General features: G+C 50.1%; 1 protein-coding gene across 1 annotated transcript; it reads right to left on the reverse strand.

Annotated features, from left to right (window-relative positions):
• Positions 1-11,730: 11,730 nt before the first annotated feature.
• Positions 11,731-37,113, reverse strand: Lgi2 (leucine rich repeat LGI family member 2). The gene is made up of 8 exons (XM_027938041.2): positions 36,914-37,113; positions 34,991-35,062; positions 33,386-33,457; positions 31,434-31,505; positions 26,053-26,124; positions 25,210-25,379; positions 19,077-19,241; positions 11,731-12,792 (listed from the first exon to the last, which is right to left on the reverse strand). The coding sequence occupies exons 1-8, from the start codon at positions 37,111-37,113 to the stop codon at positions 11,975-11,977; spliced, it is 1,641 nt and encodes a 546-aa protein (XP_027793842.1). The 3' UTR covers positions 11,731-11,974.
• Positions 37,114-71,260: the final 34,147 nt, after the last annotated feature.

Consider the following 71,260-nt stretch of genomic DNA (forward strand, 5'->3'; position numbering starts at 1 on the left):
TTCTGCCACTTTAACCCCTTTATGTATAAAGGAGCTACCATCTGAGAACCAGATGAGGTCCGAAGAGGGCAGGGGTCCCTCAGAAATGGTGGTAGGGCAGGGTAAAATCGTCTCTAATACCTCCAGGCATTTGTGGACGGGATCTTGTGAGGGAGAAGATGGGAGCAGGACTGAAAAGAGTTGGAGGGATTTTCAAGGAATGAGACAAGGAGGGATAGAACCCTGGAAAGAGGAAGTGACTGTAGCCCCTTGTAAGTGAGGAAATCCTTTAGATGGTGAGGAGATGAGATGGTTACCGGGGAGCCAAAGGTAAGCTTGTGAGCTTCTTTCTGGAGGTCATGGGCCGCTGCTAGGGCCCTGAGGCATGGGGGCCAGCCCCTGATGGTGGGGTCGAGCTGTTTGCATAGGTAGGCCACTGGTGCAAATGTGGGGCCATATTCCTGACCCATGTACATAGAGGGTGAAGGGTCGGGAGAGGTCGGGGAGATGCAGGGCGGTGCCCAGAGAAGGGTCTTTTTGTAAAGGGCTTCCCTACCACTGAGGGTAGGGGTTCATTTTGGGGGCCCTTAGCTAGATTATATAGCAGCCTGGCGAGGAGGGAGAAATTCAAAAGTAATCCAGGCCCTGAAGTACCCAGCCAAACCCAAGAAGGAGAGTCATCTTTGGTCTTTGGTGTAGGTATAGACACAATAAGCTGTTTTCTGTCTACTGTAATGGCCTTTTTCCCTTGAGAGATAGAGAACCCTAGATACATGCTATTTGGGCTTTTTGTGGAGAGGCCCAATATCCCTTTAAAGCCAAGAAATTAAGTAGGAGAACTGTGTCATCTGTTGAGCGCCCTTTGGACAGGCTAGAAGAATTTGTAGAGGTTTGCAAGAGGTGCAGAGAGCAGGATTGGATCGGAGCAAGAAGAAAGCCTGGACATAAGCGATCTCTACCCATTTTTTGAATGCTCACAGTAATTGTAGAGATCCCTTAGAATGGAGGGATCCAGGGACCCAAAAGAGGCCATCTGCTTTGATTGTCTAAAGGATAAGTGGGTCAGGCCTGGGTGCTATATTTGATCCAAGAGGCATTATATGGGAGAGTCAACTGGCAGAGAGGACACATTACCCATGTAAGGAGGAGGGAAGAGGACACAGAGAAGGAGGAAACTAATTTATTGGCAAAAGGGGTGTCCCCGCTATATCCAAAAAATCAGGAGTGCCTAAATAGCAGGTTCGAGCTGCAGAGATTGGTCATCACCGAATCCTGACAGTTGAAGCTCTTGTCCTGGACGGAGCTGGAGCCATGGGAGATCTTGACCAAGGCTTTTCGGGACCCCTCCTGGAGAGCCCGGATACTCTCAGGTCCGGAAAGAAAGGAGAGGAAGGGGAGGGTAAGCGTCTCTCTAGCAGCCGAGTCTTAAAGGTGAGAGGACTAGGACTTTCGAATCTGCCCAAGGAAGGAGTCCCTGAGGACCACCGTAGCCTTAAAGGCTGTGGTGGGGTGCTTTACTATTGCAAGAGGGTGGATTCAGGGCACTGAGGGTGAAAAGATTGGAGGTCACAGGCCAAGGTTTGTCCAAAGAGGTGTGGACTATCTCGAAATCCCTAAGGAAGTACAGTCCAGGTTAGTTATCGAGAATGTCTGGTGGTGGGATCTGTCCAGGTAAAGGCAAAAAGATCTTGTGATTTGGGGGCAAGGGGAATAGAGAAGAAAGCATCCTTTAAATCTATGACTGAGAAGTGGGTGGCAGTGTGGGGGATCTGAGACAGCAGGGTGTATGGGTTGGGAACCAAAGGATGTATGGGCCTAATGGAGGTGTTGATGAGTCATAGGTCCTGAACTAAGTGATAGGACCCATTGGGCTTTTTTACATCTAGTACGGGAGTATTGTAAGGGGAATGAGCAGGACGGAGGTACCCCTTGCTAAGAAGGTCCTGAATAATAGGTTGTAGGCCCAGAAGAGCTTTTGTGGACAGGGGGTATTGAGCCTGATTGGGGAAGGTGTTAGGATCTTGAGATGAATGTTAACTGGTGAGCAGGAAATGGTGGAGGGGGTGTGGGTATCCCATACAATCGGGTCAACCAGGTTAGTATGGTATTTCATGTCAGCCTCACCAATGGAGCAGAATGGCCAGTCTTCTGCCAAAAGGACCAGAAAAGATGAACAGGCCAATTTTGGGGCCTGACTGATGCCAGGAGCCCAGATGTTGATTGTTGTATTGAATTTAGAGAGAATATCTCGGCCCAGCAAAGGAACTGGACATTGGGGCATAACTAGGAACGTCTGAGAGAATGGGAAGTTGTCTATGGAACAGAGTAATAGGGGAGTCTTTCTTGGATAGATGGTCTTTCCTCCTACCCCGACAATAGGAGAGGTGGACGGCACGGTTTGCCCCCAGAACTCTGTCAGGACTGAGAAGGTAGCCCCGGTGTCAAGGAGAAAGTCAACCTTGCGTCCATCCACCTGAATCTGCACCCTGGGTTCCTGTCTATTGATTGTTACAGCCGGGGACAAGGACCCAAGGCACCATCAATCTTCGATTGCCATGCCCAGAAGGTCGGAGAGTTCCCTGGCCATAGGCCTCCTACAGGATCTAGGAAAGTCAGAGCCCCAGTGACCTTGTTGTTGACATTTAGGGCATGGGGTATGCGGAGTGCGTGGTGCGGGGCATGCCCTGGCCCAATGTCCCTCCTTGCCACACTTGAAGCAGGCACCCAGGGGGGTTTTCGGTGATGGGCAGCGACCCAAGGAAGCACCCTGCAGGGCCTGGGTGAGCATAAAAACCTTAAAGGCTACCGCCAAGAGCTCAGTCTGGGGGGTGGCAGGCCCTTGTTCGAGATTTTCTAGTTTGGCCCAGATGTCGGGGTAGCTCTGCGAGAGGAAATATGTCATAAGGACATGACGGCCATCTGGGATTTGGGGATCTAGTTTAGTCTGAAGGGCTTTCATAAGCCGATCCAGAAATCCCAGTGGGGTCTCTTGTAATTGTTGGAAATTGACAGCCTTACGTGCTGCCCAGCAATAATACATGCCGAGAATAGGTCCCTACTCTGTATGCCAGCTTGTGTATTATAATCCCAGTCGGGAGTTTGATCTGGGGCAGCAAGTGGCCCCAGAGGGTGATTGCAATTAACTCGGTGAGTTTCATCTGCATGGGCTCTGGCAAGTTCCCGGGCTCTGGTACGTTCCTCAAGAAGGAGAGTATTAGCCAGTATTAGCCAGGCTATAAACCTGGAGGACCCTTTGAAACTCTCTTCTGTGGTGAATGAGCCCAACCTTCACTCGAGTTGCGTGAGGTCATTCATAGAGAATGGGACATGTACCCGGATAATGCCCTCAGGTCCAGCAACCTCTCTTAAAGGGGCCATGGTTTGTGGGACTAGGGGCAGGACCTAGTCTGGGGGGAACTAAAGGTGTCGGCCGAGTCAGGGGGAGCACCTGAGGGGCTAGACAGAGCCGACGGGGGAAGTCGGTAGAAAGGGGGTTCATCTGCCGGATAGGTCAGGGTGAGAATGAAGAAGAGAAAAAGCCTCAACATAGGGGATCTCCTTCCACTTTTTCGAGCACTCACAGAAGTCAAACAGATCTCTGAGAATTGCGGGATCTAGGCATCCTCCTGGGGGCCATTGACTTTGATTGTCTAATTGATAGTAAGGCCAATCTTGTGTGCAGAATTTAATAAGGGGGAGTCTGAAGAGAGGGAAGAAGAGGCCCTCATAGGTCAGGAGAGGGACAAGGGTGGTTAAGAGAGCGGGGGGGGGGGGGGGGGGGGAAGGGAGTGCCTATTCTTCCACCCCTCAGTACCTCTTGCTCATGAACCGGGTTCCAGAGAGTCCACTGTGACTGTGAAGGTCGTGGTGGGGTGTGTTCTCTCCTCCAGATTGGACATCAGAGGTTTGCAGGACGATCACGGTCAAAGCCCCTGCGTAGCCCATCTGAAGTTGGATACCCTATAGGGGAACTCACCTACTGAAGACTCCCAACACCAGTCCTATTTTGCATTTTATTTAGAGACAGGGTCTCATTGAGTTGCTTAGCATCTTGCCATTGCTGAGGCTGGCTTTGAACTCGAGATCCTCCTGCCTCAGCTGCTTGAGCTGCTGGGATTACAGGCGTGCCTCACCACGCCCACCCAAATGCCTTCTGAGGGCTATTCCAGGAAGGCTCAGCCCTGCACTTCTGCCTTCTGCTTCACCTTCACAGGGAGTCACCAAGCACGGCTCACACTCCAGGGGTGGGAAATTGGCCTCCACCTCTTGATGAGAGGAGCACCAAGAAATCTGTGAGCAAAATTAAAACCCTACAAGTAACTTGGTTCAAAGGGGAGGAGCTCAGGCTGAAGGATCCTGAAATTTGCTAAATTGACCATAGCAGGAATAACACACAGGTGTCTGCGCATTTGGAGAGCCTTCCCCTCTGCCGTGGGGAAGCTGAGGTACGAAAAGGAAGGGGCCAGCGCGGATGCAGGGTGACGTTCAGAGAGTCTGGGGAAGAGTGAGGCATGAGGCCTGGGGGCTGCTGATGGACGCAGGCTGCTGGAAGGCCGGGGGCTTGGGGATCCTCGACATCAGGAGCAGCACCTGGACGGCTAGGAACAGGTTTCCCTCTTTTTCCAGAATCACTTGTACTTACTGCAAGGTTTGGAGCTGTTTCATTAAGTGCTGCACTGTGGTGAGACTGGATAGTGTGGGTCCTGGTATTTACTCCGGTTACACTGACCCTCCCTGAGAATTCCTGCCACACGTGAAATAGCAAGAAACCACTGTTCCTCAAGATTCTTAAATGCTTTTGTCTCTGTTAAGATGTTCCCATTCTCTGTACTCACACAGCACTGATCACTTAGGGGGTACTTAGAATTAGCTAAAAAAAAAAATCAAATGAAAAAATTAATTTGCATTTTCACATGATTTATGAGCCAAGATGCTATAAACCAAAGGGGCAGGAAAAGGATGTAAAGTTGAAATTTAAAACTACTATGGAGTTGCTGTGTGTCCGGAATTCTTAGATGGATGATGAGAAAACCACACAGGACCCTGGGGGTGAGTCACAGCAGAGGAGTAGCCCAGGACAGGACAAGTATCCAGAGCACTGTCTCCAGAAGCCCAGCTCCTATTTCCATGTGCCCTTTGGCTCTCACTGCCCTTGGAAGCAAACTGGGAGATGGTGGAACTGACAGTAGGTGACACCACCTGGAATCATCTCTCGGCCCTGCAACTAGAGATGCTGTCACTTTGGGTGGTGGATGGCGTGCAGTGGGCACGGTGGCTAGGCTTGCCTTCCCTGCCCTAGCAATCCTCTCTTGGAACGTGAAGGAAGCCTAGCTGTCCTCCCTTCCTGTCTTCCGGAAGTCTCCTGGGACACCTGCAGAAGTGTGCCCTGAGGTGTAGATGGCACATGTGAGTGGGGGAATCTGGGGCGGTCTTTCCGTCCCTGAGGTGGGAACAGAAGTTCACGTTTAACGAGAGGCTGCCTGGAGGAGAGGCCAGGAGGTGGGGGCTCGTCCAGGGCCTCTCGTCTCCCCTCTGCTACCAATTTGCTGGGGACAGCCATTTGTGCCAATTAGACCCAGTTGGCTGAAGGTTGTCCTGTCGGTGAGACAGGTAAGAAACCAATGGCAAGGACAGAGGATCAAGGAAGGGGACACGTTACTGGTGCCTCCCATTCTTCTCAGACAGTGAGGCCTCAATTAGCTCCCTGAGAAAGTAAGTATGGGTCCCTGCCTTAGTTGGGGCTGGGTGACCCCACAGAGCACTCCAGTTCCCAGACAAATGCACTGAGATCAGCCTCAGCCTTAATGAGCCCCTGCCTTCAGAGGAAATTCCGGAAAGTCTAGTTCTTTCGTGAACTTCTCCACAAACACAGAGCAGTGGTTTAATGGGGAAACAAGAACAGGAAGGAACCAGCCCTTCCCTCTGGCTGAGGTGACCCTTTCTCCTGGGAATTTGTGACTTGCCTTCATGGCTCCTGTTCTGCTGGGTCCTTGGGCGGGGCTGTGGGCAGGCGGGACTTCTCTGAGCAGCTGGCATCCCACCTGTGGGGTTGGTGTCTGCAGTGAACGCACCTCCCAACCCATGAATAGGTGTGACAAATGCCCTCCCTTGAGCAGGGCAAAGGGGTCAGGGTATCACTTCCAGGGCTGCTGATGACCTGAGGGGGCTACAGTCAGTGGTCAGAGGACTGGTGGAGAAGCCACATGGCAAGGAACTAGGTGGCCTCCAGGAGCCACAAGAGGCCTCAACCAACAGCCCCCAAGAAAACAGGGACTCCAGTCTCACAGTCACAAAGAAACCAATTCCACCAAGAGCTGAATGGGCTAGAAAACAGACCTTCCCCTAGTGGAACCTCCAAGTGATCACACACAGCCTGACCTGTCGATGGCAGCCTCATGATATCTTGAGCAGAAGACCCTAAGACCCTAAGCCTAGGCTGGACTCCTGACCACAGGACATGGGAGCTAATGAACAGGTGCTGTGGTCCTCTGTCACATAGCAACAGAAAACAACAATCTGCCATGTCAGACCGGTCACTCGGTATTTGGTCATCAATCCTAAATATCACACAGAGCTCTATGATGTAGAATTTTATCTAGAGATTGTATTGTTGACCAGAGCTTTTGTGTAATTGTGACCTTCTCCTCCTCCTCCTCCTCCTCCTCCTCCTCCTTCTAATATACTGTAGTTAGGCACAATAGCTTTATTTTATTTATTTTTATGTGGTACTGAGGATCAAACCCAGGGCCTCACATGTGTTACATAAGCTCTCTACCACTGAGCCAACCCCAGCCTAACTGTAACTTTCTTAACAACATGGTAAGTCCCATGAGGTCCAGAGCTCTGTTCTTGGGCTTTTAGCCCCACAGCACATCAACGTACTTGGCACACAGTAGGTACACTCACCTGTGATTTGGGGTCTTAACTCTTCCTTTGTCCAATTAAACTCAAAAGGTCTTAGATTAAGATATGTGGGGCAACCATTTCTGTGTACCTACTATGTGCCAGGTTAGATCCCAGACATGCAGAGGGATAAGTCAAAGGTCCTGCCCTCGAGGAGTTCAGGGTTTGGTGCCACCCCTGAGATCTTGTGGTCTTACTTCCTATTATCAGGCAGAATCTGAAGGGACCCAAAGGTTCCTAGAGATCTCATTCTACCCTTCAAGATCACGAGTCCACGGAGCAGGTGGAGGTGCACTATGGGGTTCCTCAGGGAATTTTTAGTGACTTTTGTGAATTTTGTATTTCCAAAAGAAGAAGAAAAACGGCCCCTGTGATGTCCATCTCCCATTTAAATAGGAAGTCACCACAAACACATTACTGTCCCCTCCCACCCCCATACCCTATCCCACCTGTTCATCAACTCGATGACTCAGATGGACACATCCACATTCAAGAAGACCAGAGGTCAAAGCTGTATCAGGCATGAACTACTTTTTATTCATAGGATTACAGAATAGATTGAATCAAGAGGCATATCATTTGTTAACTCTATTTACCAAAAAGAGCTAAATACAGATACAGCCTTAAAATGTATCCATTGTTGCCTGCATACTGCAAAACTTACTTTCATATGCATATAAACTATTCTTATGTTACCTAAGTTATGCATTTAAAATACATAAAACAGTATCAAATGGCATATTGGTCTATTTTATCACAGTTCTTATACATTCTTGATAGTCAAAAGGATGAATAGGGAATGCATAGTTACCTACTAGAAAAAGGTGGATTCTGACCCAAGCCATGGAGTACAGTCGCTCTGTGTAGATCTCAGAAGCCTTACAATGTGATTCTTATTTTAATCAGCATCACAATGGGTGATCTTCAGTAACCATTGGGACGCTGTTCATTGGCCTGGTCATCCTACCCTCTGCTTGCCTGGCTGAGGAAAAGGAAATCATGAGAATTTTTGTCTTTCAGGTTTGTTTCTATTTTCCCAAGATACTTTCCTTCAAGGCCATCTGCCCTGAATTTCTTCCTGTTGCCTCTCCGCGGTCCCCAAATATGGACCACCTTTCCCGTGGCATCTGCAACTAGCCTGAACCCAGCCTGCAGATGTCCTGGGCAGCGCACTTTCCACCCCAGTGCCCTGTTGAGTGGAATCCCTGGCCACTGTCTAACTAAAGAGCTGCCTTCCGAAGCTGTGAACGAGGAGCTGATAACTCTGCAGCTGAGACGCTGCAGAAGCAGAAAGCCTGCTGCAGAGATTTTCCTTAGGCGGCATGCAAGCAGATTCCCCTCCTGAGCACCTCGTCTCTCATTTTACCGCTTGCCAGAGAAATTTCCATCGTGAGCGCTCCTGGCAGCCAAACCTTCTGCACCCCACATTGATTTCTTTCCTAAAAATACCCAGCATTTCACTCCATGGGGAGGAAAAAACGCAACTCTGTCATTTTCAGTGAGCTCCCTAAAGGCTGACGAGGGCCCAGAACAATTCATCACTGCTCGTACATTTGGGTTTTTAATTTTTCTCTCACCAAACTCCTCTTGTTTATCTGGTGGATGGTGTGACAAGAAGCAGACTATGTCCAAACCTCAGCCTCCACCCACAGCGACGTGGGAGGAGACACCACCATGCCAAAATGAGATCCTCCAGGACAACAGAAGACTCTCGGAAGTTTCTGGAAGACTTTCAAGAATGGGGCCTTTCCTGTTATAGCAGTTCCACGAAGCTTGTTCATTGTTAAAAAGAACCAGCGGATGGGCGGTGTCTGTGGGGTATGGTGTTCTTTCTGGCTTATGGATATTTTGTGACACTTCTTATTTATCCAAAGATGCTGCTGTTGCACAATCATGATAACATGAAGGTCTTTTGTGGGGAGGGTATTGCAGAATGTCACAGAATTAAAAAAAAAATGGAATGCTGCCAGTCAGAGGAAAACTTCCAGTTTTGCCCCTCACTACTGATAACCAGAGGCAGGCAATCTTCTGAGCTTCTGAGTGTTATGTCCCTCTTTCTGAAATCAGAACACCTGCCCTCCAAGCTGAAGAATCATTTATGAATGTACATGGAAAAAACACAAAGCTTTGCTGAAATGCAAGGTGATTTGTGCACTGCTCATGAACACAGTGTTCTTCCCTTCTGAGGGGTTTTTAAAGTCTTTATGGAGACCCACTTTCCACCCCACGGGGTCTGGGGACAAGTCCCCACTTTAAGGCGGTGGCCTTAAAGCCACATGGCTGTGAGGAGGGACCAGTGCAGTAGCCTAGCCACAGAGATCATGAGGAACAGACAAGCTGAGCAGGTGGCCACCCCATGATGACAAGTGGCCCTCCTCCGGCCACCTCCATGAGGGGCACTCCTACCTGTCTCTCTGCTTTGGGCTTTTGTGGGCCTCATTTGGTTGGTTCTTGCTTGTGGGTTTGTTTGTTTTGTTTTGTTTTGTTTTTACATTATTACTGGAGAAAAGCTTCTCGCAGAAGTTGCTTAAAACTCCAGGGATTCTCGGGATGGGGCCGTCAAATTAACAAAGCAGAAATTCTACCACCTTATGCCAAGAACATCTAGGCTCCCTTGGTAGTTTAGCCAGAACAAATCTCTCCTCCCACAGCCTAGAACTACAGGTTGCAGACTCCAGTCTTGTATAAGCTTTTGTAAAAAGGAAAAAGAAAATTGGATTACGGTACCTACCCTCTCACACCCTGCCCCCACCACCTTTGGGATCTTTCTTTTACTTCCTGATGCCCGGTCTGGACTCAACAAGCCCCCACCCCAAGCCCAGCACCTGCTGCTCCCTGGTTCTCCAATGCTAAGCAATGGTTCCCAGTGTGGTGAGTATAGGTGCCCAGTCCACAGCTTTACCACGCTGAGGTGGCACTGCAGAAAGATGTCCCATCTGCCTCTTCTATGAACTAATGGCTGGAACCTGGAACATCCTTTCAACCTGGTACAAAGGCAGGCACTGTCTCGGTGGCCCCTTACTGCTTGCCCAGGGCCTGTTTCTCCACCCTGGCCTGTCTGAGGGGTTCCATGCACCGGGAAGAGTTGGCCTGTGGTCACTGCTGGATCAATAGCAGAGCTGTCCCACCTGCAGCCTGCGATGTGGAGATCTGGGCATCTGTAGGCCATTCAAATAAAACAAGACTGCAAAGAATGCAGAAAAGGGCTTTGTGTTCAAAAATGAAAACAAACCACTTTCCTCTGTTTGCTTGGTATTTAGTAGAAGAGTTGCAAAAAACACACTTTGGACCGTGGGTGAGCTGGTTCCCTAAACCCCCGGCTTCCTGGGCTGCAAGCCTTGGCCTGCGGTTCCAGAATGTTCCCAAGAGTGCTGATGCAACACCAGTGTCTCATTCTCTGAGTGCCATTGACTGCTCAGTCTGCGTTGCTCAAAGTCAAAAAACAACAAACACCTTCACATTTGTGGCAAGACATCCACCTACTCATGATGTGGCCAATAATCATTAAAACCTAATCCCACCCTGCAATTGAGAATTTCAGGGCTAGAAGGAGTTGCTGGGGTACTCTTTGCAAATCTCAGACTAAAGCATCCACCTCCTACCCTCTGAAGAGAAGCAGCCACCCAGGAAGAACATCCCCTAGGACACTCCCACAAAAGCAGACCCATGTGCTTCCCCGATATCCACACCAGAAGCCAGTTTGAGACAGGCCACCTGGTCCCCGAGCACAGACCTGTCTATGGGATTCAGCTAGTCTGGCTCTAGCTGCTCTCTCCTGCTCAGCCTGGAAGTCCTGCCTGTCCATGATGTCCCACCACCAATGTGGCCCTCTGCCGAGTGTGGGGCTCCAGGGGACTCCTTGCTAAAGCACTAGGAGAAGAGGGTGCGTTCCCATTATAAACACCCAGCTGGTGATTTGATGGCTGCAGCACCTTCAGCAGGGCATCGAGACCAGCAACTCAACAGGGCAGGACTGTCCTAGGAGGAGGGAGGTAGGCTGGGGGCAGGTAGGCAGGCTCCTACTCAATCACTTGAAATATTAAGTTGCCCAAAGGGCAAAGACATGCACAAACCAAAGGGCCACCTCTGGGTTTCAAAGCACAACGAGATCTGTGAAAAGTCCCCTCGGACTCCATAAATTCTCACTTCAAAAACTCTACCAAACGCACATCAGATGGCAATAGCTGCTCCGCCCCACTAAAGGACAGAGTAAAAAGCACCTTTCAGTCTTTGGCCTGTCTGCTAGTTACCCACAACACAAAGGAGGGGTCGGGGAAGCAGAGGAGTCACAGAGCACATCAAGCAAGCATTATTGCTCCGGCCCCCACAAGGGTCAGCTTTGAACCACGCCAGGGGAGGGAGGAAGTCCTCTGTCTCACTGCTGGGCCTGGACAGGTGTCGCCAGACGTTGTCTCTGCGGCAGAGCAAGCAATGTCCAGCTTTACACTGTGAACACACCCAGGATAAATATCCCGCGGTATAAGCCAACAAAGAGCCAAGGTTCCGGAATGCAGGAGGACGCGGGAAGGCTGGGTGATCCTTTCAGGAAACTAGGATGGCTCAAAATAGCACTGCTGAGTGGTTTAAGATTTTTAAACTAATCATCAGCAAATCTTTTCAGCTGACTTTGGCTTTAACAGTTCTTACCAAAAAGATTGCTGAAATGAAATGAGAAGGGTCCATGGGTTTGGTTTTCCTTTTCTTTTTGTTTTTCCTTTTTTTTTTTTTTTTTAAATTTTGCTATAAGAGCTATCCCGTCTTGTTCAATTTTCTCCTTCCTCTTTAAAAAGAAAGAAAAAAAAAAGCACATTACTTTCTAGATGGCAAGAGGATATGCTGTACTCTCAGAAATTACAGGTTTTGAGATGTCTTTTTAAATGGTAGAATGGGCATCTCATGCGGTTAGCCAATAAATGCAATCCCTGATTAAAATGTGAGTCCTAAAAGTTGGAAAACTTCTAACTATTTCCCCAGTGCAATTGAGATTGTCATTTCAGAGCTCTGAGCCTGGCTTATTGTATTTTATTATTTCTTCCCGGTCCTCTCTTCTGAGGGCTCACACTTCAAGTCTTTTAAACCCACCCGTCACCCTTCACAAACTTAAGTCGACAATGATGTGTTCAAAAATCTTTGTTTTCCCTTTGAAACTGGATGCAAAAAAGAAATCCCTCCTGTCGGTGGAGACGGCGGTGAAGGAACGAGGGGCCTGCACGTAGATCTCCTTGAACTTTTTGAACAGCTGCTTCTCCTTATCCCACTGGTAGATCTGTGAGAAGGTGTAGTCGCTGCCCAGCGCCAGGTAGTGGTTCTCTTTAAAGGAGAAGGGCTGCAGGGTCATGGCCCCTCGGGAGGGGAGCGCCTGGATCTCCACGAACTGCTTGCTGTTCCACCTCATGACCCGGGAGTCCCCGATGAAGCGGGTGAGGGACAGGTAGAGTGTGTTCTGCATCCTGAAGCTCTTCACAGCCAGCACGTCCTCCATGTTGGGGATGTCACCGTGGGGGACGAACTTCTTGGAGCTTTTATTCCACTGGAGGATGATGGGGACCTGGGAGCGGCTGGATAGGATGAGGTGCGACTTGCCATCGATGTCCACGAACTCGGCGTCCGTGTCGCGGAACCACTCGTGCACCGACTGGTAGGAGTAGAAGCCCTTGCTGTTCCACTTGTACACGGTGGACAGGCCGGCCTTGGAGCTGTCCGCGATGATGAAGAATGTCTCTGCGTCGATCTGGAACAGCTCGATGTCATTGGGCTTGGAGATGCGCGAGACCTCTATGTCCTGGAACTTGACGAACTTGGTCCAGCTCTCGTCGTATTTGTAAATGTGGGAGCCGCCGAAGAGCTGGGCCACCACCACGAAGACCTGGTCCTCGATCAGGATGGCCTTGCAGCCCACGATGGACTGGCCTGTGCCCCGAGAGAGGAGGGAGACCGACAGGTTAGCCTGGCACCTCCAGATGACCGCGGGACCTGTGGACAGCCACTGTGGGAAGCAGCTCGACAGCTCCCCCTGGAGACTTACGCAGAATGATCACGGGACCCTGAAGTTCCTCCTCCTGACATGCACCCCAAGAATGGAAGCAAGCCCTCAGAGGGAGCTGCACCAAAAGCTATTGGTGTCCCCCACATTCCTGTGTTGGATCCTATCTCCAAGGTGATGGTGTTAGAAAGTGGGGTTTAGGGGAGGTGAGTAGCGCCCCTATACAAGAGGCCCAGAGAACTTCTTCTGGCCTCCCACCATGTGAGCGTACAGCAATCAGACCACCTGCTATAACATAGAATCTGCCAGGGCCTTCATCCTGGATGCCTCAGCCTCCCAAACTGTGACAAAAAAATTCCTGTTGAGCAGCCCCATCCCAGACACCCACGCTCACAGCGTCATTCTCCATGACACCGGAAAAGCAGAAGCAGCTCCAGCGTCCATGATGGATGAAGGGACAGACAAGGTGTGGCTGACACATACAATGGAATATTACTCAGCCCTAAAAAGGAGGGGGAACTCTGACACATTCTACCACATGGACCTTGAAGACCAAGTGCTAAGGGAAACCAGCCAGGCATGAAAGGACAGATGCTGCTTGACTCCACATAGGAGGTGCTCAGAGCAGCCGAGAGGAGGAGAGGGAGAGGGAAGACTGGGCTGAGGAATCAAAGTCGCTGTATGGTGGGTACAGGTGAAAAGAGTTCTAGGGATCACTGGAATGTATCTGACCCTATGAAATAAGTACACTAAAAGGGTTAAGATGGTAAATTTTATGTTATGTGTATTTTGCCACAATTTAAAAAATATATATATATATTTTTTTAGTACCAAGGAATGAACCCAAGGTAGCCTGACCACTGAACCACACCCCCAGTCCTTCTTTTATGTTTTATTTTGAGATAAGGTCTCATGAAATCCTTAGGGCCTCACTAAGTTGCTGAGGCTGGCCTCGAACTTGCAATCAATCCTTCTGCCTCAGCTCCCCCAACCCCAGTTGCCGAAATTACCAGAATGTGCCACCACCTCAGACTAAAAAAAAAAAAAAAGAATTTTAAAAAATCTTTTAAAAATGTGCCACCATGGAAATGGGCATGTGAGGTGGTTAGGGCCTGCCAGTCTGTAGAGGCAGGCATCCGACTCAGGAAATTCACTAGCACATGGGAGAAGTGTTTGGTGTTAGTCAATAATTGTACGTTAATTAGCTTAATGGGACTAGTCCACAGTGAATGCGTATTTCCAAATATCTCATATGTGATGAATAGTTACAATTTTTATGTGTCGATGAAAATATTTAAAATAAATATATATTTAAATAATATTTAAAATAAATATATGTATATACATATTTTATCCTTAAGAAGAAAAAGTCTTTCTCGACTGGCAGAAGTGGGCAAGGGAACGGCTGCTCCCCTGGGTAGTAATGCAGGGTGAAGAGCAGGGGTCAGGCCTGAAGGCAGAAGTTCCCAGGAAGCCATGCAGACTCTAGAAGACCAGGGAGGTGGTGGGTGTTAGACCTCAGCCTCCACAGCAGGTGGCCTTGGGTTCAAACCCCAGGCACAAGGCGGTAAGGTCTGACCCTGGGCCAGGGAACTCAGCTCTGGGGCTCCAGCCCTCATGGGTACACGGAGAGGAAGGCAGCCGCGGAGCTGACCTTGAGAACCAGAGGACAGCTCACCCTGAGTGTTAGCACAGCAGGGCAGCATGGAGGGGCGTCACAACTGGTACCATCTTCACCCTACACCAGAAGCAACCTTCTTGGTGGTCAAACGACCCTACCCCCAGTGCTCGCCCACAGTGGGCACTGTGCAGACACCCGCACAATGGGCAAGGTCCCCGGGGTCAAGGTCAGGCGTTTGATGGAAAAGGGGGCCGTGCTCCACAGGGACTCTCCTCTCTGGGTCACACCCGCGGTCCTGTTCCCCACTGTACCTGGACCTCCCCACTTCCCCATCCAGAAGCCAACCAGCAGGAGGACCAACAAGTCTCAAGGGTTTCCCACCCTCCGTCTCATCATTCCATGAAGCTATTTCCTGGAAGGCGTGGTGATGGCACAGGCCCGTCGTTCATGACCGGGGAGGCAGAGGCAGGAGGATCTCAAGTTTGAGGTCAGTCTCTGCAACTCAGAGAGACCCTCAACAACTTAGCAAGACCCTGTCTCAAAATAAATAGAAATAAAAGGGACTGGGGATAAAGCTCAGTGGTGAGTGCCCCTGGTTTCAACCCCCAGTACCAAAAAAATTTTTTAAAGTTCTTTCTTTCCCTTAATTTGCTAGGTAATTTGGACCCAAATGAATTTGGTCTGTAAATTATAAGGATTAATTACCCAACGTCCATCCTGAGGATTAACTCTGAGGGCAGACGGTGGGTAATAGAGTGGTATTTACGATTCTCTTTCACTGTTCTACACTCCATCCAAGAGCCTGACCCCTTTTCTCAGTTTAAAACTAGGGCATTTTTTTTTCTGAATAAAAAGTGTTAAATGTTCAGCAAAACAAAATGTAAAAAATAATAATAAGTAGAACTAACAAAGTGGGTATTTACAACTAGGCACTACATTCTAAGCACTTTTGTGTGTATTTACTTATTTGATTTTCCCAATTACCATTTGAGGAAGGTACAATTCTTGTCATCAACATCCCCATTTTACAAAGGATGAAATAGACAGTGAAATTCACCAATTTACACAAAGTCACACAGCTAGTATGTCGTGGAGTCTGGGGTTCCAATCCAGTATTCTGTGACTCCTAAGTACCAAAAGGTATGATGAAGAAAATAAAAACCACTTGTACTATAAACATACAATGAGAATATCTTGATAGATTTCTTTAATCCATACACGAATTCAAATATGCTTATTTTAAAATATTGGAACTTATACTACACACATACCTTTTTCTCTTGACTTCTCTGTTGTATGTAAACATTTCTACAATTTGATTTTTTAAAATACTACACAGTATTCCAAAGCATGGATGCACCGTATTTTATTTAGCTAATCCCCTGCTGTTGGACATAGCAGTTATTTCTAGTTTTTCATTATTGTCAAATAACATGTTTCCTTTAACATATTGTCAAATAACTTGTTTTGGAACCATCTGGCAATGTTCATAAATACAGGAATTGCTGGGGCAAATGTTGTGAATATTTTTTAAGGCTTTGGGGCTTCAACTGTCAAACTGCTCTCCAAAAGGTGCATCAATTTCCACCCTCCCAACACTGACTGACAGTGCATGCTCCTGTCTCCTTCTGAGCATCCTGGCTGTGCAGGCCCCACTGCCCAGAGGAGTCCTAGAGGTCTGCCTGTCACAGCTAAGGGGACCCATGAGACAGTTTCTTGGAGGGGCTGCCTCACAGTTCTGTAAACACTTTTAGTCTCTATGGAGTTGTCAGTAGCAGCAGAGTGTGTGTGTGTGTGTGTGTGTGTGTGTGTGTGTGTAGGGAGAGAGATAACAGGTTGGAACACACATAGCTTCCAACACCACAAAGCAAACAAACCCCTAAACCAAAAACCGGAGAGCTGAGATGTAGAGGGAATGAGAAGCGGCAGACACTGGCGTGATGATGACCCTGGTTCCTCCCTCTCCCTGGGGACAGACAGACAGCTGGAGCTGGTCCATTGGCACCGAGGTTACCAGGAACCCAAAGAAGGAAGCGGGTACCCCTCTGAGTCCTTGGAGCCCACTCTCACAGACACAGACTGAGAAAATCCTGCCTAGCCCTTGCTGACTCAGGGATCACCCCACAGCCACCCAAAATGACACGAGGGGACCTGGTCTGAGGAGTGGGGGAGGGGGGCATCCACATCCACCTTGATCCTGTGCCCCTTCGTGTCCACCTGTGCTATAGGATCTTCCAGGCTCATTTCCAGCTACCAACAGCCACGCTCCCTCAACCAGCCAGGGGATCTGCCCTGTCTGTCCCCACCCCCTGCCCCGCCTCCCTCAGGTGGTCATAGGGAGGCTTTAATTAAAGTAGACAGGGTCTAGGGTGGGGGGAAGAGGTCCTATTTTGTCCCCAGCTTGTTGTGGTGTCACTCCATGCCGGGCACTGAGCTGTCACACACCCATTGCCCATGAATCCTAACCAGAGTCCCGGAGTCCAAACCCTGCTGAGCCCATTTTACAGATGAAAAGTCATAAAATGCCCATTTCACAGGTAAAAGGAGCTCAAGCTAATTAAATAACTTGGTCACTGTCCCTGCTGGTAAGAGCTGGAGCCAGAATATCCACAAACCAGCCTGATGTCGGAGCTACCGAGTTCAACTACCACAGTGCTGTGACAAGAGGGTCCAGGGGGACCCAGCTCCCAAGGACTCAGACTTGGAGACCAAGGGCTGGAAGAATCCTGGTAATGAGCAAGGTCTAGGCTGAGGTCTGGCCCTGGCCACGGCCACTCCAGGACACTGACACTCACCCACCACCACTGCAGCTCCGTCAGGTCCAGGTCCTCATGGCTGCCGCAGACCCGAGTCCCTGTAGGAGCTCCTTGGGGAGTGGCTCCGCTTCCACCTTTGAACCCTTTCCCCAGAGTGCAGAGCTTTGAACTCTCTCTCCCCCATCTCTCCACATCTCCCCGCCCCCCAATCTCTCCATGTCTCTCTCTCTCTCTCTTTCTCCTCCATTATAATCTAAACTCCTCTAGGGCAGAGGTTTTCATCTTGCTTGGTCACGGCTGTGTCCCCAGCACCTACAACATACCTGGCCCAGAGAAAGTACTCACGAAATGTTTGGGAATGAATGAATGAAGGAAGAATGAATGCATTTGGGGATGCCACCATCTGCCACATGTCCCCAGGGTAGGGGGCAGGCAGTGCCGTCCTCTCCCACCAACATCAGCTTGGGTCAGAGAAGGAATAGGGTGCCACTGGGACACATCCCAGCCCTGTCCCTGAATGAACATGGAAGGACTTGATGTGTGGAATCCTCCCACATCCCGGGGACACACGTCCTCCCCATTCACCGAGGACAGCCGCCTCAGAGGCACACCGACTTCCCAGCACCCAGCAGAGCTCCAACGCTCACCACTGGTCAAACCCTCAGCTCTGAGGTCGATATCCCAGGTCTGTCTTGGAAAGAGGGCTTCGGTGCCTCCCGTGGGCAGGCGACCCAGGGCCACGGCGTAAGGGGCTGCTGTGGGTTGCCCAGGAGAGCAGCCAGGGGCCCCCCAGGCCGCAGCAGCCCTGGGCAAAAGCAAAGCTTCAGGCTGCTCCTGCCTCCTGTCCTGGGGCAGGAGGAGAAAAGACCCAGCAGCCCGTCATCCTTCCCCTCTCCCAAGTCCAGAAAAAGAGGGAAGCAGGAAACACTGGGCTTCGGAGGCCTTCCACCTGCCCCTCACTTGGAGGCTGCACCTGGGCTGCTGCTCAGGAAGGTGAGCTCAGCACCCAGAGGCCAGATGGCCCAGCGACAGCAAGCGGCTCCTCTGAAATGCCATCCGCAGGCCCATGAGCAGTGCCTCCCCAGGGTGACACCGCGGCCACCGTGAGGGACCCCTAGAGCCTCCCAACCCTGATGTTCTGCCTCCTACACTCCGGCTGCACAGGTTAAAGGGAAAGCTGCTCTACACCAAACAGGGGCCTGGAGAGGAAGCCCTGGGGGGGGGGGGGCTGTTGGTAAAGGTAGCACCACATCAGACTGCACTTGATCCCTGAGAAGTTCCTGAAAGCCTTTTTTTTTTTTTTTTTTAATTTCAATTGTATCCACTTATTTCAAAAGCAAGCAGACATTTTTTAGATCTAAAACCCTGGGATCCCATAACAGAAGCCTTAACTAAGCCAAATTCCAAAGGCCTGAGTTGAGCGATCTGTTGGTTCTTATTTTGTATGTTCCTATTAAAGGAGAGCAGTGTCGGAGGAAGGAGCTGGAGGGGCGTGGGTGGGTGTGGGGCGTGTTGGTTAATTAGCTTCGCAAGTTGGAGCTTTTAGGGAGCTGCTAAGAAGCTGGGCAGACAGGCTGCTACAGCAACACAGGTCCCGGGGTCCTGGGGGGACTTCTGCCACCACACAATGCTTTCTGCTTCCCACATGCAGCCCCAGCCCCTGCCCCCTGTCAGCGGGCTCTCCACCTGTGGTCTCTGCTCTGTCCAATAACTGACCACACAGATAAGACACAGGAAGGACCAGGCTGGGCTGCCATGGTGCCACCTCCGACTGCATTAGAGTGCCAAGTCCTCCCTCGACATGACTCAGGGACCCAACTCAGCCACAACGCACCTGTGATATTGTCGTAGCTCCGGAAGTTCATCTCGATGTGGTCCCACTCCAGAACCATGCAGTTCTCCATGCTGGGCTGCGCGATGGCCACGTACACGTCGTTCTTGGAGTTGAACGTGTCCACCGACACCGACTGGTAGGGCAAAGTCTGGTGGACAACAAAATCTGGGGATGGGCATTAAAAACAGTTCATGAGATCCGTAAACTCTCCTGTGGGAGTCATCAACCGCCCCTGCCCTTCTCTCCTTCCCATCACGGGTTCCAGAGGCCTGGGGAGGGAGCAGGAGTGTGGGAGTCAAGCAACGCATTCTGGAGGGTTTTACTCTGCAGATTGCAGAGGACCATCAGCTTCTCATGCTGCTTCCTGTGGATAAACAGCCTCATGGGTTTGGCAAAAGATAACACATTAAACAAAACTGGTGAGAGACCTGGCTTTCAACAAGCCAAGGCCAAGAGGAGGCTGCAGAGAGTCTCGAAGCTGTCATGCAGATTGCTCTGTGACCAGGGGGTGCTGTGGTCCACTCCAGCCCTCCCAGCACAGCCCTGCAGGAAAGCAGCCTGCTTCTGAGACTTACCTGGAGATCCCCTGTGGTTGGACGCACCCCAACAGCGCCCCCGCTGTTCAGAACTGACACTGCACTCCAGAGGGCAGCCGCCATCTGGAAACCAAACCAAGCCCTCCCCTGCAGACCCAGAGGTTTCCCAGCCAAGGGGGAAGTGAAACTACAGGTGCTGTCCTGGGGTCTGGACCCTGGCACACATTCTCCTGGTATTTCATGGTGAGTTGAGGATCCCTGTCTGGGTGGCTGCCCTGAGCCGCAGCTGACTTTCTGTATTATACCCGACTGGGGAGGGACATAGAATTGCCAAGGAACGGAGCAAGCATGCGCTTGGGAGCAAGGCTAGCTGGTGTGCAGAGTAGCTTCAGAAATGTAGAGTAGAAGGAGTCTGCTTAAGACACACACACACACACACACACACACACACTAATAGAGGTTGTGAAATAAAGTTTGAGCTACATTTTTGACCAGAGGTGCTGTAGTGTGTGCCACTATTTAATAACACAGGGCCATGATGGGTGCCAGCTAAGGAGAGTCATCCCTAGGAGGAAATCCTCGCATAACCCAGCTCCTTCTCACCCAGTGCTTAACCATCCCATTCCAGTGCCATGTACTCTGTCAGGCCTTCCCTAAGCAGCCCAATCCATGAAACTCGCTGGGCTGACCCTAGACACGATCGTTTAAATCTTATTATTTACCATGACTTCAAATAACATCTCTGGGGCTGGGGATGTGGCTCAAGCGGTAGTGCGCTCGCCTGGCATGCGTGCGGCCCGGGTTTGATCCTCAGCACCACATACAAACAAAGATGTTGTGTCCGCCAAGAACTAAAAAATAAATATTAAAAAACTCTCTCTCTCTCTCTTTAAAAAAAAAATAACATCTCTGTCCAGTCTGGAGATAAGAGTGCCCCGAGAGGGTGAGCACCTGGGCTTGGCCACACAGCCAGATTGATGTGTTTCCTGAACCAAGGGCTCCCAGAAGTCAGGCCTGGGTCCTACTCTGAGCCCCCTACAGCTCAAACCCACGGCGGCCACTCAAGAAACAACCACCGATTAGGAAGCCTCATCAGAGATGTCACTCAAGAAAGGCACCAAGGGGCTGCTCAGTAGTGAGCAAAGGAGGAGCAGAGGAAGGAAAGGAGACAGCAGCAGCTGGGCAGGCTGAGGTGGGCGCCATGGACCAGGCACAGGAAGGGCAGGTGGAGGAAAGTACCAGGGCTGAGGGGCGGGGCTGCGATGGGCACCAGAAAGCACAGGAAGGCCCATGATCTGAAACTACCAAAGACCCAAAGCTGGCCACATCACCCCCAGGTCTCATGCACTTGAATCAACCCCCAGGTCTCATGCACAACATGGGGCAAGGACATGGACCTCTCAGGCGAAACGGCGGGATAGATCAGGCCATGTGGTAGAAATGCCTATCTTAGCGCCCCACACGTTAATAAATGCGTTACTGAGGTCCAAGACGAGAGAGCAAGCTTCCAAGGCAGACCTAGCCCAAGAGAGGCAGTGTCCACTTTAATGACATCTAAAGTAAGATGCTGGCGCTTAACCGCCACCTCCTTGCAGAATGACCTTGAATAAATGCTCAACCCATCTCTGCCTCAGTTTTCTCAACTGCCCTGCCCTTACCTAGCACAAAGTGAACTTCAACAAGTTTACTTGAAGAAGTGCCCCCCCACGCTCTGGATGCACAGTGGATGCGTGAGAAACTCTTTTCCGCTTAATGAGAGTGGGGGTGGTCAAGGCCAATTGTAAAGACTACAGCAGAGCGCATGCGGCGGAGGTCGGTGCCGGTGCAGGAAAGAGGGAGGTGGGAGGTGGGCCGAATCCCTGGGAACCAAGAGGGAGCTGCCTTCGCAGCCCGACAGGCCGGAGGTGATGGACAGTGGAGGGACGAGTGACCCTAGTGGACAGGGCAGCTCCCACCCCAGCAGCGAGCGAGCAGAGCATCCTGGTGAAGACAGACTAGGCTTTAGAGTCTATTCTGCTCAAGGTTAGCTGTGTGACCTTGAGCAAGAAGACGGAGCCTCAGGTTCCTCATGGTAAAATGAGAGGACGCCAACTTGCCAAGGCTGTGCCCAGTGCGGGCCTGTGGAGGCTGCTCCCGAGCTTTCTAGACCCAACCACCGCAGCACCTGGATGCTGCTGGAAGATGGAGGGAAGAGTCCCAGCCGCTCCAGGCCCCGCCCCGCCCACTCCTAAAGATCATAGTGCAGTTCCATCAAAGGCTAAGAACAGAGCCACCCCTGCTGGCACCAGCAAAGCCAGCGCAGGAGCCACCAAGCCTGGTTGACCTCACAGGCTTTGCTGGCTTCTGTGTTCACGCGTAGATAAACGAAAGAGAGGTATGCGGTGCGCCTTTTCTGGGGGATATAAAAGGATTCCAAATGCAGCGAGTTCTTTTAATTACAGCCGGGACGGCTGTAAACTCCTCTGCTCGTCTCTGGTTGCAGCGGGCTCACTGGAGCCTGCCAGAGGTTCTAAACACTCCCTTGATGGCCATAACTCATGCTCCGCCTTCCCATTAGTCTCCCAACTGCGCTCTCAGTTCTCAGAAACAGGAGCATTGGCTTTCAAATGCAGGCTGTTTAAAGTGCAGACCAGAAAAGTTTCCATTTTTATTGAAGAATCCCAGGATGAAAAGAGGCAGCCAGGAGAGCGAGCATTCTCCAGATCTACCCTTTAGCAGCCCCGGTTCAATTTATTTTTCCAAAACAGTGGTTTCCTCATATTTTCTCTATATTAACCGGCACAACACAGGCTGTTAAGTCCCTTGAATGACAAAGCTACTTCTTAGTAGAAGACACCAGCAGCAGCCCGCCATAAAAGGAGAAGACAGAAGGCAGAGAAGGAGGAAAGGGCAAAGGAAGCTCGTGGATGTGTGTACGTCTGTGCGCATCAGAGCCGCGGCCGGGAAGCATTCAAATATCTTCTCCCACCTCCATCTTAATTTACCTTTCCCAAGCCGCAAAGCAGAATTCTTGTGGAGACAACTCAAAGAACACACATCCTGACATGACATCAATCTACGGGTGTTGAAATATTAATGACACTCTCGGCCATTCACACTGGATTAAGTTCAGGATGTCAGTGGGTCTCTGACAATTTAGGCCTTTCTCCCCCTGGAAAATCAACAGATTTGTACAAGGCTATTTATAGCACTGGCAGAAAATAAATTATACATGATGCTGAGCCTACGGGGAGAGAAAGTGCACATTAATGCATTATTTCTCTTTGCGTTTTCGTCAGCCCCCAAATGGGGAAGCTCCTAGGACAATTAGGATGCAAAGTTCACTCCCTCTAAGGAATTTAGTGAATCATCCACCTAACAGGGGCCATCATAGGTAGGTAACAGGGATTTTTGAGTAGTTAAAAATAGACTTGAAGGGGAGGCTTTGGAAGAACTGTGATTAATCGGAAGAGCCGGAGCACCCAGTGGTGGCTGCCTCGTGTTAATTAGTCCCCTTTGCCAAGAAACAGAGCCGTAATGGTGCCTTCCTCTCTCTGGGCCAAATGGGGAGATCTGCTAGAGGACACTGTCTCCTTTCCTGAAAAGCTGAGCTAAGAGGAAAACAAGGCTCTGGGAAATCTGCTTCTTCCCCAACCTCTAGCAAGGAGACAGCAGCCATACCCTGAGCTGCCCATGGGCTTTGATTCTTCCATCGGTCCTTGTTTGCTCCCCAGCCTTTGATGAAGCACCAGAGACCTGGGCTTGAGCTGAGCAGAAGGCAGGAACCCCAAACCTCCACAATTCACTCAACTCCTTCCTGTATCGCAGAGACTACATTTGGGGACAGTTTACACTTTGTGGTGCCACCTTTTCCAGATGGGAGAAACTGTAAGAGCTAATGTGTCCTTGAGTCTCAAAAAAAAACCCAGCAAAGATAGCACTGTCCTCTCTCTTTCCCAGAAAGCCCTATGCTGGCTTTCCAAACCGGGGCAGGAAGCTTGCTAGCAAAGACAAATACACACAAGACAGACATGGCCCTACAGGGTTAGGGGTCTCACGCTGCCCCTCGGGTTCTGTTTTAAGACCTGGCGGCCTTGGTTCCAAACCTTCTCCTTTCCAATAATCATTCTCAGTACCTGGGTCATTTTTATAACCATCTAGATGGTCCTAAAGCCAGGAATCGTGTTTTCTTGTATGAATGATTCCCTACTCCCAAGGTCCTCTGTGGCCCACGTCAATCCTCTCAGATACTGGCCAGTTTCCCTCCACTAGGGCCAGTTCAGTAAGAACAGAACAATGGGAGATGCTACCTTCACCTTGGGAATTAGAGAAAACCCCCCCCTGAAAAACTAGATAAGAGGCAGAAAGGAGCCCCAGCGAGCTATGGTTTAGCATTTCATACTAAATGATCTCAAATGCCACCTTTTGGTGCAAATGTCATTGACTATGACCTCTGATTTATTGTACTGGCCCCACAGTACAATAAATAACCTCTTAGTGGCCTCAGCTGACTAAAGGGCACCTGCCAATTACACAGCTGAATAAGTCCCCAGTCAATGATGAAGGACAGGGCAGACCCATGAGACCTCAGGCTTTCAATCAAAAAGAGAGAACTTGTAGGGCCCCGTATTTACAAACAAAGGCATCTAGCAAGAATTTTCACTTTGTGGAATTTTGTTTATCTGGGGGAGGGTGTTGGCAGGTTCTGGCCTCAAGATGATATTTTCTTCATGGAATTTGGGTGTCTTTTGAGTTTCTGCAACTATTTTCTGAGTTCTCATTCCTGCTGCTTCTGCTGACATGCCTAGGGGCTTTGTAGATACCAACTCTCAGCCTAAATGTTTATTTTTACAAACATCTAGAAAGCAGGTTTCATGCTGTGGATTGATCCTCTCTCCTTTAAAAACTGGCTTTAGAAGCGGTAGAGACTGTGCCTGCGCCTTTCATATGGAGATGCTCACCTGCTCTCTGCCTGCTGTGACAGTTGAGCCAGTTGGTATTTTGATTCTATTCTATAACCTGAAAAATGTTTAAACTAACACCCTGAGGCCAGGCCTAGAAAAACAAAACTGAACTTTACATTTTTCTCTCAATGATTTTGTTTCTTTTGATAACTTATATTATTTTTCTTTGGATAACTTACATTTTCTTCTTTGCTACTTATTATAATATACTTAGTGAGCTCTTCTTGGAACTACAAGAGCATTTTATAGATTTAGAAGTCTGGTATTCAACTTCCAATAAACATTGTCTCAGTGAATCAGGAGAAAGGTAAAGACAAAATAATTCAGGTGTGTGACTGATTTCCCATGAAACAGAGACAGACTTGAAACTCCTGAGTTTATATTTTGATCTTAAAAGAGAAAGAAAGAAAACTTTAGAGAACTCTGAATTTTGTAAAGAATCGAAATGAAAGCAGCGCAGTTAACAAGAATCTTTCCAAACAGTTGAGAAAGTTTGCCCACCACGTGGTCTCATTTCTTATAGAATGCTGGAACTTTCTCTAGCTTTGGTAGGAAACCTCTGCATTCTCATTTCCCAGCACCCTGTTGACAACCTACAAGGAAATCGAAGGGCTTGTTCTAAATGTCCACCTTTGGCAAGGCAGGTGCTGGTACCTGTGGTTGTGCACTCGTAGTCGAAGCTGGCCACCTCGTTCAGCTTCTTCTCCTGGTATTCTGGTGGACCAGAGCACAGCACGTCGGAGACGGTGGAATTGGTCATCTTCAACCACAGATACAACCACTTGGCTTTGCAGTCACATTCAAATTTATTACCCCTTAAATCCCTGGAAAGAGAAAGAGAGAGAGAGAGAGAGAGAGAGAGAGAGAGAGAGAGAGAGACTTGATATGCTTTGGTAGTGACGTAGGTGTATTAACAGCCTGACATACTTTAAACTCCTTAAACACAGAATTTTTTAAAAGGGCATTTCATGCTTCCTATCTCTTCTGTTTATCATTGTCCTTATCTAGTGCTTCTTGGGGCATGATTCTAGCTGTATAATATACAGACAGTTCCCAGAAATGGCATGTCACCTTTCCTCCCACCCTCTTGAAATTGTCACCATGTGGAAATGGGGGAGGGACAATAGAAGGACACCCACAATGTAGGTTCCCCAAAACAAAACAGGATGTTATAGGAAGAAGCTCAAGATCCTATCAAACCATGTCCAGGAAGACGTGAGGAACACCACAAGATAAAGCAGATGGACTCGCTGTTTGGGAGAGTGGGGTCCTCCCGTCCAGCAGGCCTAACTTACCATTGGCCTAATGGTACCAAGTCTACTATCAAATGGCAAAATCCAGCACAGGGCAAACCGCACACGGTTTCCCAGGACGTACTACTTGCTATCGATTGTTAACGACAATGTAAAAGAAATGCAGCAAGAAGCAGAGGTGTTGGAAGATACGATTAACCCGGACCCCATGACAAGTGTACACAGACTTAATCTCATTACTTACAGTTCAATCAGAGAGTCTAAGTCACTGAAGACGTCCCTTGGTAGCGCTTTAATGTGGTTATTGGCCAAAGAACTAGAAACAGAGAGTCACATTATAATGTGGTTATCATCTGCACGCCCTGACACTCTGAAGTCCCTGTAAATATAGTTAATGACTTAAATAGCTCTCGACCTCCTCATCACAGCATGGCTTAATTCCTGGCCTTGATCATCAGCACTGGGAGAAAGACATGAGCTCACTTATACAAAGATAATGTTGTAGATGTCAGATTACCAAGGATGCCTTTTTGTGTATGTTATTTATTTATTATTAGTACTGGGATTTGAACCCAGGGTCACTTAGCCACTAAGCTACATCCCCAGCCCTTTTTTGTACTTTATTTAGACACAGGGCCTTGCTAAGTTGCTAAGGCTGGCTTTGAACTAATGATCCTCCTGCCTCAGCCTCTTGAGCCATTAGGATTACAGGCATGTACCACCGCACCCAGCTTGTGTTTGCTTTTAAAATAAGAATTTATAAAGCTGTTTATGCACATCTGTTAAACTTCAGATGGCTGTTTCCTGGAAAAGTCCCTTTGATGGTGTGCAGGACTGTCCCTGCTCACCTAGGAGAGCACAACTCACACTGTTCAGATCTAGCCACATGACCTCCACGGGATTCCCCCAGCAGCCTCCAGGGCTGGGCACCTGTGGGACTGTCTGGACCACTCTTCCCCATACATAGACACAGCTCAGTCTGCCTCCTGAGGTCTGCACTCAACTCTTCCCACCCTCCCTGACCTCTATACATCTCTCTTCCCGACTCTGTTGATCTTCATTGAAAGATTCTCATTGGCACGCTCCATATTTTAATTATTAGTTTATTGGCCATACACCCTCTACATACAGAAGCAACATGAACACAGAGATGATTGTCTGTCTGTCCCTAGCTATATTCCCAGTTCCTAGAACATTGCCCAGCACATGGTGGATTCTCAATAAATTCTTTGTTGAATGAATGAATTAAGCACCCAAGTGACAGTGATGACAGAAGATGGATATAGTCTGGCCCCAGGAGGTTCCCTAATAGTCCACCTAAGTGAATTCTATCACTTGTGACTCTATGAAGAACCCAATGTACACTCTTTTACATAAAGACTCTCAGCTGTAACACTCAAGAATAATATAATAAAAACTCAGTGAGTCATAATGTTTAGGGAATGACTGGTAATGGCAATTTCATTTTCTCGTTAACAAAGATTGAGGAGAAACTGTTGTGCACGCTTGTCCTTAGTGTTGAAGATCTTCCCAAGATGCCCTGGTCTATGCCCCACCTCCAGAAGTAGACCCACGTGGAAACATGAACTCCTCCTGAGGATTCAGGATCCTGCAATGCCCTGCCACCATCTTGCTGAAGGTGGACATCCATTATGCAGGGCTGTCAATGGAAAGACGCTGGGAATCCAAACGCTGTCCATCAAGTCTGGTTTTGCCAACCCCCACGTGCTTGTGGGAGTCAGCTAAGAAACTGGTGCCTACTTTTGTTTTCTCTTATTAATTCAAGAACAAATGACAAAGCATAATTAATAGACAAATATAGCTGAAATAAGTTGTTCATAGCATCCTAAGGACCCACCCCACCAAGATGACTAAAGACATGTTGTTTCTTCTTAGAGTCAGTTAGCTTGGCGGACTCAAAAGATGTGCCCATTGTGTTTTTGTTTGGGTTTGATTTACTTAGGGTTTTTTTTTTAATCATTCTTTTTTTGGTGGGTAGGTACCAGGGATTGAACTTAGGGACACTCAACCACTGAGCCACATCCCCATCCCTATTTTGTATTTTATTTAGAGACAGGGTCTCACGGACTTGCTTAGTACCTTGCTTTTGCTGAGGCTGGCTTTGAACTCATGATCCTCCTGCCTCAGCCTCCTGAGCCTCTGGGATTACAGGTGTACACCACCACACCCGGCTTAACCATTCTTAAACCAAATAGTCTTCCTTCAATATGAGATTTGTAGTTTCTAAATTGCACCCCTTCCCATCCATGTAACTGCAAATGGATTAAAATCCAGTTGCAGGTACTATTTTACATTTTTTTTCTAAATGATTTATATTTTGAAATGCATTGGGAAAGAGGCTGCAGATGTGATCAAACTGAACCCAGTGTAGAAGTAGCTTTTTGAACTTTAAAAAAGGGGGTGTTTTGATTTTTTATGGTGGATGATGGCTTTTTCTGGAAAGCAAAGTAAGAAAGGGTTTTGACTAATTAAAGGTTAATTATTGAGCTGAAAATTTTGGCTGACAGAAAGTTTGCATCAAAGGGATAAGAACATATGGAATACTAAAGCCACAGAAAGTGCATTCAGTGATCGTTCCAAGAATGCAATTTAGAGCTCCCAAAGCAGAATTATTTAGAGGGTCATCCACCCCACTCACACTAAGTGCTTAACATCTCCCTCCCTACTTCATTTTGTCTACAAATTCATGGCACTTACTTCATTTCTGAAACTATTTAACAGCTCTCTGTCCCTCGGGTGTTACAGGACTGCTGAAAACCAATGTCCTAGATTTTAGTTACAGGTTGGCCTGGCTTCTCAATGCTCTGAAACCTGATCTATGTTTTTTTACATGTGAATGTGCATCTGAAGGTGCTGGGGGGAAAAATATCAGATCTCTAATTTAAACAGGCCAATTTCAAGCCACATTGTCCCGGGCGCAAAAGTGAACTTCAGAGCTGGTGTCTTCTCTTCATTAGAGGTTTAATAAAAACGGAAGGAGGGGGACCAGCTCATTCATTAAACACTGTACCAAATGTGTTTATTTCTAAATACATCTGCAGCCTACAGGAGCAACTTTAACGTCACCAGATTTGCCTGGAAGTACAGGACACACTAAAAACTCCAGCTCTGTAAGAAATCCACTGCTCAACCAACTAATCACAAAACGTTTCCTACAGGATTTGCCCTGAACTGGACTCTGAGGGCTTGTGGAAGGTGTGCAAGGGCTTTGTCCTCAGGGGGCTTCCTCCCTTGCTGGGGAGCCAGGACCAGCATCGTGAAACCTTAGCCAGGGTGGCTGGTGTAGAGCATAACAGTGTGTGTGTGTGTGTGTGTGTGTGTGTGTGTAGCCAGCAGAAGGGGGGACAAGGGAAATCAGGAAGCACTTCATGGGGGAAGCGTTTGGACTTGATTTATACTTTGAAGGAGAAGGCGTTTCTAGGAAATTGAGGACAGAAGAAGTAGCATCGCAGGCACGGGGAAGGGCGTGAGGGAAAGCCCTGTCATAAGATGAGTGGGGCATGCGGCGGCACACGGAGAGCCTCGTGTTCTCAGGATGTCCAGGGTACTGAGGCTGGAGAGCTAGAGGGGGGCCTGGGGAATTCCCCCTCCCAGCTGAGATGAGCCTGCTTCCCCTCCAATGCATCTAGAATACCCTGGACCCACGTGGAGGATTCCCTCATTCTTTCTGAATTTGCGCTCTCTGGATGTCACACAGAGAAGGAGGTATGTCTTGTAAGCATGCACATAGGATAACACGTGAAATAATTCACAGGCATGCACACGCAAACAGGCATGCACACACATATCAATGTCCATGTACCCACAGGCGCACAAGCACAGAGATAGCAAATCCACACTCAGGACCTGCCAGGATATGTACGCCCTCCCCAGAGGGAGGAACAGTAGCCAATTGGACAAATGAAGTGGCCATCTGGACTAAGTCAGTCACACAGGCTTACTTAAAAACAAAGCCCCTCAGTCCTGACTTCTGGGAGCCAGGCTTGCCCTCTCCAGACACCTCAGCTGTCCAGTTAGAAACCCCGTGTGGACACCCAATCTTCCAAGGCTATCTAGCAGTCCGTGGAGAAATCGGGACTTAATGAGTGGAAGGCGGGTACCACGTTTATTGACGATGGTGTTGAGGTCCACCGTACCTCGAGCGTTCCCCATGAGGAATGGGCTGGGTGCCACCAGCGTCATTACCTGCAGCAACCCTATGAAGTCAGCACGATCATCCTCTTATTAAGAATAAGGAATATGAATCAGTGATGGCCTTGAGGTTTGAGCCCAAGTCTATGGAACGCCAAGCCCATAATCTTAGCCTCTACAAGACTGTAGGGATCTGGCGTCTAGACTGAATCGGAAACAAGTCAAGGCTTTTATAGGAAGAAAAGGAAACCTGGAGGCAGAATGTCAAAGAGAACCTGCGCTCTCCAGCATGGCCGGGTGGATCCAGGTGTCCTGTCTCTCACCATGGCACCCCACCTCCCTGCTCCAGAAACCCCCTGCGGAGTTCTGCCAGGTACCCTCCAAACACAGGGCTCCCTGTGCCCAAGACAGATCACTCCCCCCGGCCCCCCGGCCAGCATCGGGGCTTGATGTGATGGCTGTCTCCAAGACCATTATCTGTCAGGGTCACACCCAAAGGTACTGCCCTCCCTGCCCAATGTCCACACCCAAAGCCCTTCAGATTTCCCAGTGCTGATGAGACCTGTCATCTTCCTCAGACACAAAATATCAAGCGTGCCAACGGAACCTGGCTCCTGCCTAATAAATCACCCTCACCAAGACAAGGACTATTTTTGCATTTTCATAAATACAGCCACTACTTTTTTCCAGTTTTATAAATTTGCTCAATGTGTGTACTTGCTTCATTTTGATATGCCAATTCAAATCAATTTAATATTTTTTTTTGTCTCCAGAAAGCTATTAAGGAATCCGAGAGCTTAGCTGAACCCACAGATTAATCCAACACAAAAGAAAAAGTGATTTGCATTCAAATGAGAGGAACCGTGAAGATGTCTCTGTTCTGCTTGGTCCTAATTCTGATCACATATTTAATTTTTTTTTTTTTAGTTATAGGTGGACACAATACCTTTATTTTATTTTTATGTGGTGCTGAGGATCGAACCCAGCGCCTCACGCATGCTAGGCGAACACTCTACCTCTGAGCCACCACTCCAGTGCCCTGATCCCGTCTCTGACATTTTGTAAGGAGTTATTTATGCCTCAGTTCTCAAATCTGTACAAGGGGGACTCACAGATTATCACAGAAAAGAGAGGAGAAGGCTCATAGGCCCCCAGCCCTGTACTGACACAAGTAGGTGCAGGACACGTTAGCCCCCTTGCCGTTTCCTCCACCCAGCAGTGAGGCCCCTCACAGCTCAGGGCTCCTCACTTCACGTGACCCCAACTGCGATGCAGGGGATGGAGAAGGTAATTAAGCCAAGTGTTGGTAACCACAAAGAGCAAGGTCTGCTCCACAGCAGAAAACCTGGGCAGCCAGGAGGTGAGTCTCCTTCGGGGGACGTTGCAGTATGGAACTATGGAGACAGAGACACATGCCAGGGCCAGTCCTACTCCACACATTAAAGGACGGGTGACATTTGCTACAGGACTTACAGGTGAGTCAGATCCCGGAGGCCGCGGAAGGCATTTCTTGAAATGGTTTCTATTTTGTTCCCTTCGATGAACCTAGGGGAAGAAAGTCGCATAATTCAACTGAATTTCCTCTTCTGAAAATGTCTAAAAAAGTGATCCTGGTATGATTCTGGAGAAAAATCTAGAAGCATTCATGAATCATCACGTCTCTGAAGACTAAGTCAGTCGCAGCAAAGTCCACGTGGGAGCAAGGCACACGAGCGTGTCTGCACTTCCTCCTTCCGGACAGCACGGAAGTCTTCAAACTCAGAGTTGGGGTGGGGTAGGGAGTGCATGGGACAAAGACAAGAAATGCTCATCTCCGCGAGACCGGAGAGCTTCCAGACATGCCCCCAGCCAGCTCAGCTCTGCTTGCATTTCACAGTGCCTGGCTGTCCACAGTATCACAGTCTCTTGAGGAGACTCCAGTGTTCTACATGGTGCTATTAAAGTTTTTGAGGAGGGAAAGTTCCGTTAAGCTTGTCTCCCAGTAACCTTGAGCTCCTGAGGTCCCACCCTCCATGCAAATGGGTGAAGAGGCAGGGATCCTTTCCAGATCTGTGCCAGGAGGAATAGGGAGTGTGCTGAAGTTGAACCAGGGCTGGCTTTCTCTATCTGTGCTAAAATGGTGCAGGGCTTGCTCATAGAATCTTGCAACCATCACACTGGTGGTGCTTTAAACTCTGTGGGGAAGACAGGGCGTGAGTGTACTGTGACGACTCCCCAGGGCCACAGAGAACTAAGTTTTAGTTTATGGCTTTGCATTACGTCAACTATCAGGGGGCCTTTGATGAGGCGGTCCAAGAAAGGGGCTTTGCTAGATCTGTGAACGGGTTCTTGATCCTCACACTGAGAACTTTCTGATGCCTTAAAAAAATAAAAAAAGAATCTGGGGTCTCTTTAGTAATAGACTACAGCATAAACTGACAAGCTCACTTCCTCCCCAGTGACCTGGCCACTGAGATGAACTGCCTGCTGGGAAAACTCACAGCTTCCCCTTTGTACCTCCCTCGCCGAGTGTGTGCCTTCAGAGAGGCTGGGGTTGGCTGGAATTAGCAACGGGGTCCTGCCGTTCTTTCCATATCACGTACAAGCCAGAGTACCACATGATCACAGCATCCAAATCACATCTACTCTGGGGGAAGAATTCCTCATTCCCCAAGACCCCAGGTCAACAGAAAGTTTCCCTATACCCAGATGTGTCTAGAATTCCAACATCTACCTGTTGACATCAAATAAGAAAGCCTTAAAAATCCCTCTGAATGCTAAGTAAGGAAATCCTATCTGATGGCAGGATTAGCTTTATGACAGATTTACGGAATACCAGAGTGAAAGAATTTAGGGGGAAAAAGACATGGTGTCCTGGTGCAGAAACCGGAACAAGGCAAAGTTTGTTGCTAGGAAAAATAAAAATAAAAACTACACATCCAGAGAGCAGGACAATCACCTTTTTTTCTTATAGAGGGGAAAAGAAAATACAACTCAGCAGAATCCACAGGAAATACTGCGGAATACGGGACATGGAATAGCTGGATAAAGAACAGAGTTGTACCCCCAAATAGGGAAACTTTGTTTAAAAATAAGTAACCCTCAGAACCCTTCAGCCCTATTTCTAACTGATCAGCAAATCCATGCCTGGTTATGAGAGGTAAAAATATCCATCGCAGTTTCCAATTTTGCTTACTCCACCACAAATTAAATGTCACCAGAGAATGAATGAATGTCTTTCCCTCTTTGTTTGCTTCCCTGCTCTTTGTCTCCAGCCTCCCCCAGCGTGTTTACAAGCAAGGAAACTCTCAAAAATTGGTGCAGAAAAGAGAGTAAGGTTTACTTCACTTGAAGACCCACCAGAGATGCTGTCCTAGCTTAGGACACAATCCAGCAAGCCACCAAGAGACAGAACACTCTGGGAGCAGACAAATCACCACACTTACAGGTATTCCAAATGGAAAAGTCCAGCAAATGCATCGTCACGGATCACGGTGAATGAGTTAGAATTCAGCAGTCTGAAAATAAGACAGATATCAAGGCAGAGACGCAATGCCCGAGCCACGTGATACAGCCCTTTCTGTTTCTTTTACTGTGTTCTGATTTGTAGGCAAACCTGGGCTGTTCTCAGCCCAAGAGCAGCCCATTAGGTCCCCAGCCTCATTTCCACACTACTGATACAGGCGATAGGGAGTGGGTTCCTTTTGGCCAGATTTTCTGGTCATTTCCAATACTCTACACCTCTCACCCCTGGGTTTCTCAGTAAATATGAGCTGATAATTCTAAGGTGAGGCACAGCTGAACAGCTAGGGAATGCTTTATAATACACAAGAAACCATAGAATCATAGACCTAGAAGGATCTCATCCAACTTTATTTTTAGGGAAATCCAAACCCAAAGAAGTTTAGTGATTTAACCAAAGTCACACAGTTGGCGGTGGGGGGAAGTCCCTTCTACTACATTATACATTTCCATGAAAAATGTCAGAAAAGTTTAAGAAGTCTTCAGAAGACTCTTCATCATTATATAGTTTTCTATTTGGTAAAAGTCTATATAATCTATAGTAATCACTTAGAATACCTAAATTTATATTTATACTCCTACCATGGTAGAGAAAGTTCATTCTAATATCATTACAATTCTAAGAGAATTCAGCTTTAAAGCATAATGTTGTAAGTAGACACATAACACTTCAAGAAAAAGTATCCACAGTCCGTTTATTTAGGAGGAGGAATGATCTACATTTCTGTATATCTTTCTGTAGCTCATTGCTTGCTTTAGTTTACAATCTCATCTCAAATTTATGAAACTAATATGATAAAGAGAATGAGCTGTGTACTTGACTTTTTCTGGCAATGATCTGCTTTGGAAAACTGCTTTTTGGACATTTGTCTTCACTAACAAACATTAGCTGACCTGGGTTATGGGTACTGCACGTCACTTATCACAGTGACCTGGGCATTGCTCACCAAGAAGTGCTGGGACGAAGAGTAGTTATGAGTGAGGTCTTTGAGTTTTGGGTTAGAATCTGTGATTTTTTTTTTTTTTTTGGCAAGTTACTTAATTCTCTGACCTCAGTTTCCTCATCTGTCAAATGGGAAAATCAAAATACCCTCTTCAGAGAGATGATATGCTCATGAGATATAATGAAGCACATAAATGCATACTACGTTCTTGCCTGTTTAATGGATAAACTAGAAGTGCTCCTATTTCCAGGGTAATATTAAGACCTTAAAAAGTAAGTTTCTTTTAAAGTGAGATGTTTGGGGAACACTTCATTCTCATCATGATTGGTGTAATCACCTGCCCAGTTGCTGAATCTGGAAGTCGAATCTACAACAAAGTCCTGGAAGACAGCATGGACCAAAGTCGGGAGAGGACCTCCTGGAGCAAGGAGCCTTGATACTTTGTTGAAGATACCCTGGGGCCAGTGCACCCCAAGAGACAGCTAGGGGATTTCAGGAAGGACTGACACCAAAGAGGCAGAGACCACCCTTCAAGGACCACACTTCAGGGAACCCCATTTTGCAAAGAGAACTTTCCATACTTACAGCAGCTGCAGGGAAGGCAGATGGGAAAACATTCGGTCCTTGATTTCTGAAAAAGTTCCATTTACTAAGCTCCTACAGGCAAAAAAAGAACAAAAGAAGGCCTGGGTTTATTTCAGGAAGTGCGGGCGGGGTGGACAATCCGCCTGACCCTCCACCTGCACTTCAAACTCTTCCTCTCAATGAGGCTTACCACATGAGGCCATCTTCCCCGGGATAGGAATAGGAAGAGTGGGGCCTCTTGCCAATGCATTTGATCAATATGAAAACTAGTCTGGATACTAGACACCTGCACCATCGGTCTGGCTTCCTTTAGAGACATTAGCTCAGTCAGCTCCAATCAATCCCCGGGCTTCCTTTGCTTAACTACAGGAGGCCCCGTCTGCAAATGGATAATTACTTCACCTCTGCCCAAGATTCTGTGTGTGCAGACACAAAGTTAATGTTGGCCCACGAAACTCTGGGGTAGAATTAAGCATTCCCCTTGGGAGCATGTCTCTGAAAGACACTCAGAGCACTTCTGATTAAATGCACCGTGAAAGCCTTGAGGGAAAACTCAAAAGACACCTGAACTCCACTGTGCGGGGGAGGCAACGCCATCTGCCAGATGAAACGGTCAACTCGGGGGCAAGAAGCTTGGCTCTAGTTCTGCCCCCAGGTTCCCTTCCCTTCCTGGCCACAGCAGGACTTCAATACTTTATTTCCGTTAACATGCAGATCAATTAAGCAGCTGCTGGTTTAAAGGATTTAACAAGGGGAATTCTAATTTCTGGAATCCTCCATGTCACCTGACTTGGCAACAGTAAGAATCAAACAAGCCTTCTGTTCTTCCAGCCACACTCTCCTGACTTCCTATAAATGCAAACAGGATGCCCCTGCTCCTAGGTCCAGGCCCGGGTCTGGCCTTGGACAAAGGCAGGGGAATGTTGTACATGAGCAAGCACAGTAACGTCACTCTCAGGACTCCCTCTTCTACAACCCAGGGGGCACCCCAGCACCTGGGCCTGCAACAAGGGAGATGTCCTGGTAGTAGATATGGCCCAAGAGCCCTTCCACAGCCATTAGGACGGCTAGTCATTGGACCTGAGTGGCTGTATGACCCAAGTTGAAAGCCTCTCTTAGCAGGGGAACAAGCAGTGCCAAGCTCTTCCTAGTCATTCACTCCACAGCTGGAAAAGCAGGCAACACAATGTGAGGGGAGGAAGGGCAAGAAGACCCTTGGACTTCAAACAAGAACTGGGCTGACTTCCTGCCCTTGACACTGAGCTGGACAACCCACATCCCGGGGCTCCGCCAAGATCTCGGAGCCCCCTCTTCAGGCCACGTGGGGTGGCCTCCACTTCCAGAGGCTGCATGCCTTCCCAGGCTCTTCTCAACCTGCAGTGTGGAGGGAGGAGGAGGCCACAGTGCCAACCTCAGCCCCACTGTGAGGTGGGGCAGGGAGACTCATCGAGTCTTAGTTTGCACCCCATCCAGTCGGGTTCTGCTGCTCCTCTGGCAACCACACACCCACCACCCCACAAGCACAAACACAGCCTGTCAAAGTTTAACGCTGCAACCCAGAATCACAAGTGGACGCCAAACGCCGACCCTCAGGCTCCACTCCACAGACCCTACCTCTCCATGGGCCCCAATCCTTCACTGTCACCAGATCCCCCAGGTGGGACTGATGCAGGTGGACCGCGGGCCACACTTTGAGAAATACTGTCACGGGGACCTGACTGGGTTTCCAGACTCTAGAGCTCAGGGTCCCTCCATCCTCCTGGGAACCGAGACTCCACCCACGTCCCTAGCGCTCCCGCACCCAAATGCCAAAACAGGGACTGGTGAGAGGGGTCCGGCGCGCTGCCCCAGCGCCAGAGGCAACTCCCTGGCGGCGGCGGGCACAGGGTGGGGAGGGGTGGGGGCTGGAGGGGTCCCACTCACAGGGAGCTGATGTCGCCCGGCACGATCCTGGGCACCCAGGAAGAGCCCACGCAGATGATGGACTCCTTGGTACAGCTGCAAGTGGCGGGGCAGCGCGCCAGCCGCCTCACCTGCGCGCTCCGCGGGATCAGGCACGCGGCGCCCAGCAGCAGCAGCAGCAGCAGCCCCAGCGCCCCGCCGCCGCCTCTCCGCAGCGCCATGCCGGGTCCCCGGTCCCCGGCCCGGCCCCGACCCCCGCCGCCGCGCCGCGCGCTCGGACCCGGCGCCGCTGCAGACCCGGGCGCCGCTCGCTGCTCGGCCGCCGCCGCTGCTGGCGAGGACGCGGGCGCCGCGGGTGTGGGAGGCCGAGCCGCAGCCGAGCAGCATGCTGGCCGCCACCCCCACTCGGCGCCCCCACCCGAGCCCGGGCTGCTGGGCGGCCGCCGCCGCTGCGCCCGCCGCACTCGCGCCCGCCTGACATCAGCACTCGCGCCCGCAGCCCCGCTGGCCAATGAGTAGCGCACGGCCAGGCCCGCCCCGCGGGGGAGGGGGCCGCCGCGCCCCGGAGGGCGACAGGGAAAAGTTGGGGGACCTCCGGGGAGGGGCCAGCCCGGACCGAGACCCCTTGGGAGTCTGACCGAACCGCAGAGGATCAGATGCCCGCAGTCCCTCCACGGGCTGCAAAGAAGGTGGGGGAGATCTGAGTCCTTAAAGCCTGGCCACAATGTGAGCCCCAAAAAGTAGGGACAGGGAGAACTGGCGTTCAGTGGGGAGGGGACTCTGCCCCGGGAGCTTTGAAGAGTCCAGACTTTTGAGCAGCCTTTAGTGATTTTGAAGTGAGCCGTGGGGCTCAGCGAGGGTGGCTTTGCTTGTCTTCTGAGAGGGCACTGGGTTCTGGCTCCATGGCATCTGGTTACTGGAACCAAGCGCTCGCCCAAGCTGAAGGCTTGTGGAAAAGGGAAGTCGCCACAGCTGTATGCGCCTCTGTCACTCTGGGCCCTGCCTGAGCTTGACAAAAAGCCTGCAAAAGTTTTCCCTCACTCAGCAAGGTGGCTTATCCGGCAGCCCACCACCCCACTAAACAGGGGATGCAAACTGATGGGAACCCGGGGCGTGATGCGTCTAGGAACTGCTGCTTAATCTTTGCTGATGGTTTGAGGCAGATTGATTTGCTGATAAGGAAAGAGCCAGAAGGCATCAGGACAGGGCCTGTGGTCTAAGTGATTTGACCTGGGATGGGGATTGGTTACCTGGCCCCACTGAGTCCCTTTGGCACTCCTTGAGTTTGTCATGTGATCTTGAGTTAGCCTGCAGCTGGGGAAATCAAGGAAAAACACAAAGCAGAACCCAAACAGTGGCCAGTAGCCCACACTGCTGAATGGGGGGGTCGAGAGCCCCATCCTGAGGCTACAGACCAAGGAAACCACTTCTGATATGGAGCAATACCCAAGAAAGGCCCAGCACCAAAGTTTAGGGCTATTACTTCTTCACAATTATTTATAGCACCATCCCCCAGGAAAATACCACACCAGAGCACTGTGAGAGGGGACAGAGGAGCAGGCCCTATCTTCAGGGAGCCTGAGTCTAGCTCAGCAGGTAGCCCTAAAGGAGTAACTGTACAGGGCTACATGGAGGGCACAGACCTTCCAGAAGAGGTTCAGAAATGTAAGGTGAACTCACTGTAGGAAACTTCATGGAGGGAGCTGGATGTTCATTGCGGCCACCTTTACCCGACACCTCGCATCCATGCAAACCGAGCTACATTTATCATTTATTCTCACATCTACCCTGGGAAGTGAGTCTTCCCATTTTATGGATAGGAAAATTGAGCGCCAAGATTTTTTTTTTCTTGCCCGAGGTCACTCAGGACCCAGCCAGAAGGATTATACTCCAAAATTGGCTGCTGGGTCTGGGGACAGCAACAGATACAGGGACCCAACATCATGCATGTGTCTTTCTAAAGAAGGGGCTGCTGCTTTACAGAGTGGTAGAGATGAGGCTTCACAAATGTAGCACTTCCTGCCAACCCAGGACAAGAAGATCTGCATTGAAGCCTGCTGGAGGTCCAGGGAGGTAAGTGGGCTCTGCCCCAGAACCAGACAGGCCTAGGTTTGGCACCCAGCCTGCCGTGTACTACTATGTAATGCTGAGAAAGCCAGGCCCTCTCTGTCCTCTGTTTCCTCACCTGGAAAAAGGGAGCTTTCCTGGCTCCTGAGCCTGCATTTTAATCAAGGTCTGGGTCACAGTCTAGCACCCTGGTTTTCCATTGAGCATGATACAGGTGATACTTGGCCATGTCTGGATGTATTTGTGATCGTCACCGAGGGGTGGTAGAAGCCAGGGATGCAGCTGAACATCCTAGAGTACACAGCAAAGAATGATCTGGCCCACAATGTCACTAGCATGTGGCCTAGTGACCTAAACAGATCCTTGGAGAACTCTAGAGGCACAGATTCCAGGCCGGGCTCCACTTCTCACAAGCAAACCCTCCTTCATGTCATTCCCACCTCCTGCTGCTCTTCCCTTACCTGTTTCATGGGGATAAAAAGACTTCTCTCTCTTCTCTAAATAAATGTGACTCATCATCATTATTACTGTCCTTACTCTCGGCAACTCAGGCCAGCTCTGGCTCATCCTAGAACACAGTGCGGAGAGAAGCCTGCAGTAGGGAGCTGGCAGAGCTGGTATTTGTTTCGGCTCTGCTAAAGACACTCAGTAAGCGAGTGCTTGTAAATTATAAGGCGCAGTTTATAAATTAAGATATAAAAATGGAAATGCAGATGACTTTGGTTTGGTTCCAAGATCTTCAGCAGTTTAAAAAAAAAAAACTTAATAGACAATCAGAGAGACACAATCTGTTTCCAGGAAATAGCAAGTTTTTTGAAGATGTAGAAATCCTCATTTAGATGTACACTTACTCAGGCGGAGCCCCGTGACATGAATGCACGTTGCTACCTTGAATATGGATGAAATGGTAGCTCAAAATAGTATCCAGTCATGCACACTCACATTCCGCTGCCTGTCCGTTCGGTGGTCAGTATAGACTGAGAGGTTGCTAGGTGCTTGCTGGGCGTCCATATGAAGCAATGGCAAAGACAGACATGGTCCCCACCTTCATGGGAGACACATGCGATGACAAATGATGGTAGGATCCGTGAAGGAAGAGAAAAGGGGAGACCCTCGTTGAGTGGAGGGAAGGTGGGGCTGGAAGCCTGACTGAGGACTTCACTGAGCATGAGGAGGAGAAGGAGCCAGGGGAGAGGCAGAGGCTGAGGAAGGGGCAGTGTCCTCAGAAAGCAGAGCATGTGCAAAGGCCCAGGACCAGGAAGAGGTGCATGCTTGGAGGGATTCAAATGAAGGCCAGGGTGGCCAGTGCACAGAGAAGGAGGGAGAGGGAAAAGGTGAGATGAGATCTGAAAGGTAGGGAGGAACTAAATCACGCAGGACTTGTAGGCCAAGCAAGGAGCCTGCCTGTCGTTCTAAATGCCATAGGGAGTCCACCTCTCCCATCAAAGAGGCATGATGTCACGTGTGCTTCAACGTGGTTATTCCAGATGATCAGGTACAGAATGGGAGGAACTAGTCCTGGAGAGAGATGGTGCAGCTGGGGCACAGTGGGCAGCAGAGGAGATGCAGAGTGGTGTGCGCTCAAGGTGCAGCTTGGAGGGAAGATCAGCAGGACTCCGCATTGGGCTGAATTTTGGGGGAAAGGTGAGTGAAATGTCCATGGATGTGGGCTAGAGCCAGTGGGTGGCTGGAGGAGCCATCTCTTAAGACAAGGAATCTTAGAAGAGCAGAGGGTTGGGGGAGAGCGGTATGGGGAATGTGGTATTGGGAGGTTGAGTTTGAGGTGACCTCGAGGCACCCACAGGCACAGGTGGAGCTCAGGGGTGGAAAGAGGAGCTGGCATCATGGGAATGTTCACTCCAGGGGAAGCTGTGGTCCTTCCTCGGGAAGCCCAGGCTGTAATGTTGGCTGATGGAATGAAGAAGTGACATTTCAGAAATCCCAGACATGAGGGACAAGATCCATCCCAGGTACAGTCAGCGAGGAACGGCAGAAATTTTACAGAAGGCGGTGAATCTAAGAATACTGCAGTTTGGGAAATCTATTTTTAGATCACAGATCATCTTCAAATCCTCAACCAAACTATGAATCTTGTGAGAATCTTCAAGACTCCATCAGGCTGTTAATCCCCCTCCCCTACTTTCCAACCAAATCCCACCTCCACCCCCGGCCTGGTCCCCTCACCAGGACCATAAGCTTCGGCTTCAGAGGGCCTTTGCTACTGCCCAGTGCCTCTGGCTTCAATGCTTACTGTAACAACCGAATAGAAATCATTCATCCAAACCTCAAAGTTATTTCCTGGTTTGAATGAATACAGACTAGATTCCCTGGGGTTAAAAAAAATTTTAAAAGCCTCCCCCACACCCAGAGTTTGCCAATCCCTCTCTGACCACATCACCCTGATATGCCACTCTGTGGTTGGCTGCTGGTCAAATGTGGATGCGGTTCCTGGCTCCCCGTCATTTCCTCTCCAGAACTTGGTGGTGTCAGAGGCTGGAGCTCGTTTTGAAGCTGCCCCTGATAGCCTCTTGAATTCAGTTGTGTTCTTGAAGGGCTGCCAGTATGCATTCTTCCTGAGTTTCCTAAGTCAACGGAAAGACCCTCAGGACCCTGGTCACAGTTCCAGTGACCTTTGTCACCTCCTCCACCAGCATAAGGGACTCCTGTTAGCTCATGCCAGCTGCACCTTCTCATGGAGACAGGACGCCATCTTGCCTCGGAGGGAATCAAGCCTCCTCCGTGTCCAATCCAAGGGCCTCACTTGACCAACACCTCCACATTCCATTGTACATCTCAGCTAGACTATAGCATTCCAGAACATTCCAATCCCCCAGCCACAGTGACTGGTTTAGATATGAATACACCACCCAGCTGGGACAACCAGGGCTAGCAAAATCCCTTAACTGGGATTTTTCTTGAAATGTTGGGAACAGAGTCTCTCTGTGCCACTGACCTGGGAGCTGTGTGACATGAGCCTGCAAATCTACATATCCAGAGAGAGGCCCCACCTGAGAGGGATCTCAGGGGTGTTGCTCACGTCTCAAATCAAGCCTCCCCTTCAACTCTTCAGTTATGTGAGGTAACACGTGGTCTCTGATGCTTAACTTCTCTGAATCTGGGTTTTGGCCCATTGCACCCAAACAAATCCTAACTAATCCACTGAGTTATCATCAAGAACAGAGGCCATACGCAGTGACTGAGATGAGCAACTACCACAACTGTCTCGCCACATGCTCCCCCCCAATTTTATGATGTCCTTTCCTTTCCCCTTGCTCAAGAAATTTTGAAATCCTGCCTCCCCTGCACATGCACACTTTTTTGTTTTGTTTTGTTTTTATTCTCTTGAATAATAGCATCAGTCTATTTTATTAATTCACTCAAGGAATCAAGTCAGGCCCTTGTTGATTTTCTTTCTTCTACCTTAGTTTTCTACATTTCCTTTCTATCTTTGTTAATTTTCTCTGTGCTGAGTTCGCTACGCTGTTACCTTTCCAACTGTTTTCTTCTACTTCATCTGAAATCCAATACTTAGGTCGTCAATCAGTTAGAGTCACTTAACCACACGAGTCACTGCATTTCACAGGTCACTTGTTTTGCACTTTATTTATGTTTACAAGACCGAAGGCCTCAGCTATGTTCCTAGTTCTAAGAGAAGGTGCCAGCCTTTCAGTTGGGTTGTGCGAGGATAGATCACAGGCGGGTGGAGCGTCTGTGAGCAAAGATCTCCTAAAACAAACAGGGTGCCCATTATAACAAATTTTCCTGGACTCGAGTTTACTAGTCAACATAATAACTGTACGGGAAATCTCTTTGTTCTTCTTAGTGAAGAGTCTTAGCAGAAATTCTCTTTCAGAAGTAGGAGTTAAGAAAAAAGTAGAGATTTAACTTAAATGTATAATAATAGATCTGTAAATATCCTCTAAGCTCCTCTCTTATCCATAAACCATGGTTAATCCAGTGCTTTGCACTCTGAATCTTGAATCTGAAGATTCTTACTATTAAAGGCTGTCTGATCTTTGGTCCCCACTTAACTTTAATCAAGGCTAAATCAAATATATTTGGGACTTATAATTTTTCTGTCCTACCACATCTGAGTTACTCTGTGATCAAATGTCCTCTGTTCGACCTGCCCCAGCCCGCATCAAAACGTGTTCCTTAGGCAGTATTGGCAATGCCTGTGCTGCATATTTATAGGGCTCTCCGTCTCTGACGCGTTACTGATTTGACATGGCTCTCAGATTTAAACTAAACATCATGGGGGTGATGCCACCCAGAGTTCCTGAAATCAGAAAGTGGACCATGGTTTCCTCTGCTCCCCCTGACCCACCCCTAGGTCTCTGCTCTGTCTTAGAGGAGAGGCTGCTCAGAAGAAAAGCAAAGAGAGCTATCTCTAGAGCCTCCCCAGGCCTCCCTCTCCCGAGCTCTTCAGAATCTGGTACCAGAAGTCGGCACAGCAGGGAGCAAGGAATGTGCCCTCAGAGTCCTTCATTTGAAACCCCCCCCTCCAGTCACCACTCATCTTTCTGGCCTCGATTTCCTGTTCTGCCAAGGGAAAGAGACAGCGCACATCACCCTGGATTGCTGGGAACGTGAAATCAGTTCAAGAATGTGGAAAGTATTTATAAGCCGTATGAGTTAGTCCATTGTATGTTTAGCTAGTTGGTCTCTACCTATTGACTGAGAGCCAGAAATCACTATGAATATGGGTTTTGAAATGGATAAATGGAGGTGGATTAGGAATAGGTTATAGATATATGGTTGCTATTAGCCATGGATAATTCTCCTCAAAGAGCTTGAAATATATACAAGGAAGTAAGGCCCTTCTCTGTCAGAGGAGCCTGTCAGTACCTCAAAAGGGTCTTACTTCTTCCCGAAAACTTCTTTCAACAGCCCTAGGAGATACAATCTGTGCAATTCTCTGAAAGCTGAGAAGCTTAGTTTAATTGTTCAACAAATCCCCCCCCCCCCCCCGAGGCTCCTGTGGACCAGCCCTTGTGTTAGACCCTGGCATCTGGTGGTGGGCAGACGTCTCCTGCTGCCTCCAGCCTGCCCTGCACGTGGAGGAAATCCAGGTGGACACCTTGCTCTTGGATTGGCAGCCCCCAGGCAACTGAGCAGTGCCCCAAGGCCAGCCAGGGGACAAGAGAGTGGAAACTTTCACATCCTGCCCTTCCCCCAGGGCAAGACCAGGCCTGTCCCTGCACCCAGATAAGTTCCCATCCCTAAAGGAACCTCCTGACTCCTGGTTCTTGATCTTCACGTTGACATTGGAGCTCAGAATCTATGTGGCTCCCGAGGACTGCTCATTTGGCAGAAGAGTGGGTGATCCATCACTTAAGGAAGGGCAAGGGGTCAGATCCATTGGCCCAAGTGCTGACACACAGGAACACTGGCTTTAAGGAGAGGATGGTTGTAAACCCCACGTCTGTCCTCAGCAGGCCATCTTAGCTCACGTCGGACCTAGGTTTGCCCTGTGACATATAAAGTTCTGGGAGTTTCTATGTCAAGCTCTGAGCACTGGTAAGATACTGACCTTCACTGGAAGAAGAGAAGTAGCACTCGGAGGCTCAGTGAGGCATCTGACGTTCACGCCACAGCTGCCTGGTTCGCCAGGCCTTCTCACCCCGTTACCTCAGCCACGACTCCGGCTCACAGCTGCCCTGGAGCAGGCGTTTTCAAAGGAGGAAACCAAGGTTTGGAGGTCAAGTGGCCTGTCCATGATCAGGAAGCTAATGTCCACGTGTCAAAGACTGCTCCACCAACAGTCCTGCTGGAGGGAATCAGGACGAGTGGGGAAATGGTATCAATGCCTTCCACAAGGTTCTAGAAGGCCGAAGAACCTACCATGCCTTCCTCCTTCTTAACCCAAGGCTTTCGAAGGCGTCTCTTTGCTGTTAGAGCAACATTAAATATGACTCTGTTCTTTCAGCCCTTGGAGAAGACACCTTCGACAAGTCCCCACTGAGGCAAAGGAGACCTGGCTGGACCCAAGAATCCCCAGGAACCAAGAGAGAGTTGCTGAGGGTTGGTGGGGACAGAGAGGAGACCGCAGAGTCACCCTGGGAGAGCAGAGATCACTCCTGAAGCCTCTGAGCCAGGAAAGGGCCAGCGGGGCGAGCCGGCCCCCGCCCCGCCCCAACCTCCCCTCTAGCCGGAGCTGCCGCCGTCCCCTGGGGGCCCATCCAAGACAGCACTATTTATTTTTATTTTTTATCCTCCAAGAGGAATAATAGGATTCATCAATAATGTCTTTGGCTTTAGACTCATTTGGGAAATCAGGAAATTTGCCATGAGAATAGCATTCCCTCTGATTGATTTTACTGTACTATTTTGGACAATGTAGTTACAGTTGAATTTCCCCCAAAGAAACAAAAGACCCATGTCCTTCCTGGGACATGGAGAGGCCACTGGAAGAGGCTTCCAGTGACCATGGTACAGCCAGAATCAGTGTCATCAGGTCAGCCCCACCTTCTCTCTTTTCCTGGCGTGAATGTGCTGGGTCAGTCCGCCCTTGGGCTCTTTCTTGGGGCTCTTGGAACTCAGGTCTGCAGAATGTGCTGTTTGGGATCACAGGGAAGCGGAGGCTGAAGCTGGAGTTAAATGCAAAAGGCTTACTAGGGGTGGCCATCTATCTCAGACAGCTAGAGAAGCAGGCTGCACAGCGAGGCAGACACACCAGGTCTCTGCCTGCCCACCTGGCGCTCCCAGGCGGAGACCCCCCAGAGGGGAGCTACCTCTGGGGGAAATGGCTGGGCCTCCTCGGTCAAGGAGGATCCCTAGGCACTAACAGCTGGAGCCTGTCCCCTCAGCACACGGCCATCCCCTGGTCAGCCAGCCCCTTCCGGAGGAGAATCTGAGCTGCCAGGCTCCAGGTCTGCCATAAAGGGTCAAAAGGACATTTTGTTGGTGGGTGAATGTGAGCCAAGAGGAGCTCAGTCAAGCTGTGACACATCTCCAGGCCCTTCTGGAGCCGAGAGAATATTAGTGGTGATAGTTCTTAGAAATTTGCTGCCACCTGGGCGTTGACGATGCTCCCTGGTTTGGGATTCATTCTGCCATTGTTCCCTGGTCAACTCCTGTGTTAGTCAGCTTCTCAGCACGGCCACCAAAGAACCTGACAAGAACAACTTAGAGGAAGAAAAGGTTATCTGGGGCTCACCGTTTCAGAGGTCTCAGTCCACATGGGCCCTCCCATGGCTCTGGGCCTCGAGGGGAGTCAGCACAGCATGCTGCGGTGGGGGTCAGCAGAGGAAAGCTGCTCTGTCATGGTGGGATCAGGAAGCAGGGGAGGGGCATGGCCCAGGGAAGGCCCACCTTTCCAGGCACATCCCCAGTAACCTGCCTCCTCCCACCCTGCCCACCTGCCACAGTGACCACCCAGCCAGGTCATTCTAACTAGGGTGGACTGACTGGGTGACAGCTCTCACACTCTGATCATCTCACCTCAGGACATTCCTGCATTAATGCTGGAGTTTTGAGGGAGCACCTCATGACCAAACCACAACAATCTACAAACAAGTCCATCTACCCAATAGGGATCTACTGAGCGGCTTGAGTTGGGAGAACACTGGACGAAGGGCCGAGGCTGCCAAGACTGATGAGGATCAAGCCCTGTCTGTAAAGAGCCAAAGAGTGGGCTCTTCAGCATAAGACAAGTACAGCAGAGGAGTCCCTGAAGAAATGCAAGATGGCGGGGGACAATGGCTGTGGAGGTTCAGAAAGACAACTGGACTTGGTCAGTGACCAAAACAAGGGGACCTTGGTAAAGATCGTTTCAGAAAAAATTCAAGTCTATCCAAGAGACTTTGAGCAGCAATTATTTTCTTATACATTCACTACTTTATAGGATTGGTAACAAAATGGGCCAAAGGACAGCAAAGAGCACTGGAGGTGCGGCTCAGAGCTAGGTCCTTTGCTCAGCTTGCATGGGGCCTCGGGCTTCACCCACCACAAACAAAAAGAAAAAGAGGAAGAGAGGGAATGCTTCCTTCTAATCTGCAAGGTCAAGTCTGGCTTCCCAGGCTCTATCCTTGCAGCTGGGTCAGGCAGGATGGACAGGCTCTAAACCACCAGATATGGGAGAGGGACATGGTGCGTGGAGGAAACGGAATAGCTAAAGCCACCAATTAATAACAACAGTAAAAACAACAGTGAACACTTTCTAATGCCTGTTAGGTGCCGGGCACTGTCTGTAAGTTTATCTTAAGACTTGAAACAGCTCTGCCTGGAGATGATACTATCCCCCATTTACAGGTTAAGAGTCTGAGGCTCAGAGACCGTAGGTAATTTTTCTAAGTTTGCACAGGCAGTGATAGATTCAGCTTACAAAGTCAGATCATCTGACTTGAAAGCCCATTCCCAGCCCTATGCTATCTCCCAAGGGGGGTGAATTTGAGATCGAAGACTCCATTGGCCAGAGAGAGCACACAGAGAACAGGGAAGAGGGGATATTGGGAGGGAGAAGAGCAGGGGGCCACCACTGGTATGCTGGGCCACCTGAGAGGGCATTCCCCGGGAGCTAGCTGGAAATTTGAATTTGAAATGCAGACAGAGTCTGGGGTGAGGAATGGGTTTGGGTGAGAGATGGAGAAAGGTCATCGGTGTTGGGAGGTAGGGATGTGTTTATTTATTCAGGGAGCTGGAGAAATAAATAGGAAGAAGGACAGAAGGCAGAAGGACAGAGACCAAGTGAGAGGAGGAAGTCCCCATGAAGATTGCCTGGCCTCTGGGGAAATTTGAGAAAGCACTCATGCTCTGGACAGGGAATGAGTGTGTGTGTGTGTGTGTGTGTGTGTGTGTGCGCGCGTGTGAAAGTCACCAAAGCAGCATTCACACTGAGGCCTCACCTGGTGACATAGACCATGTACCTGACAAGGGTCTGGCACAGGGACCCTGAGCACCCAGATCTCCGAAACCATGAGCCCCAGATACAGATAAGCAAAGCTCCCTCCTCAGGTTAATTTGCAGGAGTCACAGCAGGGCTCTGGCCCTTCACGGGCCAAAGACTTGAGTCAAATCTTGGGAGGCCCTGGCTGGGCCAGCACAGACTCCCTGGCTGGACTTTTGCTTAAGGCCACCACATAAGAGGCCACGGAGGGGACAAAGCCCAGGGAAGGAGAAAGGAGAGCAGATGAGAGAGTAGGGAGGCAGCCCTGAGCCAAGGGGGAGCCGGGCCTGATGCTGCCCTGAGACACCTGTCGGGCTCCGGGTGAACTAGTGAGGTCTTCCTCTGGGTCTCAGTGCTGCATGGAGCCCCAGAGCCCACAGCCCCAGGGCCCTTCCCGTGGTGACGCTGTGGGCCCTTCCAGAATGGGCCAAGAGACAGGAGCAGAAAGAAGAGCTGCATTGTCCTGGGTGCCAAGAGGGGGACCACAGGGGGCTGCCCCGGGAGCTGTGGAGGGCTGAGGCTGAGGAGCTGGGGAGCTGCAGCCGGTGTGGGAACCTAGAAGGAGTATCATAGCCTGTTTGGGGAGGAAGTGGCCACGAGCCTCTTTGTTCGGTGCTGGGCACAGGAGTACTCACCCCTGGGGTACACGTGTCTGTACCGAGCAGAGTGGGCACCCTGGCCCTTGCTGGCACTTCTCGGGGGCAGTACATTCTGTCCTGGCTGCTGACCCATTTTTCCAGTGCCAGGTGACAGGAGTCCCACTGCTCACACGCATGGCTGCGGGGACAATGAGGCTGTGGTCAAGCAGTTCTGGTCAGTAAGACTCCCCCTCCCGATCAGATGGAAGACTCGCAGGAGGTGAGATGGAGGGGGCTGTGTGCTGGGCCTCCTCCTTCCAGCTGGCTCTCTGCAGTCTGCAGACTGCTCTGCCTGCCGTCCAAGAGGACCCTGAGCACCCGCAGGCAGGGCCTCAGGACGCCGAGCGGTGCTGGGAGGACCCCCACCTGCCAACAAACCCTCCCTACACAGGGCCACAGGACAGAGGCCTTCCTTCAGCGGAGCTTCCCCCTGCAGGAGTGATGCCCACGGCCCGTCCCCCCTCAGCAGCACCTACCCTGCTTGGTGCAGGTCTCGTCCTCTGACAGGCCTTCCCTGCCCACCCCTCTCAAGGGGTCCCTCCGTCGCCCCCCTGTTCACGCGGTTTCCTTAGGGAGGGTCCCCACTGCTTCACTTCCTGTGGGTCCATTTCCTGGCTGGTTGAATGCATGCTCCTCACCAGGGTGTGGCCTCCTGGAGGCAGAACCCCGCCGTCCTGTTCTCTGCTGAATTCTGAAAGCCTCAAATGGCCCCTGTTGGAGGATGGTGGCATTGAGACCCAATGTATGAGCCACATAGAGCCCAGCATGTTGGGTTCGCTGGTCCAGCTGCGTCACCCAGCACGGTGCCCGTGACAGCCTCCGGGATGACCGATGGATGGGTGACGAGGAAGAATGAAGGGAGGACCCAGGTCCAGGCTGGCATTCCCCCAGCGGGACTGAGGACGTGTCCTGGAGAGCACAGGGCTTGGAGCACCTGGCACAAGGGCTGATGAAGAGGAGAAGCCACCCAAAGAGAGCCCAGAGAGGATCAAAGGTTCTCCAGGCCCCTGGGCCATTCGGACCCCTGGTCCGAGAGGAGTCTGTGAAGGTCGGCTGTTTAATTCTGCTTCCATCACAGGAAAGGAGGCTTCAGACAAAACAGACGCCAGCGCTTACTGTCTCTGTGAACCTCACCACCTCCGGGGCTCTCTGGGCTCCCCAAATGGCTCCAGGAAGGAGTGAAGGAAGGGACGAGAGCACCCTGCTGTAGGGGCTTCCAATGGAGCACGGAGGGAGGGGAATTCAATGACCGGGAAATCAGATGACCTCAGAGATGTCCTTCCAGGGTTAACCAGCCACGTGTCCATTTTTCAAAATGTAAAGGAATTTACTTATTTTTGTGCCAGGAATTGAACCCAGAGGCACTTAACCACTGAACCATATCACCAGCCCTTTTTTAAAATTTTATTTAGAGACAGAGCCTCATCAAGTTGCTGAGGCTGGCTTTGAACCTGCAATCCTCCTGCCTCAGCCTCCCAGGTTGCTGGGATTACAGGCATTCTCCACTGCACCCAGCTAGGGAATTTTTTTTTTCACAAGAATCAGACATATTTGAAGGTGGCAGGGCTTAGCTTGGAAATAAATACCTGAGTCTGCTCTCCCCCACCCCGGCTCTCATTCTGTCATCTTCTTGAGCACCATGGGGTCCATGCTCCTGGCTCAGACTGCCCAGTCCACACTGTGTTGGGATGGAGGACAGAGGCCATAGATGGAAATCCAGTGAGTCTGGTATGAAATTTCCTGTGGGGTTGCTATCTCTGATAATCCAATAAAAAAAACGGGTCCATCTTGGCCAGGAAAGGACACCCTGAAAGTCACCACGGGCTCCCCAGGGTAGGGTCGAGCTGTTTCCCTTGAGCGATGAGCAGGGAATGTTTTAGGAACTTGAAATCTTTGAGTGTGGTGTCAGCTCACCTCATCTTCCGAGTGAGCCTGAATTATTTACACCTGTATGAGTTATTTACTCCAAGCTCGCAGTGGTACGGGACGTCCCCCAGAAGCTGTGGACCTCTTTCTCTCTGTCCAGCTCCACAGCGTGGTCTTATACTCCAGCGCCCCTCAACAGCCGGGGAGGGGGATGCAGCCAGTGACTGCCCCCAGGTATCCACTGACGTTGTGCCAGAGGATGTTTCAGTTTGGTCAGCTTTGGCCACATTGTTCTTGGGGTGGAGGGGCTGGGGAGGTGGCTCAGGAGAAGACACCATCCCTTAGCTCTCTGCCCTTCCACATCCTGTCCATTAATTAAGCCCTCATGAATCTCCCAACTCAGTCTAAGCGTCCCTTCTCCAACCCCACCCCCGAGGGTCCAGTCCCCTGTCTTGTGTCCTACAGTATCTGGACTTTACTCCTGGAAAAGCAACCTGGGATAGAAACATGGAAGAGCAACATGGAATGGTGTGTGTGATCTCAAACCTTTTGTTAACATTTTTACAAAGTCAACAAAGAAGGGACTTTAATAATATTTTATTTAGCCCAAATGTGTTAGCTTGCCAAGGGGACGGTAACAGAGAACCACAAACGGAGTGGTAGAGACACCAGAAATGTCTCGCCCACAGTCCTGGGCCCTGGAAGCCCAAGGTCAAGGTGGCCCCGGAGGGCTGGGACGGACAATGTGCTCCAGGCCTCTCCCCCAGCCTCTGTGGTGGCAGGCCCTCTGCGGCATTCCATGGCTTGGGAATGGGGTTTCACATTGTCTTCCCTGAGAGTGGGTCACTGCCCCTTCACTAGGTGCTCTTTAATAAGGACGCTAGTCTTTTGGGCTGGGAATGACCTCATCTCAGTGAATTCCATCCACAACGACTGTTTCCAAATAGTCACATTCCGAGGTGCTGGGGTTAGAGTTCAACACGTGGCCTGGAGGGGACACAATTCTGACCCTTAAGACATTCGAGATATTTTCATTGCATCTTGTCATTGATATAAAAACTATAGAAATATTTTATTTTCTTCACACTAAGTCTTTGAAATACGGTAGTGAATTTTATACTTACACCATGATATAGAGTGGCGTATTTTTATACTTGTAATTATACTTACAGCAGAAAATTTTCATTATAGCTATTTTTTCTATCCTTGTACCTTATAAAATTTCCAGTTGGAAAAAAAAATCATATACCCCAAAATTTCAAAACATTTAAAATTTTCCAACAATAGAACAATTAGTACTAAATGAATTATTTCCTTTTGATATGCACGGAATGTAAGCACACAGTGGGTCTTCAGTTCCAAGGGGTCGTGTAGTTAAGTGGTGGAATAGTCCCTAACCCAGGTTGGGGTGGCCTCCTTTCTGTCCCCTGAGTGTGTAAGGAGCATCCTTTGCTGACATTGTCAGTGAAATCTGACGTTGTGCGTCCCTGGATTGTGCTGTTCCTTGAACCAGTGAATTCTACATTTGCAGGATATAGAATTTACTTTGTCCATTTGCCACTTACTATTAAGAATGTAAACACAATGTCATTTAATTCTCACATCAGGAATCTCTGTTTGGTTTAGTCAGCTTTTTCATCATTGTGACCAAAAGACCTGACGAGAACAACACAGAGGTAGAGTTTTATTGGGGGGGCTCATGGTTCCAGAGGTCTCAGTCCACAGACGGCCAACTCCATTGCTCTAGGCCTAAGGTCAGGCATGGCAGAAGGACATGGTGGAGGAAAGCAGCTCAGGACGTGGCAACAGGAAGCTGGGGGTGGGGGTGGGGGGCTCCCCAGAGACAAGGTATAAACCCCAAGGCACTTCCCCAGGGACTCACCTCCTCTAACCACACGCTCCTGCCTACAGTTGATCCATATCCGTGGATTAATCCACTGGTTAGGTTAAAGCTCTCATAACCCAATCACTTAGGCTCTGAATGTTCTTGCATTTCTCACAATGAGCTTTTGGGGGACCCTCATATGTAAACAATAACACTGCTTCTGTTTTAGCAATAAAGAAACTGAGGCTCAGAGAATTTAAGTAACAAGTTCATCAGCCTCTGGGACTCCCCTGCATTTCCCCCTTTCTCCAATGAGGGTGGCATCGCCACGTGTCTGCAGTGACTCCTGCGGACAGGGCAGAGGAGAGAATGACAACCCACAAACACTGACTGTGAGTAGCAGGACATTTTAATTTCCTGTAAAAAAAAAATAAAAATGGAACATTCAAACACTTAGGGGGGAAAGAGTTAGATTTAAAGAGGGTCATCGAGGGGCTGGGGATATGGCTCGGTTGGTAGAGTGTTTGCCTCGCATGCACTAGGCCATGGGTTCAATCCCCAGCACCACTAAAAAACAAACAAACAAACAAACAAAGAGGGTCATTGAGAAACACTCCAGAGCTGGGGAGGAAGAGATGAAGCCAATGTGCCCACGGTGGCTGAACCGCAAGACACTTGACACGGTTCTTGTCTGACATCATCTCCCTCCTCTTTGGACTTGGTCTTTGTCCAGCTGGTCTGTGGGGCCACAGAGGACAAATCCATCTGAGCTCAGGGGGCTCATGTCCCCTCCCAGTACCCCCAACATTAGGGACAAATGAAACATTGTAATGAAGCAGAGAAGTCACTGTGGTTTGTGTCTCCCCCACCACCCCTCAAAGTCCACACCTTAGAAAGGTAATTCCTGTGTTTTGGGGGTGGGGCTTTGGGGAGGTGAATAGGGTTAGATGATGTCATGAGGATGGGTCCCTTGTGGTGGCATTAGTGGCTTCGGGAGGAGAAGAAGAGAGACCTGAGCTGTCAGTCTTGCTCTGTCTCACCATGGGATGTCCTCCGCCATGTTGGGATGCCTCGGGAAGGCCATGACCAGATCCCAGTGCTCTGCTCTTGGACTTCACAGCCTCCATGACTGTGAGCCAAATAATCTTCTATTCTTTATGAATCACCTGTTCTCGGGTACTTTGCTATAGCAACAGAAAACAAACTAAGACGGAACTTTTAGGAGAAGGAAGCTCTCTCAGTATAGAAGGATGGGCATGGAGACACTAGCATCTTTGTTAACAGAGGCTGGAAGGCCCATTCTCAGAATATCTCACTAGTTCTCACAGCCTTCTCCCAGATGAGGGAACTGGGGCTCAGAGAGGTTGGACAACTTGTCTGGGTCACACAGTGTTCAAGAGACAAAGCTGGAGCATTATCCTTCATCGTCACAGAGACCCGTCCTGGAAGCCTGGTGGTTGCTCTGCAGTCGCGTTCTTCTCTGTTTTCCTCACATCTCCGCGCAGTGCTTGGGATGTCCATCTGATTCCTCCCGCCTCGTTGCCTTGTGCTTTCACATGAGGACAGGTGAATGTCAGGGGCATCGCTGGGAGGTCTCAGGTGTGTTTACGAGACCCCTCCCCCAGGTGCGGGGGTCAGAATCCTCAGGAGTCGGAGGCTTCCTGATGGAGAGTTGAAGGCCCGAGCTCCCAGTTCTGCTGGATTCTCTATTAATGCACAGGGTGTTCTGCGGCACTCACTGGCCCTGGGCACCTTCCACAGTTCTATGGGAAATAGTTTTTTTCTGGAATTACGTGGAACTTTGGTGCTTCTAGTCTCTGCTCTCCAACCTACAGTTGGGTGAACTCGAGGGCAGCCTACCCTGTCCGGAGGATCGGCTTCCCCGTCTGGGAAGTGGTGAACCAAGTCCACCCTCACGGGGTTTGTTAGGTAGTGAACTTTAGACCTCATTCAAATATTCATTTTCTCCTGAGTCCTGCCCCATATAATGTGTACAGATATCTAAATGTTCTTTATACATAAAACAGTAGGATTTTTGCCACCCTCAAACCAGCTTTCCCACTGAGATCCGTGTCATTTTTCCATATGAGCCACCAAAGTCGGGTTCCAACACAAGCATCAGTGCTGAGAGCCACACTGGTCCCTCTCCCCCAGGTCACCTTCCTCAAGGGTGCAGGGACAGGAGGGCAGATGGGAAGACTGCAGAGCCATGTCCTCAGGCCTGTTGGATGTGACACACACTGTACTTCTTCGTAGAGTCACAGAACCTGCCTCTCTGGCTGGAGATCTAATTTCCTGGCGCTGGCCTCCCCCTGGGTTGGTCAGTCTGCCTGGACTTGCCGAGGCAGCTGCAGGTGCAGGACTCTTACTCACTGGCATATTGGGACCACTGGGCATAAAGGGTCCTCCGGCTGCTGTGTCCCATGTCTGTGGAAGGGCGATGGTCATTGTCTCCTAGCTTTTTGGAGACAATGGATAAATTTATGGATAAATGGTTCTAGCTCAAGCAGGTACGATTTAAAAATTAGATATCCACCACGTCATTGAATCATAAAAGTTTGTCTCTTCAAGCTCCTATTAGGAAAACCACGGCTGCGAGGGACTCATTCCTTCTTCCCAGGTATTCACGGAGGACCTGACCTGCGCCAGGCTCTGTTCCGAGCCCCAGGGGCTGGCATGTTCTTGGAGCTTCCCTGCCAGAGCGGGAGACACCGGGAGGCGCTTGGCAAGGGTGTGGGGAGATGTCTTTGAGGAGTGGGGGTGGCCCTTGATGAGACAGGCAAGTCCGGGGACAGTGGGGAGGTCATTCTGGAGAGAGGGAACAGAAGGCCCAAGGGCCCTGGGGCAGGAGAGGACCTGGTGTGTTCAAGGAACAGAAAGGAGGCTGCGGGGCAGCTCGGAGGGGTGCAGACGGGGACCTGCAGGCTGGAGGGTGAGGGCAGCAGGAGGAGGCAGGCCGGGGGAGTCCCAGGACGACCACACAGCGTCCACAGCACATGCTGCTCGCAGACTGGACCCCGCAACCAAGCAGGGAGCGGGGAGGCCAGGTCTCAGGGCACTGGGAAGGTGTGATGGGGCTTGGACAGCCGTGGTACCAGGAGGGGGAGCACTGGGATCTGCACATACAACCACAATTCTATATTCATCAATCCCGAAGGCACCTGCACTGTGAACTGGACACACGAACTTTTAACCTTCAGTAACGGAGAAGGAGGAGCAGGGACGTGACACTGACACAGAGCTTGAATATGTATCGAGCACTTGCTATGGACAGATGCTGAGCCAATCGCTTTATCTCATCTTTAAACTTCACCTTTACCCTCATCCCCAACCCAGCAGGCACAGCGAGGAGGGCCTGGCTAGGAAGGCACCGACCCTGAATTTGAACTCAGACCTAAGCGACTCTTACCCGTAGTCCAGCTGGTCAGCCGGGCCCCCTTTCACATAAAGATAACCCTCCAAGGTCCCCTTCAGGTCTGGACTTTGTAAGCTTCAGGTCTTTCCCAAGTTGTCAGGGTGGGCTGTGGGGGCAGGCCCTAGGGAGAGGCCAATGACCACAGCTAAGAGAGGGGGCTGTGACTCCTTCTGCCCTGTGCAGTACCTGGCTCAAAGTGAGCCCTCAGCAATGACTGCTCAGCTAAGGTCTGAAGGAGCGAACGAACCCACCACCCACGAGCTCGAGACATTTGCTCTTTCCCAAACCAGAAGCTGTTTCACCTCTTGGAACTAACACTCGCCCAGGAATACGAGTGGCAGTCACTTGCCTGGGGGTGGGCTGTGGCTGGGTGGACCATTTTCACTCATTGACATTTGACTGAGATCAGTCATTAACAAACGTATGCCAGGTATAAATCATGATGATGATGATGATGGTGATAATTTTTAATTAGTTTTAATTAGTTTATTGAGTTGGGTGTTCTCCCAGATCCAAATACGAGCAACAGTAATATAGCACTTAAAATATCTGATTCAAGAGTTCCAGCCCAAATGCTTCCCACCTGCATGAACTTGACCTGCCAACACCTACCTGCTTCCTATGAAAACCTGGCCAATCCGACCTCTCTCGTTGAGTGACGAGCAAAGGATCTGCAAGATGGCTCTCGACGTAAGCTCTCTGCAGTGAACCCATCATTGTGTCCCTATCCCACTGTTGTTCTAGTCTGTTGTCTTTAGGAGTAAAAGGAATGGGTTCCTGGTGCTTTTACCTTCCTCTTTTTATTTCCTTTTCTCTAGAACGGAGAGAGGAGCTCGAGGACTCTGCCATTAATTAGATTACAGAAATCTTGCCACAACAGGAGCTATCATTTTAGAGAACATTCTTTCCCACTTCATTTGTCTGAATCAAGCCTGCTTCATTTAACGAAGACACTCCAGGAATAGCAGAAGACTTTCACAGCTTTAAGCAGTAGCCACCAAAGCAATGCTGACCACCTACCAGAGCCAAGCAATTGCGCCTAGCAGGTGGAAAGGGGCGTTGGTGGGGACTCAGCGCGACTGTCTGTTGGTGCAGGCGTAGGACCAACCCCTGCTCCGTAGGTGTGGGGCACACTTCCACACCAACCATCCAAGCACCACTTAGGACCAAGAGTGGTTTGTAATCCCCCCGATGGCATCAAGCCGCGGCCAGTAGCTGCTTGGCTGTTTGTCTTTGCCTTGAACACTCGTGGTGAAGAGAGGCTCAGAGGAACGTGTGAAAAAGGAACTGGGTCCATCGCAGTCTCCGCTGGGCACAGAACGCGGCTGGATGTTTCACCCTAACATTCGAAGTGGGCCCATGGGTGTTTTCCTACTGAAACCACCACAGACTGGTTTAAGCCCACGCCCATGTATCATCTCAGGGATCTGGAAGCCAGAAGCCCTCGGCCAGCCTCCCTGGACTAGCCTCAGGGTGCTGGTGGGGCTGAGCTCCTTCCTGGGGCTATTTCCTTGTCTTTCTAGGGGTCCCCCATTCCTTGGCCAGGGGCCCCTTCCTCCATCTTCAAAGCCTAACCCCTAACCCCTGCTTCATCGTCCCTCTCCTTTCTCATCCCGGATGCTCCTGACTCCCTCTTATGGTCCCTCTGTGGTCCATTGGGACACTGGGCAATTCAGCGTCGTGTCCCCATCTCAGAATCCTTAACTTTATCACATCTGGACAATCAAGGCAACGTACTCACAAATCCAGGGACTGGGCGGCAGACCTCCTCGGGGAGCATCCCCCTGTTGCCATGAGGGGACATGAAGAGGAATGGGGCCGAGTCTCCTGGGAAGGCGGAGAGCACCTGTCCCACCCCCACCCCAGCCCTGGCATCCTGAGCAGCTTTTCTGGAAGTGCGTCCTCAGGAGACGGTCCAGGTCCTGGGTGGCTCAGTCCAAGGTCCCCTCACCTTTCCCTGCTCTGTCCTCTGGGGACTCTCGCTCTCTCTGAGGCTGCTTGTCGGGGAGTTGCTGGCTGGGGTCACAGCAAGAGGGACTATCGAGTGACAGAAGGTGGAGGAAGGAAGAGCTGGGCATCCCCCCATCCCCTGTCCACCTCAGGTGTCCTCCCAGCTTCCCAGTCCCCCACGTAAGCCCACCTGCAGGTGGCCCTGACCCCTGGGCTCGGGTAATACCACCTCCTCCCTGGGAGTGGCATGGCTTCCTGTTGCTGCTAATTTCTGGGTGACCTCTCTGTCGCCCAGTGACTTATCAGCCCCTCCACCACCAACGTGACAGATTCCTGCATGAAATTTCCTCTCTACAAATACCTCAAGTGGCTTCTACATGCCTAGTTGGCCCTTGATTGATGAAGTTGATAAGAAACTATTTTAAGTAGGCTTTAGAGAGAAATAGACACTTAGTTCAATGAAACTGTCACCACTCAGATTAGTTCTAAAATTCTTGTTTCTTTGGGAATTGTCTTAGTACCAAGTTTTCAAGACAAAAAAAGAATCAACTGTAATAAAGTAACTAAGAAAGTGTTCGCTGTAATAAACCACCACAAACGTGGCAGCTTCAAACCACAGAAATGCATGCTCTCAGAAGCGTAGGCCAGAAGCCTAAAATCTAGGTGTCAGCAGGGCTGTGTCCCTCCGGCTGCTCCAGGGGAGAGTCCTCTGTCACCTCCTCTGGCTCTGGCAGCTGCCCATGCGCCTGGGCTTGTGGCTGGGTCTTCAGTCTCCTCTTCCGACTTCACACCACCTTCTGCTCAAATCTCCCTCCGCCTTCCTCCTGTAGGGACACTCGCTGTTGGATGTAAGGCCACCAGGGTAATCCAGCAGGAACTCATCTCAAGATCTTTAACTTAATCACATCTGCAAAGACCCCTTTTTTCCAATAAGGTCCCATTTACAGATTCTGCTCACTAAGACATAGGCAGACCTTTTGGAGGGAGAGACAGCACCCAACCTGCTACAATTACTTGCTTGCTCTGGAGACAGTGATATGGAGTAACTGGGTGGTAACCGTAGGCAGGAAGTGTGTGGTTAGAGGAAGTAAATCTCTCTCTCTCTCTCTCTCTCTCTCTCTCTCTCTCTCACACACACACACACACACACACACACACACACAAACCATTTGCTGACAGATTCCATCACCCACTTCATTTACCCAACCTAACCTAGTGGTCAAGCTTTTGCTTTTTCAAAGGTCACATCAACTCTTAAAAGACAAGCCATTTGCACCACAGCAAATAGCAGAAGGCCTATCGCGGTGGCTTAAGCAGAGATGAAAAAACCATTTGCTGACATCCACAAAAGTTGGTCCCTGGACAAGGCAGGCTGTGGTGTGTTCCACCCGTCAGCAGGAAAGGGACCAGGACCTCTGACCTGGGAGGTGTCGTCAATCTCCTTTACACTTCTGCACCTACCTCTGCCGTGGCTTTTCCATTTTAACCCAAATGTCTGTTTTCCAGCATATTCATAGTACGCGTGAGCCTGCCGACTTAAACGTGGCTGAGACTTCCACTGAACCTGTGAAGGGGAGAGAGGCTGTTCATAAAGGCGTGATTTTTCACAGTGTCATCTGAAGGCGTCATTTCCATCATGACCCAGGCCCTGGCTCAAGTCAGTGGAGGAGCCGGCAGTGACCCCGGCGAAGGCTCTGGATAGCTTTGCAGAGATTGTACCCAGTGACTGCTTCAGAGCAAATACAGACTTTCACTGCAACGTAGCTGCACTGACTAATGTGCACCCAGAATAACAGGAAAAAGAGCATTAGATGTCGAAATAGAACAAGTCGTTGCCCCAGGTTTAAAAAAAAAAGAGCGAGGTGCTCCATAAATGAGTCAAATTCCCTGCTACTTTTAACGCAGGGGGAACATCCCTTGCAGAAGCTTGTAGTCTTTACCAAGGGAGCCGGAGCCGTCTGAGCCCCAGGATGCGCCCTGGTGGGGGCTAGAAGGCGCCTCTCTCCCGACGCCCCAACTGGGGAAGGCTTTTCCCAAGAGACAGGAAGAGGTTTCCTGCAGCATCAACTAAAATGTCAAGAAGACAGAGCCTCCCCAATCTCCTCTCTCGATTCTCCTCTGAAAGGATGAGTAGCCAAATGTGGGACTGACCCTGCGGACACAGTGTGGGGACCATTCCAGCAAAACACCCATCTGACAAATATTTTATGAAACTCGGACTTTCCCTGGAGAAATTCAAGCTACCCGTCACGATGCTAAGGCCACATGGACATCCCCAATATTTACAACACCCCTGTCCCTTTGGTAGATAAGGAAGTTAGGATTCAGGAAAGCAAAGGATTTACCCCAGGCCACACATGGAATTCCCTCGATTCCAAACGCCATTGATTGCAGGACTCGCCATTGATCCCCTAACCGCTTTTCAGGGACCAACAACAACAACAAAAATACACTTCACTAAGTGTACAGCTCGCTGTAAGATGAACTTGGCTTTCAGAAACATTACAATTTGAAGAGAAAAGGGAGCATCTGGACTCCGCGGAGCCGTGGCGGGACATCCACCCGAGGTGGTGCACCCAGGGGCCATGTGATCCCCTCTCTGCAGCCTACCCACTGCCTGCTCTGTGCCAGGTGCCAGTGGTGGCAGGATGGGTAACCCATGCCGGATCACACAACAAACTCCACATTTGGTGCTTCTCTACCCTTGTTAGCTTTTCCGTGACCTTTATCAGTAAGGACATTTTTTTCACCTTATATCAGGCATCACTAATTTATCATCTTCATCTATTTCTTTACTCTGCAAATATTGTGAACCAGATCCTGGGTCAAGCCCTGGATGGGCAGTGGAGAACAACCCTCCCTTTCTCTGTAGCCTACACTTGTGTGGAAGAAGTGGAGAGAGAGGAGGCAGGACCATTATCAAATGCTCATCCAGGCCCCGGAGAGGTGGGACTGGGTCGCGTGCTGCAAGGGAAGTCCCTCTGTGCTCTGAAAGCCTCTAGAGGGTTTGATCTGGTCTGGAAGATGGAGGATGGCATCTCTGAACCCAGGCCTGGAAAGTGGGGAGAAAGAGTGTCTTCAGCAGAGGGCAGAGTAAGTGCAAAGGCCCTGGGGTGGACAAGAGGACCCCAAGCAGGACAGTGTTCTCAGAATTTAGGGACTGAGGGGGCTGGCAAGGTAGCAGGGGCTTCATAGATGGCTGCAGAGGCCACAAGGCTATTGTGCAGAGTGACAGGTAAGAACAGGTTCAGGAGCAAGTGTCTTTGGGATCAGATCCCTACTCTATCACTAATTCGTTATGCTACCTAATTTCTCTGTTTGCTACTGTGAAATGTGAGGCTGTTAGTGGGAGGGTCAAATTAATACACATGTGCATACATTTGTCTGCACAGTGCTTGGCACACAGTGCTGAGTACCTCTTAGCTATTATGCTAAGAGCAACAGGGAGACAGAGCGGCGTATAGCAGGAAAGGGACATGATCAGGTTTGTGTTTTAAGAAGACCACCCCTCACTGGATAGAGAATGGGTTGTGGGGAGGGGGAAGCTGCTTGTTGCAGTGGTCTGGGGGAGAGTTGAACAGGGACCTGGAGTGCAGGTGGAGAAAAGTGGACAGAAGGAAGGGGCAGTGAGAGATGGAATCACAGGCCATGGGGAGAGAGGAGGGTCCCCTCTGGCTCCACGCCACCATCCCGAGGAGTCTGGCTGTGGAACAAGACTCAAGGCAAAGACACGAAGGTCATTTGCAAAGAATGACAAGGAAGCCAGGAAATGAAACAACGCCAAGATATTTAAAAGAACAGAACAAAACACCTGCACAAGGCTGCCAACTCTCCCTGTTGCCCCGGTGGAAGAACAGCTGTTTTCAGGCGGGACTGTCATCCCCCACATCTGCCGGAGCCGGTACTGCATGAGTACGGGGTGGAGGCGTTTTGCTAGTCGTCAGCAGTTGTCAGGACATGCCCCAGAATTCGCTGATTTCGGGCACTAGAACTAGATAAGGGGATCCGGTTATTTGGTTCTGTTGTTTATCTCGGGACACAGAGTGTCGGTGTTTTTTATGTCTCTGGGGCAGGGTGGGCACTCTTCTCTGCTTCCCGCCGAGGTTTGCTTCTTCACTCTCTCCCTGCCCCGCTTTGGCTTCTCCAGTCTCTTTGGGTCCTCCAGCCTCCCTAAGCGTCCCTGTGCTGGAGACTTCCTACCTGCCAGAGACTTTGAGCGACAGACATTCAGGGTTGTGGCAGAAATGAGGGTGGTTGGAAAGCTGCCGGCCACCCTGCAGAGCGCTGACAGGATAGTGTCCCTTGGTGCGGTAACATCTCCCCAAATTCACGCCCACCAGGAACGTGACCTTATGTGGAAATAGGGTCCAGGCAGGTCTGATTAAAGATCTCCACCAGCCTGGGCTCAGGAAGGGTCAGCAATCCACTGAGCATCATCCTTGTCAGAAGAGTACACCAGGCGACAGAAGAGAAGGTGATGTGGCTAAAGCCATGGTCAATAGGCCAGGGAAGACCAGAAGCCACCAGAAACCGGAAGCGGCAGGGGAGGCCCTGTCCCGGGGCTTTGGAAGGAGCATGGCATTGCCCTTGGTTTTGACCTCCTGCCTCTGGAGCCGTGAGAGAATCCCTTTCTGCTGTTTTAAGCTACCACTTTAGGGGACGGTCATGGCAGCCCCAGGACACCCGTGCAGGTGGAGGAGTACAGGGGACCAGGGGAGATGGAGGAGAGGGACCAGGGGCATGGCAGAGGGGTGGGAGGTGTCAAGGGGAGGGAGGATGGGTCTGAAACAGGAGTCCCCATCCCTTCTGCTAAAAGGGAAAATTATCACCCATCTAGATTTGCAGATCCTAGTTGGCTCTTTTTTATGATTCTAGAATTGCGTAGAGCAGTCCCCAGCACATGGCCCCAGAATTCTCCACCCTGCCACGCAGGCAGGCCACATTATGGCCAGAGAAAAGCGAGGGACCCACAGAAAAATGGAAGAGAGGTAGAGAGAGAGCCCAACTGGTCACAGCTGTGCCTGTCTCTTTGGCTCGTGGTTTGCACAGGTGACTGATTGTGATTGGCTGAGACGCAGCTCTTTGTTACAAGACTGCTGTGGTCTGTGGACACATCAAGTTAGGTCACAGTTCAGTGTGTACGAGAAACCTTTAGGCCAAACTTAATTCAGCTTAACACTTCCCTTCTGTTAGAGTTAGGATCTTGAGTGTCCTACAAAGGCCCACGTGTTAAAGGCTTTGATCACCTGCCCACGGGCAATTGAGAGGGGTGGAGCCTTTAGGGGTGGTGCCTAGTGGAAGGAAGTTAGTTCATTGTAGATGTGCCCTTGGAGGGGACCCTGGGACTCTGGCCCCTTCATGTCTCTCCCCTTCACTTCCCAAATGCCATTAGGTGAACAGGGCTCCTCCACCACACTGTCCTTCCATGACATACAGTGCCATCATGGGCCCAAAGCAACAGGGACAAGCCACCATGGAGTGAAACTTCTGAAATCATGAGCCAAAATAAACCTTTTCTCCTTTAACTTGATTATCTGAGGTACTTTGTCACAGTGCGGAAGGCTCACTAACACACCTTCCAGGAGACTGACTTTCAAGACCAGCCTTGGTGAGAGTATTATCTCAGAATCAGAAGGAAGACTCTGTAGAAATGATAAAATATAGAAGGTCCGGCAAAATTGCTAACTGCCAGCAAATACCCTTCTCCCTTTCTCCTTGGTGACAGCCCTGCCCCAAGTTTTATCTGAGCCCATGGCCACCAGCTAGAGACTACATTTCCCAAGGTCCTTCGCGGCCAGGGCACCATGTGACTGGATCTTTACCACAGTCGATATGGGGAAGTGACATGTGATTTTGGAATCTTGACTCTAGAACACTTGGGTGTGAGCACTCCCTCCTCTTCTCATGAACTGGAAGGCAGACGTGGTGCCAAGGAGACGACTTTGAGCACGTAGCCAAGAGCAACCCTGAGGACTGTGCTCTGACGCGGCAGCCACTGGCCTCAGGAGGGCTCCAGGCGCTCACATTGAGGTGCCATAGTGTGTACACACTGGATTTCAGAGACTAGGTGCCCGTACAATATCTCATTGGAACTTTTAAAATGAGTTGGGGATAAAGCTCAGTTGGCAGAGTGCTTGCCTCATATGCACAAGGCCCTGGGTTCAATCCCCAGCAACATACACACACACACACACACAAAAAAAAAAAAAAAAAAAAAAACTTTCGAAATATTGATTACATTTCTAAATGATAAGATCTTAAATAGATTGCATTAAATTTAAAACAATGCAATATTAAAATTAATTTCACAGGCTTCATTGTACTTTTTAAATGTGATGACTCAAAAGTTAAAAGTCATGTATGAGGCTCACCTGATATTTCCATTGGGCAGCATGAAAACAGAAGCCAGCAAACTGTGGTGCAGGGGTCAATTCCTGCCCATGATCTGTCTTTATAAATAAAGTTTTATTGGCACAAAACCATGTTCATTTGTATAAACATAGTTTCCGTCTACCTTAGTGCTACAAATGTACAGTTGAGCAGTCACACTGAGTCCTCATGGACCACGACACTGAAAGGCTTCTTGTCTGGTCCTTTACAGAAGATGTAGAAGCCAGAGACCAAAAGCCACATCCTGTGGCCCAGGGCTCAACAGACAAGAGTGCCCACCCTGCCCGGAGCGTCCTCCTGTACCCAAAGTGATCAGGAAGAGAAGGAGATCTCCGTCTTGTTGGGGGCTGTGTATGATCCAGTGCCCTTATAGTAGGTTCACATTTACCCCAAAACACGGGGCCCAGGATGAGGCTGCGGTGAGCGGCCACCAGAGATGGAGTGCTTCAGGTGGGACAGTGGAGCACAAGTTGGTCAAGGACGTCCCCAGGCGTTGCTGGAGGGTGGGCCCGGGAAGGCAGCCATCACCAGGGACCACGTGTCTCTAAGGTCGCAGTCCCATCAGGAGTGGCAGCTCATTTTGAGGAAACCAAGTGATAAAGGGCATAGGCCGATTTCCAGCTTTACTAAATGGCACACACTTGGCACTTTAAACCCTGCTGTCACGGGGCTATCACTCATTTAAGGGCTTTGGCAGTGAGGACAGTGCTCTTTGGAAGCAGGCTCCAAAGTGTGCACCCTCTCAACCAGAGCCCAATAACTGGTCCCCAGGTGACCTTGACAGTGTGCTCAAATGGGTCATGTCCAAACTCATAAGTGGTGGTCTCTTCTCTCCCTTGTCTCCTGTTCTTGAGGTCCTCTTTGCACCCCCTGTAAGCCAGTCCCCTTCAAGACACATTTGTGAGGTGGCAACATCCTGCATTGTCTGTGACAGCAGTGCCTTGGGTAATCCATGCTCCTTTTTCCCACAGACCTGAGAAGGCGGCCTCTTCCACAGAAGGAGGAATCAGCATACACACCGTGGGCCTGATAGCTGGACCCAGGCCACCACATTACGGCCAACCCCCCACTCCAATAGGAGGGCCTATTGGTCTTCTTTTATAACTGCCACCGTGATACGTGGCACTGCACACGGGCGTTCACATCAGTTTTGCATGTGATCACCAATAATGGATCAAAAATGCATGCCAGGTGTTGGGACAGAGTACTCTGTGTGAATGTGTGTGTGAGTGTGAGTGTGAGTGTGTGTGTATGAGTGAGTGTGTGTGAGTGTGAGTGTGTGTGAGTGTGCATGTGTGAGTGTGTGTGTGAGTGTGTGTGTTTGTGTGAGTGTCTCTGTGTGTGTGTGTGAGTGAGTGCCTGTTCTACCAATTTCCATTGTCTGCACTGTCCGTCTCTCTGCTGGAGGGACTATTTGCAGATCTTCACAGAAAACCTGTACTTCAAGTCTGGCCCCGTCTTTGAACTTGGCCTCTGTGGAAGTTCAGAGGTGTCATTTCATGAACTTCCATTCCCTCAGCTCCACCGCAGAGCACAGGCTAGACCAGGAGATGCCAGACCTGAGCACCTGCCAGCCCTCCCCAGGGTCGTCGCAGGTGACGGGCTCCCTGAGTCCTTCCAGGAGGCACGAGGGTCTTGTCTTCTTGGGGGAAGCTGACAGCAGGGGCAGGATTCTTCTGGAACTGCTGCTGCTTGTCACGATGACTTCCAATCAACTATGTTTACTTCCTCTTCCTTGGTAGCTTTCTGCCTCGCACGTGCCTCCTGAATTCAAATTATCTGTTCCCATTTGTCTCAACAAGTCTCAGATCCTGGAATTCTGCCCCTGCCCATCCTCACGGTGGCAATCCTGCCCCTTCACACCTCGCCATCTCTCCTGGCCAGCCTCTCTTCCAAGCCTCCTCAGTGTCGTCCTGCCCCCTGAGAGCACCGGCAACCTACTGAAGCCAAACTAATCTGCCCAAAATTCTGCCTGCAAATTTGAGTTGACCAAAATCCTCCTGACCCCCACCGACACCTCCCTGTTCACCCTCCCTCCCTCCTCCAATAGCCAGTCTAGCTGTTGCCACATCACACTCAGGACTCCCCACATTACACATTGACACGTGTTCTTCTTGCTGCCTGGACCTTCCTCTGCTCCACCTGGTAAACTCCTATTCATCCCTCAAGACCCGATTTAAATATCACCGTCTCGGTGAGAACTTTCCATGGGGTTCCAGGCAGAATGTCCCCTTTCTCGCCTGGCTTCTCCCTTTCCTTTGCTCCTATCTTTATTCCAAAGTGCATTTATCATGTCATATCTATCACATGTTACTGTGGCGTGACAGGAGACGCGCTGGTTTTCTGTTACACTGCGGTGTCACCAAGGGCACACATTTCCCTCTCACTCTAAATAATGCCAAGAGGATGCTTCCCTGTGAATTTCCTCTGGACATATTCCTAAAGTGGCATTATAGAGATGAAACAAAGCCACGGGCATTTTTACAGTCATTAATAACACCACAAAATCATTTCCTGGAAATGTAAGAATTCACACTCCCACCAGCAATGAGGAGAGTTCCCTTCTCAGACAATGCCCACCATTTCAAGTTTTATTTAGAAAACAAAGCATACCCTGCAAATTTTATTGGCAAAGATGTCTTATTATGAAGAATCTGCATATCTCCAAGGACTAATTGGTTACGGTTTCCCCCACATTCCATATGAATTGCACACTTAAGTCACGTATTTTCCACTAGGTTGTTTCCTCGTATTTGTTTATAAAATTATTTCTATGTTGAGAATCCAAAGCCCTCTGCCATATTTTGTGGCAAACTTTTAATCCTAGTTTACACCACCTTAATTTTAGTAACATTCATGGAGTTTAATTTCCATAATTTTTTCTTTTTCTTAACCATATGCTCCATGGTTCAGAAAGTCCTCTCCATCCCAGTCCAATTTAAATTGAACCTGGAGTGTCTTCTAGATGTTCTGGTTACTTTGGGGGCGGGGGGAGGAGTTAACTCTTCCATTATTTTGATAAGAAGCAAGAGACAAAAACCTATATTTATATTTCTTTCCAATAATTAAATAGCTGTCCCAACACCATTTGTTTAATGGTCTTTTTAAAACCTTTATTATTTTTGTCAAATAGAAATCTCAGCCTACGGTCTCCTAACTAACTCTTCTGCTCCATTCCTCCATCTGCCTGGGTGGATTTTGTTTGTTCGTTTATTATTTGGTAGTGGGGATTGAACCCAGGGGTGCCCTACCACTGGGTCACATCCCCAGCCCCTTTATTTTTTATTTTGAGACAGTGTCTTGCTAAATTGTGCAGGCTGGCCTCGACCTTGCAATCCTCCTGCCTCAGCCTCCCCAAGTGCTGGGACTACAGGTGCACAGCCGTCTGCCTGGGTGGATTCTAGAGACGCGTTTTCATGTCCTGCTTTCTGAGGATTAATTTTCCTACAGCTGTTGGCCTACACCCCACGCTCACACACTCCCTGTGCCTGCAGTCCTTCCTCCCATCTTCCCATTTGAGTGCTGTTCCCCGGGAAGTCCCTCTCACTCCTCAGGTCTCCTGAAACCCCATATCCAGGGTCATCTCATAATACCCTTAGTCCACCATGCAGAATAGCTCAACCCAGTTGTCTTGACCACGTACGCTACTAGCCCACCAACTCCGTGGAGGGGTGCTCCTCGACTCCTCCTTTCGTCTCCCCACCCCCTGGCAGAGTGCCTTTCTCAAAGCAGGGGCACCATCATCTGAACTGGGCTGAATTGAGTCATTGCATTGCCCTGAATTGAACCAAATCATTTTGGATGGGTTTGCCAGTGGTTTTATAGACTGGGCTGCATCCCAGACGTCTTTGCTTAGCAAATTAGTTTCCCTTTCTGGATCCGTTAGACTCCAGCCAGGTAAACAGAAATCGCTCAAAGTACTTAACTCAGAAGGAATATAATACGGGGTGTTGTTTGCCCAGTTGATGAAGTCGGTAAGAAGCCAAACGAAGGCTGGTGAGTCCACCCCTAGGCTAGAGGGACAAAGGAGTAGGTGGCCCACCAATGCCCAGAGCCAGGGCCCCTCCAGGACCACGGAGAGCCCTTGGAGGAAGATGCTGGAGACAATGCAGAGCTGCTGGGGGCGCTGGGGGCGCATACCCCGGCCTCTGCCTTCTCTCCAGCCCCAGGCTCCCGCCATCGCCTCCCCCTGGCCAAACGTGGCCAAGGTCAACTGCAGCCCAGCCTGCAGGGTCAGCTCCCCTGGAACAGAGCGCTCTAGACGGGGAAAGAAGTCAAGAGCAACAGGACCAATGCATCTTTCCCCTCTTTTTATTTTTCTTTGTGACTTGACAATAGGAGGGAAGGCAGACCCAGACTTGAGCAGCTCCTCCTAATGGCTCCACCTCCAGGGGCCTGGGAATCGATAGGGACAGCTAAGTGCTTGGGGAGCCGGGGTGGACGGTGGGGGAGGCCACGACAAGCCGAGCAGGGCTGTGGTTTCCTTCAGGGCCTGGGGGGACATCCGGCCATTGATTTTGCCTTTCCCAGAACTTTTCTCTGACTCGGTGCTTTGTGAAGATAAATGACCGGGAATCTGGACAGAGGATGGGCAGAAAGGAGCCCAGACCCTCCGTTGCAGCAGGCTAGTGGGTTTGGGCAGGGACCTCGGACTCAGCCAGATTTTCCATCAAAGAGAAAACGGCAAATGTATAGAAAGACGCACTAAGGCTCTCAGGTCAACATTCCAAATTAGAATCCAGGAGATGCGTGGAGGAGGATTTAGGAGATGAACTTCAGAAATTGGAAAAGCCGGGTACAGCGCGGAGCTCCAGGGCCCACTGGGCCTGGTGACTGGGCAAATTGCCCGACTGCATCCGGACTCCACTTCCCTACCTGGAGAATGGGAAGACCAGTGACCCCCATCTCCAGGGGCTGCAGTGAGGGGTCAGTGAGATCAGTGTGTAAAGGGCTGTACTTACAAGAAGCGTTTGGGAAATGTCGGCTGCTCCTATTTTTGATGCCTCGTTATCATGGGGTGGGTTTTCTGTGGGTCATCTGCATCTTGGGGGCCGCTCTATTTCCTGCCTGAAATGTTTTCCTCCTTTGTTCTTTCCCTGTCTTTCAGACCCGCTCCTCCCCAAGACTCTAGCAGAGTGTGCCCTCCCCCCCCCGCAGGCTTCCCTGTCCCCCAACCGCAGATCTGGGGTGGATGTCCGTCCTCCATGTCCCATGGCACTCACTGGGGACTTAGCACAGCACTTGAACACTTTGCTTTGCAGACCATGAGCAAGTGCAAGATGAGGTCTTGTCCAGCCTCCTCTCCAGTCCCCAGCAGCACCAGGTCCAGAATAGATGCTCAAAACACGCTTTACATATGATGGACTCCCATAGCTTTACAGTGTGATTCCCAGAGTCCTGCGTGTCCCACCCCACCCCCCGCTTCCAGAAGTGCCTTCCCTGGTTCCTAAAATCCCACCTTCGGCACCTGCTCCTTTAGCCTCGGTCTTGGATCCCTTTAAACCTTCTACCTGCCGCCCCACACCCGCCACCCCAATGTGTGAGGTGGGTTCTGCACAAACATTTGAAGAATCCAGTTGGTTAAGGATCAAGGTCCTCCCAGGAAAATACTTGAAACATCAGCAAATCAGAGAGGAAGGGGTGGAGAGATGAAGAGAAGCCTCTGGGGTGTGGGGACAGGGCAGGCAGTGGTGGGGGTCCCTCACCAAAATGGAAACCCAGCTCCAGCTGCACAAGGCCAAGTGCAAGGAGAGAGGCCCTTTCTTCTGTGTCCCTGCGGTCCCTGGAGGAGTGCCGTTTCCTCCTCTGGCACTTCTGGGCCTCCTACCCATCTCCCAGCCAGCCTCGGCGCTTTGGGCTGCTCTGGGCCCTGAGGAGGACTGAACCTGCTGAGGGGCACAGGAATGGGAACAGCTGACGTCACTGGTGCCACTCCCCGTTCACAGTCGCTACTGTCCCCAGCGATCCTGAAAGGTGCCTGTTGTCAGCTCCGTGTTGCAGGTGAGCAGAGTGAGGCTCAGAGGCATCAGCACCCGCCCACCGACTCCAAGGAGGATGCTGTGGAACACACCCAAGACGGCACCGGGCACCTGAAGCCTTTGGATGCCGACAGGCCTGGTCCTGCCTTAGCGCTCCAGCAAGGTGTGTGCGCTTACTGAGCACTTACTACGTGGCCAAGCACAGAGCATGGAGTTTACTCGCATTTCCTGCTGAGGCCTCCCAACAGCGCCCGCACCACCCCCACGGCAGAAAGAGGAACCTGAGGCTCAGGGAGGTGAAATATCCCATCGGAGGTGACCCAGACAGTGACGGCAGGAACCCAAGCACCCTGAACTATACAGCCCAGGCTTCCAACGGTGCCCCCCGCCCATCTTAGGGTTGCCAGACAAAATGAAGGGTGCCCAGTGAAGCCGAACTTCAGATAAACACTGAATACTCTTATTCTAAGAACACCCCAGTATTGCACAAGACACACTAATGCAAAACGAGATTTGAATGGACCTGGACGTTGCGGCTCTCACTTGCTGAATCTGGCCCCGGACCACTTCCCTCTCTGCGGCCTGAGGTTCACAGTGTGAAGAGTTTTCTGGTGCTTTCCTTTTTACCGTTATTGCCGCTCTCCATCCAACGTTGCTTTTCTGTTTCCAAGTCCCCAGATTTGTGTCCTCCCTCTGGGTCCTTTTTCTACACCTCACGTCCCCTCCCTGGGCTTGTGCTCCATGTCGTCTGTTCATGCTACGTTGAGAAAGAAGAGAGAGGAACACTCGGTTGGGATGCTTTTCAACAAGGCGCACACACTCACTCAGTAGGAGCCAGGAGTGGGTGACGTGCTGAGAAGTGACATGAAGCTTACACAGCTGGGGAAGCAGCCTCGTGGTGACAAGCCACCAAGACAGCCCTACCTAATGGATAGCGCAAGCCCTGTTTGAGGACATTTACTGCAGAAGACGATGGGCTGAGGGCACCAGAGGTGAACAAAACATCATCCTTCATAGGCAGAAAACACAGGCTGTGACAGAAAATAAATTGCTGGAGAAACATCGCTTGAAGAATAGGTTTAAACGTCTGCCTGACACGAGTCCCGGAGGCTCCTAGGATTTTTATCAGCTAGAAGAGAGAGCTCAGCAGAAGCTGGTTTTATTTTTCTTTTTGGGGGATGGTTTGATGTGGAGAGACAGAAATATTAAAATGTCTAAAATTTTTTTACAGAAGTGAGTGTTTTCATTTTCTTTTTTCTAAGATCATCTATTTAACCGCAAACAGTTTGAGAGCAATAGGGACACGTGAGAAAAACTGAATGTAATGTTTCCATCCATCAAATTTGGAATCA

Source organism: Marmota flaviventris, chromosome 7, assembly GCF_047511675.1.
Source record: "Marmota flaviventris isolate mMarFla1 chromosome 7, mMarFla1.hap1, whole genome shotgun sequence".
NCBI lineage: Eukaryota > Metazoa > Chordata > Mammalia > Rodentia > Sciuridae > Marmota > Marmota flaviventris.

Excerpts from the sequence above, each read along its gene's own strand:
- Lgi2 (XM_027938041.2), bottom strand. The coding sequence starts at position 37,113 with ATGGCGCTGCGGAGAGGCGGCGGCGGGGCGCTGGGGCTGCTGCTGCTG. Across the intron at positions 33,458-34,990 it reads CTGCCTTCCCTGCAGCTGCT|ACTGCTGAATTCTAACTCAT; the intron begins GTAAGTATGGAA and ends TCTTATTTTCAG. Across the intron at positions 31,506-33,385 it reads CTTTTCCATTTGGAATACCT|GTTCATCGAAGGGAACAAAA; the intron begins GTAAGTGTGGTG and ends TTCTTCCCCTAG.